This window comes from Pinus tabuliformis, chromosome 5_2 (genome assembly GCF_031772625.1).
Source record: "Pinus tabuliformis cultivar Carrire ecotype Pingquan chromosome 5_2, CPIR1, whole genome shotgun sequence".
NCBI classification, from domain to species: Eukaryota; Viridiplantae; Streptophyta; class Pinopsida; order Pinales; family Pinaceae; genus Pinus; species Pinus tabuliformis.
Window position 1 is genome coordinate 703,565,094 of NC_142306.1, and position 72,089 is coordinate 703,637,182.

A 72,089-nucleotide genomic window follows, 5' to 3' on the forward strand; every position below is an offset into this window, starting at 1 on the left:
AAATCCCAAAAAAATTTAATATCCCGCCCTTGGTTAATCTATAACCATAAACACTATATCAAAGGGGATTAAAGGTTTACCTGAAACCTTATAATAACCCTATCAACGACTTCGGGATTGATTAACCATCCGGGTTAATCAATAACTTTATACAACCCTCCCCGCGCGCAAACATTCCAAGTTTAATTAATATCTAGTTAATTAACACTTTAAGTACCCCGATAGCCAATCAAAGTGTCCCCGATATGTTAAAATCATTGTTTATTACGTTGGCCCCCGCGCCATAATCATAAGCCACCTCAGACCCACGCTTGCCGTTGGATCTGGGCCCTCGTATCCGACAGCCCACATTGATATCGCAAGGCCCTCCGCTGATGTACTTTAAGTCCCGAGGGATGGGTGGTATTGCGCCCGTACCAGGGATGCGTGGCGCCCTCCCGCAGTGCTCGCTGCCCTCCCCATCAAAACCACCTCAACCCAAAAGCGGTGTGGGCCAATACCGCTTACCACCCTCCGCTGACCCTGATGACATCATCACCGCATCACCCCGCTACACAACAAAATATTTCGTCATGCTGACGTTACCCAAATAAAAAGCGCCAAAAGCCCGCCAAAGTCAATTTTTGTTAAAAAACCCCTGAAAAACGTCGTTTTCATTCATTTTTATTTGTTTGTTTCCCAAGACTGGTGCATGCAAAATTACGTTCAGTAGCTACTGAAGCTCCAATCCGCCACCCCGACCAGCAAAGTCTAGCATCCCGCTACTCAACTCATTGGTCGTCCTGCAAATTACTCGCGTGCGCTTCCAAAACACAGGTATTTACCCCGTTCCACCTCCTGAACCTGTGTTTTTGGTTTTCCTCTGCAAAATTGTACCTATAAGAGCCAAATTCAAGCCAAAACAGTCCAAAATTGCCATACCAAGACTGCCAAAACTGCTCTTTTACCCATTCTTACCAAAGACCCTACAGATTTCCTTTTGTTTCACCTGATGAGCTAAATTCAAGTCCAACTTGGTCTGTAATTCTCAGAGAAAAGCCTCAGAACTATTGGTTTGCCTACTTTTGCTACAAAACCCAAATTCCAATTTGAAAACCACAAAAACCAAGATGGAGGCTCCCGTAGCCCTGAACATTGCTCCCCTCAATGCACCGCATAAAGAGCTGGAGTGGTTGCCCTTAGCTGACAGAGACTTTCAAATTAAAGACTTAACAGGTGACAAAAACCACCTCCAAGCATTTTGTGAAATTAGGAATAGTCACAGAAGTAACTCTGATTTATATGGAATATGGGAATCCAACCTGCCCATATACTACCTCCCCTCAGTCAATATCTTTCCAGATGTGATTCACCTATGATGTGCCAATTATGAACCAACCAAAAGGGCAGTTATGACTCCAACTGGGACTGTCCTCTTTTACATTACTCCTGAGTCCATAAATGAGATGTTACGCTTCAAACCTACTCAGCCTCTGGCTCCTCTTTCTATGGGATTCCTGCTTGAGCAAGGCTCTAAACTGCCCAATTCTGAGATAGCCCGCATTACTCAAACATTTATGAGACCAGATTGCCAACACAGAGGCCCACCTCCCTATATGCATGTTTGGTTCAATGAAGCTGGACAATTTATTATTGATATGATATCCTACATCTTGGGATTTAAGACAAGTGAATATGTTGATGAGACCACCTTAGTTTTGTTGTCCATGTTTACTCTAGGACAGCCCCCTACTGTCCAATATGATTATGCTGCCTTCATTGCCAACAAGATCCATGACCAGTTCATGAGTTTAGACAGAGAAGGAGTCTTCAAGTACTCATCCTATATATATCATCTGTTTCTATATTATCAGCCAGACACTTTTCAATTTCCTATCAAAAAATTGGATTCCAAAGGAGAGAGAAGGTCTGTGATATTTTGGACCTCAGTCTTCCACCATGTTTCTGACTCTCCTTACACCTACTGTGAATTCATTGACTTGTTTATACATCTGGTCTCCTCTCTACTGATGAGAACTCCTCCTAGACTCTCTGGTGATATGCAGAAGATTTTACAGCAGTCCAAACAGTACCGGATAGGTGACTGGTACTTCTACCAGAATCACACTGAAATTAGAATATATGGTTGTGAGTTGTGCCCTTATAAGCTGCCCAGATATGTACCTATGAGACTGTTTGCATTGGAGTATTTCAGGCAATTTATCAATGCAGATTTGACTCACTTTCATAGTGCAAAGAAAAAGGCCCTGCTGAAAATAAAAAATCAGTTAGGCCCTTTTATCATAACAAGAAAGAAGCATGGGAAGATGCTGATAAAATATTGGGGGAAGAACTAAAATTGAAGAAAAGTTTCTGGTGGGTACCATATGACCCAAACGGCTTCATAAGTAACATAAAAGTAAAATATAAGCTATCAGCCTATAAACATTCTAGGATCCTTGAAATAGAGCAATTTGCTAATCAAGATGACTGGGTAGAGGGTACACTAGTAGAACAATTGAGTGAGCAAGAAAAGATGGAGAGGACTATGAAGGATCTTGAGAAAACCCTTGACTTGGACTCTTTTGGACAGGTATCCTTCGAGCTACGCACAGGAGTTGGTACATCATCTGCTGGAACTTCACAGCGACCTGTACAGGTAACCAGTGCACCAGGTACAAGGTCTTCAAAGGGCAAGGAGGTAGCAGGCACAGAACAACAAACAATGAATGATCAGTAAGGGCAAATTCCTCCAGTATAGACCAAAGCACCAGAGATACCAACATTACAGACTCCTCTAAACGAGGAAAAAGGCAAGAAAAGAGATAGGGAAGAAGCTACACCTGTGAGTGGGCCTGCAGAGCAATCGGATGCAAAAAGGCAGAGATTAATTCCTTAATCTGAAGAGGAAATCATTGAAGAAACAATAGAAAGTCTAAGAGGTGGGAGGGCAACCGAACAGCAGACTTCTCCAGTAGTGGGCACATCAACTAGCTCATACCAGCAAGAGCTAGAAATGCAGCATAGTGTGGAAGTTTCATCCACTGGGCTGCAAAGTAAGCAAGGTTCTGATATCAAAAGAACCTTCATGGAGATAAAGGCCCAAAATGAGCCCTTGAGACTGCAACTTTATGATCAGTTTCTCAAGATGACCCCCACCAAACAGCAAAGGTTAATGTTTACATATGACATTAAAGAGGGAAAGATGATTTTGAGTCACTTTAAACCCAAAGTGACACAACCACAATCGGCAGCTGACTATATTAGGACCAATTTGGAGGTCTTGGCCAAGGATATTCATCCTATGGACCAAATTGAGCTGCACAAACAGACTGGAGAGATGGTGTATTCCACACTAGCTGATAAAGCTATGTTGGCTCACGAATTGCAGAACTCATTGTACAACACCTCTATTCAGCTGGATCTAGAGAAGGCTTCCTCTCTAGCCAAGGACAACAAGATCAAATCCTTGGAAGAAATTTTTATTGAACTGGGACATGATCCCAAGGATGCCAAAGGAATAAAAGCATTGATTAAGAAGAAGGAAGAGGACATTGCTGCCCTCAGGAAACAATTAAAACTGCCCACTACTATGCATCCACAAACCACAGAAATTGTACAGCAGAAGTCAGAGGAGGACATGATGGAGCTGCTCATGCGAATGAATGAGAGATTGACTGAGACAGAGCAGGCATTGGAGAAAGCAATAAAAGAGAAGCAGAGAGATTCGACCTCCCAGCCACCTGAAGTAGCTCCAGTAGTCACAATTGCCCCTCCTACAATTACAACAGCAGTGCCTCCCACCGTCCTGGCATCAACAGTAGAAATCACCACAGGTACAGCAGCTACAACAGCACCAGGCAGCAGCACCAGCATGAACATAGAAGAGCTAATGAAAGCAAGGGAAGAATTGAAGCTACAGGTATCAAAATTGAAAGAAACCAAAGAGAAATTGGCAAAATTAGAAGTGAGTTATGACAAATCCAAGATGACTATAGCAGAAAAGACAAGAGAGGTGAAAGCATTAGAAAATAAGGTGAAGGCATTGGAAAAGGACCTCTTGTTAGATAAGCCTCTGGGAGAAATCAAAGGCATTTTGTGGAACAACATCATTCAATCCCTTACTGATGTATGGAGGTCTATTCAAACTATTTATGAACAGATCGACTTGATAGCTGTAGCCCAAGTGGAGATTCAGAAAACAAGAGCCTTACTGGGACATATGCCCGAACAGGCCAACAGGCTAATACATTTCTTGAACACCAAGACCAGTGAAGAGCTAGCAGCACTGGACATCAAAGACAAGACAGGCACCATTCTAACAATCACGAGAGTTCTAACCATGAGAACTCTAATGCAAAACTTGGACAGAAAATGCCAGGACATGCAAGTGGAGGTTAATTCTTTTACAGAAAAATTTACAGTCCTACATCAAAATGGTTTCCCAAGTCCTCTGGGAAGTAATGACTGTCTGATGAGGCTCAAGGACTATGTACACAAATTAAATACATATGTTGTTGATCAAATTAATGCATCATCAAGTACGACAGGAGAGAAGGCACTTCCATCTGGCCAGTCCCTTTATGACCGCTTGGGAAATCTATTTTTTTATTGAGCATGAAGTGAAACACCTTTTTACAGTCCAGCCTAATTTCTTCAGGTACACAGACGCTAATGAGACTTTGAGAAAGCTGCAAAAACATCAATTACCAGGACCAAAATGGTGGCAAAGCATGTTGGAAATTCTATAGACATATTTCTGGAATCTTTTATATCCTTGGTAAATCAAAAGTTTTGATACCATGTGCCATAAAGCGGAGAGCAGGGATGGTGAGAGTCTTGCGGGCAACAAATGCATCAAACAGAATTAAATACGCCCAAGAAAGCCGGGGCAGCAGTGCAAAATTTTCAGTGGAAAACATCTACCAGCCGACTCACCGAGCCTACAGTCAGCATATCTCACCAATTGAGCGACTAGCACAATAGCATTTACTTCTTCATTTATTTCTCCCTGTTTTCAAGATCATTTACTTCTCCTTTTGAGTAGGTAGAATGGGTTATTGCTAGATATTATCTCATTGAGATATTTTGTAATATTTTTGTATAAATACCTCCCCAAGAAAACTATTCGGGGTTGGTTGGATGATGCACTTCTTAGACTGCACTGTAGCTCTGAAAATTTTCTGAATACAAAAGTTGTTGGAATCCATTGTTGCTGGACTCTCTAGATGTGGAATTGATAGTTGAGGACTATGTTACAGAATTCCTGAATCATCTTGTGGATCAATAAGTCCCTTCTTACTAGTGTTTTATAATTTCTGTGTTTGCTATATCATCTATGTTTCATGATCTGAATAACAGAGAAAAGGAATAACTCAGAATTTGTTTGTTTGCACTCTGTGTTCAATCTTTGTTATTATTAATGTTTTCTTCAGAATTAGCATAAACAGGAATTCTTAATTGCTCCTGTTTCCCCTGGTTCTTTCACATTGATTAAATGCTAAGAAATTCTTAATTTCTTCTTGGTCATAATCATTCACTTTCCCTCTGTCAACATGATGAAGGATTCTTAACTGCCCTTCACCCATTGAATCCGTTCCACCCTATTCCAGCCTATGAATTCTTCCATACTTGATTACCCTGCTCTGTGATACCTCCTCTGTTAAGAAACCTCATCCAGAAAACTGTATCCTTGACTCCATCATGCCCAATGGACTGAAATCCTTCAGTTTTACCTCACTGTGCTATTGAAGCCCCATCCTTCCAACCAAACTCAAAACAAAACCCTTGTACTTCATAACTAGCCTAATATACCTCAAAACAAAGCTAAATTATAAAGAGAGAGCCCTCTCTAGATGCAAGTCGGCTAGAACCTACATGTAAAAGATTGATCTGTGATTACCTCGGCCGTATTCCATTTTTTACAACTTTTGGGAACAACCTGAGTGATAACATCATTGGCGACTCCGTTGGGGACTTGAATAATTGTTTGTTACTGTTGTTTATTGTTGAAGCTACGGGTGGAGCCTAAAAGTAACTAGGTAGCCTTTGCAACTACTTTTTCTATGCAATTGTAGGACTAAATAAAAGCTACTTCAGTCTATCTCCAGTTCATTTTTAGGATTTAAACAGTTGTCTCAAATACGTGATCAGTTCCTTGCTTCAAAAGATCTTTAGGAAAATTCAAAACTCCCATATCTAAAACTTCCTACAAGGTGTTGTTGAAATTGTATTGTTAAAAATATTTCAAGAAAAACCAAAAACATACTTAGAAGCTGGCTCTAAAGAAGAAGATCCGCTACACTAGATCAAATCCAGATCCAAATCCCCCACCTGTGTTTCAAAATCTTAATTTGATTCCAAAGAGCCTTAGAAGCTAGCAGAACCCTATTCAATCTGAGCTTACTCCTGGTAAAGTACCAGTCCTTTCTGCCATTACTGTTTCTTCTCCTAGTTCACCATTAGGACTTCAAACCATCTTTCCCACTCCCCCATCCACAGCACACATTTCCACTGTTATCCCTGCTTTTCCAGCTGTCACACTTATCTCTGCAAATATGGAAAACTGATATGCTCCCCTGCAATTACCTGCAAACCCAGGGGCCATGCCTCAAGATTATCAAAGCAAGATCACTTATTTTGATGGTACTGGCACCTACACAGCTCAACAATACACTAAGAAAATGATGGATTATTTTGAAAACTATGAGATTGATGATGATGATGTAAGAATGAAAGTCTTTGTCCAAAGCTTAACTGGAGATGTTAGGACCTGGTTTAGAGCACTCCCTGCAAACACTATTGCTGATCTAGAAGCCCTTTACCAGACCTTCTTGAACAGATGGGAAAAGAAAAAGGATCCTCTACACATTTTATCAGAATATGAAAATTTAAAGAGAGGTCCACAAGAGACTGTTCAAGATTACTGCACCAGATTTAACAATGTATACAATGCTATTCCTTAGAATCTCAGACCTCTGCCAGACTTGGCCTTGATCAAATTCCCTGATGCATTTGACTCTGACATGGCATACCAGCTTAGGGAAAGAGCTCCTCGAAGCCTAGAAGACATGCAGAGTATAGCTGTTAGTGTTGAGGCCAACCTTATTTCTACGCGAAATCGGGCCAAAACTGAACGGAGAACAACCTTCAAAGAAGAACCATCTGCCTTTGAACAAAAATTAGATGCCATCATTAAAGGAATGGATAGACTTGGTGATAGGGTAGAAACCATTGAAATAAAATCATCTTGGGATGGTCAACCTAGCAATACTGGAAGAAATCCAATCTTTAGGAAAAACCAGAATCCCAACATGGGAAAGGCTGGTCCTGACCAGAGCATTAGACCTCCATTCTAAGAAAACTATGCAGAAGTTTCAACTTCTAGTGAGCCCATAGAGGATACTCAAATTAACTTAATGGGTCTCAATACTAAACAACAAATTTTCTTAACCCAAGAAGACCAAGAGGCTCACACTCTTGGTGAGTTTCAAATTCAATCTGGGGAATCATTTGATTTTAAGGAAGGATATGACACAACCGTCTATGAAGGCCACAAATAGTACAATCTAAGAAGTAGGAGAATAGATGTCCCTGATGACAATAAATAGAAAGAAACAAAGCAACCTACCAAAGCTAGAATAAAAAACCCTCCTCTACAAACTCCTCCTAAAGCAGTTCCTAACCCAAACAATCCAATAGTCAAAGATGTTTCAGATAATCAACAACCAAATAAACAACCTTCAACTTCCATTTCTTCCGAAGAAATTGTGGAGGAACCTCCAAAAATTGACATAGAAATAACTTCAGCTCATGACAGCATTCCTATGAGAAAGATAAATACAAAAAATACAGCAGCAAAGGAAAACTTGCTGCCCGAAATGCAAAAACCCAAACTGAAAAACATTTCAACCTAGAGACTGAGATAGGTAAGTTAAAGATAGCCATTCCACTGTCAGAATTGGCTAAGCATCATGTCTATAGAGAACAAATCAGCAAATCACTTCAAATTTCAGAAAACAGAGATGCAATAAATGTCCTTGATGACCAACCTGAATTAATTTTTGGCCTTGAGGTAAACGGTAAATCAGTAGATGAAGGTGTTCCTCCTTTCTATGTAAGTCTAAACATTCATGATAAGATACTCCATAATGCAATGTTTGATTCTGGTGCTTCTCATAATTTAATGCCCAATTATGTGATGGAGAAGTTGAACCTAGATATTACTAGGCCATACAAAGACTTGTTCTCTTTTGATTCAAGCCAGGTCAAATGCCTAGAACTAATCAAAGACTTATGTGTATCATTGGTCTAATACCCTGCCAAAACAATTCTAATGGATGTGGTAGTAGCTGATATTCCACCCAAATATGGAATGGTATTGTCGAGGTCTAGGGGAGCAAAGCTGCAAGGATCATTACAGTTGGACATGTCTTATGCAACTATTTCAGTATTCAGGCAACCAAAGAAGTTATATAGAGAGACTTTAATGAAGTATGTGGTGAGTAGTCAAGAGAAACCCCAGAATTTTCCCATCTATTCCATGCATTCTGATATGGACTCCTTCATTCTATACAATGCTGAAATTTAACCCCCAACTGATGTCAAGGCTTTGGCTTTAGAACAGAAAAAAGCTATTAAATGAAATATCTAATGTTAAAATTCAAGAAATTTCTGTGAACAATGATATATCAGACATACCAGGGAAACCACATGAAGCTGAAAATCCAAATCTCCCTAGTAAGCAAATTTCAAACACTATTGTTTCTGGATATAATCAAGAAACCCTGTGGTATTTGGAATTTGATGGATCAATCAACAAACTAGGAGTAGAAGCAGGGATTTGGATACATAACATGGAAAATGATCATGCTGAAGGACATGCATATAGGTTGAATTTTAGATGCACTAATAACATGGTTGAATATGAAGCCCTTTTACTAGGACTCAAATTGATCAAAAGCTTAGGGGCAGTTAGGGTATCAATTTTGGGAGACTCTGATTTAGTTGTTCAACAAATGAAAGAAAACTTCCTTACAAATGATCTCAGATTGAGATTTTACAGAGGAGCAACAATTGAAATACTCAATACCTTTCTAGAAACACAGCTTGCCAAAATTCCAAGGAAACACAATTTGCATGCTCACAGTTTGGCAACATTTGCCAGCACTTGTAAACTCCCATTTGAGCATAATCATCATTTTACAGCTGAGATTAAACACAGGCCAACTGTACCTGAAAATGTAAAAAACTAGCAAGTGTTCGAAAATGACATTCAGATTAACAATTTCTTGACCCTAAAAGAAGAATTTTCCAACACTAATATAGACACAGGCACTATTGGAGAAATTGATCAAATAGACAGAATTGAAATGCACATTTCAGCTGAAACAACAACTCAAATACTACATCCAACAAAATTTACCAGCAAAAAATTGCAAGAGCTGAAAGAAATGGACTTTGATGAAGCTGTTGGAGAAGAATTTGAAGTTATTGATTTAAAGGACAATCGGTTATCCACAGGCTTGACTCCTCTGGAAGACATTTTTTATTCTAATGATATCCCAAGAAAACCCAAAATGTAGCCATTAAACGCAGAAATCGAAGACTGTAACATAGAAACTGAACAGAATCCTAAAATGATAAAATTGTCCAAAACTTTGCCTCCTGACCAAAAGATTAAATATGTTGAACTCTTCAAAGAATTTCAGGACGTTTTTGCATGGAGCTATGAAGATCTCAAGTCCTATGATACGTCTGTGATTCAACATACCATACCCCTCAAAGAAAATCAAAAACCTTTCAAGCAAAAACTCAGAAGGGTCAACCTGGTACTCCTCCCTCTAATTGAAAAAGAAGTCAAAAGAATGTATGAAGCTGGAATAATTGCACCCATTAGATTTTCAGAATGGGTCTCCAATTTAGTGCCCACTAGGAAGAAAACAAGAGAGATTAGACTGTGTGTAGATTTAAGGAACCTTAATAAAGTTTCTTTGAAGGACAATTACCCCTTGCCCAAAATGGATCACATTCTACAAAAGGTAGTGGGTGCCTCTAGAATTTCACTTTTGGATGGGTTTTCAGGTTTCAACCAGATTCTAGTTCACCATGATGATCAGGAAAAAACTGCTTTTACAACTCCATGGGGAACTTTCAAATATGTGAAAATGCCATTTGGACTCAAGAATGCAGGGGCAACCTTCCAACATGCAATAGACATAGCTTTTGCTAAAGAAATTCATGATTTCCTAGTTATATATTTAGATGACCTTACTGCATTTTCCAAAAGAGATCAGCAACACCTAGATCATCTGAGATAAGTGTTCTTAATCTGCAGAAAGTATGGCATTTCTTTAAACCCCAAGAAGTCATTGTTTGGCCTAAAAGAAGGCAAATTGTTAGGCCACATCATCTCCAAAGAAGGCATTAGAATTGATCCAGATAGAATACAAGCTATCCTACAAGTTCCTCATCCCAGAAACATCAAAGAACTCCAAGCTTTCCTAGGGAAAATCAACTTTTTAAGGAGATTCATACCCAATCTGGCCGAATTAATTAGACTGCTGAATAACATGTTAAAAAAGGACTCCAAAATCAAATGGACAGTAGAAGCTAAGCAAGCATTTGAAGAAATCAAGATAGCTTTGACTAGAACACCAATCCTTACCAGCCCAAAGTTTGATAGAGACTTCATAATCTTTTCATTTGCATCTGAACATACTATTGTTGTTGTTTTGCTACAGAAAGATGATCAAGGATGTGAAAAACCCATAGCCTTCTTTAGCAAAGCACTGAGGGATGCACCTCTAAAATACCCAATCATGGAAAAACAAGCTTATGCACTTGTGAAAGCCATCAAAGATTTCAGAGTTTACATATTATACTCTCACATAATAGCTTATGTCCCAAGCAATGTTGTCAAAGATATCTTAACCCAAGAGGGGATTGAAGGCAAAAGAGCTAAATGGATTGCTACTATATTAGAGTATGATATTGAAATAAAACCTACAAAGCTTATAAAAGGACAGGGATTGGCTAAACTCATGACTCAAACCAATTTCCAAGCCCTAGATATCAATGAACTAGATAATGAACAAGAGATGGCGACTCCACAAATCAGTCAGGCCTTCCTAGAATCATCTTGGTATGCTGATATATGTTATATATTATTAAATCTGCAGGTTCCTCTAGGGATATCCAGAACAAAGAAAAGGTTTATCAAAATGAAAGCTTCAAAGTTTTTTATTTTAGATGGTGCTTGTTTTTCGAAAAATCATGAGGATGTTTTATTAAATTGTCTAATAAAAGATGAAATTGACAAGATACTCAAAGAATTTCATGCAGGGGACTGTGGTGGACATTTTTACTGGAAATCAACAGCTAATAAAATCCTAAGGGCTGGATTTTACTGGCCCACCTTGTTTGCTGATGTCAAAAAGTTTGTCACCACTTGCCATAAATGTCAAATCTTTGAAGGCAAAAGGAAACTTTTTCCTCTACCGCTTAAACCAATTTCCATTGAAAGACCATTTCAACAATGGGGTTTAGACTTCATTGGGGAAATTCATCCTCCCTCATCTGGCCAACATAAATGGATCCTCACTGCCACAGACAATTTCACCAAGTGGATAGAGGCCACCCCTTGTAGACAAGCCAATGATTCAGTGATCATGCAATTCTTAGAAACCAACATCCTGTCTAGATTTGGTTGTCCTGAAAGAATAATAACAGACAATGTTGCTGCTTTCAAGTCCAAGAGAATGATCAATTTCTGTCACAAGTACCACATTACCTTAGGCCACTCCACAGCCTACTACCCTCAAGGTAATGGTCTGGCTTAATCATCCAATAAAACCCTTATCAATATCATTAAGAAAGTATTGGAAGAAAACAAGAAAAATTGGCATAAGAAGCTTATCAATGCACTATGGGCAGACAGAATGACCACAAAGAGATCCATTGGAACAAGCCCCTATGAATTGGTTTATGGCATGGAGGCTATATTCCCTTCTTATTTGGGAGTCCCTGTGATGAAATTGCTACAAGAAGTGCAAGCAGAACCCAATGACATACAAAGAAGAATAAATCAGACTATTCATTTACAATAGACCAGAAAAGAAGTATATCAGAGATCTCAGGTGTTACAAGAAAATCTCAAGAAGATATTTGATAAGAGGACTAAGGCAAAGGATTTCTATATTGGAGACAAGGTTTTGAAATGAGACTCCAGGAGAGAAGATAAAGGAAAACATGGGAAGTTTGACTTCCTATGGAGGGGACCTTTTATCGTCCATGTTGTACAAGGAAACAATACCTACTTTTTAAAGAGCCTGGATGGTACAGAAGCAGAGGATGGACCAATTAATGGTCGCATGCTGAAACATTATTTTGATCCAGTTTGTTGATACATCAGGACTCTAGCTTGTACATAAGCATGTTTAGTTTCGGCAGTTCATTACAGCAATAACAATGGGAAGAAATGTGTAGAAAGTTTGAGGAGCAGTCAAGTAGCTTTATTACCTTTTTGTGTTACCTTTATACCAAAAATTGTAGAAGACTTGGGAGCTAAAAATATGAGAAAAAACATTCAGATAATCTGTCCAAAACAGAGATCCAAAACAGAGAGGTAATTGTCTGAGTCAACTCATGAGAGATGTATATCTCATATGGTCCTCTGTGCAGTTTGTTCACTTACAGCGAAGCAAAATTTCAGAATGCAGCAAGAATTGTACATAAGGCAATCTGACCTGCTGTTCTTGACTTTTCACCTGGAAAAGCCATCCCCAAGTGGAGCCAGTGTTATGCTCCTATACCAAGAGGTGTCATATTTCATGATTGACTGGTAAAATCCAAAATATGTTCATCCTTTCCATGCTACAAAGGTTCCATATTTTGAAAAGATCAAAAAATTAAAAAATGAAAAGAGGGTATGCCCTAAAAGAAAGATCAAAGGGAAAAAAGAATGAAATGGTCAAAAAAGAAAAGAAATGAACCCCAAAGAAAAGACCAGGAAAGTGTGCTAGTCCAAAATGCCACTACTATTCTATTTTTTGCAAAAGAATCTCATTGTGTGCAGTTAGTTTCACTCATGTCACAGTTGATGGATGGCCAAACAGCTTAATCTTGGCCAATTCATGTTTAAATTTCTTGTTTTATAGATAGAGAATAAAATCTGCCCAAACAGTTCAATCTTGGCAGATGAATAGATAGGTAGAGAAGCAAAGGAGCTCAACTGTTAAATCTGAGCCCTTGGAAGGAATAAGGTTAGACTTAGATAGGTTTCTCATGTAAAGAAAAGAAAAGTTGGAAAAGGGTTTGCTAGTTCAAGTGCACCCAAAGAAAGGAAGAGAAAATGTTAGGCACAGTAGGCTGGGTAGGCAGTTTTGGTGTTGCAGAAGCATGCTTATGGTTAATTTTGTTTCTAAAAGATGTTCTCTTTATGATCATAAATACCATGGCAGCTGGTGAGTTACAAATTAGGTGAGGCATGACTAACTTCCCTTCACTCTTCTCCCAAAAATCACTTACTAACCTTCCCCCCAAGGATATTGAGATCTGCTCAATACTCCTAGATCACTCTATTTCATGAGAAAGGTTTAAGTAAAGCCACAACTTTGTTTAGGAAAAGAAGCCACATTTCTTGTGTAAAACCTTTGTTCTTTCCCCTTTGCCTAAGTTATCAAACTTTATAGCTTGGTGCTCCTTCACAAGCCAATGTTAATTACTAACAGTGTTATATAAATCCCTATATTCTTCCCCCTACCCGTATTATGTAAATGTACAAAAAATCCCAAAAAAATTTAATATCCTGCCCTTGGTTAATCTATAACCATAAACACTATATCAAAGGGGATTAAAGGTTTAATTGAAACCTTATAATAACCCTATTAACGACTTCGGGATTGATTAACCACCCGGGTTAATTAATAACTTTATAAAACCCTCCCCGTGCACAAACATTCTAAGTTTAATTAATATCTGGTTAATTAGCACTTTAAGTGCCCCGATAGCCAATCAAAGTGTCCCCGATATGTTAAAATCATTGTTTATTACGTTGGCCCTCGCACCATATTCATAAACCACCTCAGACCCACGCTTGCCGTTGGATCTGGGCCCTCGTATCCGACGGCCCACATTGATATCGTAAGGCCCTCCGCTGTTGTACTTTAAGTCCCCGGGGATGGGTGGTACCGCGCCCGTAACAGGGACACGTGGCACCCTCCCGCAGTGCTCGCTGCCCTCCCCATCAAAACCACCTCAGCCCAAAAGCGGTGCGGGCCAATACCGCTTACTGCCCTCCGCTGACCCTTCTTGATGACATCATCACCACGTCATCGCCACATCACCCCGCTACGTGACAAAATATTTTGTCATGCTGACGTTACCCAAATAAAAAGCACCAAAAGCCCGCCAAAGTCAATTTTTGTTAAAAAACCCATGAAAAATGTCGTTTTCGTTCATTTTTATTTGTTTGTTTCCCAAGACTGGTGCATGCAAAATTATGTTCAATAGCTGCTGAAGCTCCAATCCGCCACCCCGACCAGCAAAGTCCAGCATCCCGCTGCTCGACTCGTCAATCATCCTGCAAATTACTCGCGTGCGCTTCCAAAACACAGGTATTTACCCCGTTCCACCTCCCGAACCTGTGTTTTTGGTTTTCCTCTTCAAAATTGTACCTGTAAGAGCCAAATTCAAGCTAAAACAATCCAAAATTGCCATACCAAGACCGCCAGAACTGCTCTTTTACCCATTCTTACCAAAGACCCTACAGATTTCCTTTTGTTTCACTCGGTGAGCTAAATTCAAATCGAGCTTGGTCTGTAACTCTCGGAGAAAAGCCTCAGAACTATTGGTTTGCCTAATTTTGCTACAAAACCAAATTCCAATTTGAAAACCACAAAAACCAAAATGGAGGCTCCCGTAGCCCTGAACATTGCTCCCCTCAATGCACCGCATAAAGAGTTGGAGTGGTTTCCCTTAACTGACAGAGACTTTCAAATTAAAGACTTAACGGGTGACAAAAACCACCTCCAAGCATTTTGTGAAATTAGGAACAGTCACAAAAGCAACTCTGATTTATATGGAATATGGGAATCCAACCTGCCCATATACTACCTCCCCTCAGTCAATATCTTTCCAGATGTGATTCACCTATGCTGTGCCAATTATGAACCAACCAAAAGGGCAGTTATGACTCCAACTGGGACTGTCCTCTTTTACATTACTCCTAAGTCCATAAATGAGATGTTACGCTTCAAACCTACTCAGCCTCTGGCTCCTCTTTCTATGGGATTCCTGCTTGAGCAAGGCTCTAAACTGCCCAATTCTGAGATAGCCCGCATTACTCAAACATTTATGAGACCAGATTTCTAGCACAGAGGCCCACCTCCCTATATGCATGTCTGGTTCAATGAAGCTGGACAATTCATTATTGATATGATATCCTACATCCTGGGATTTAAGACAAGTGAATATGTTGATGAGACCACCTTAGTTTTGTTGTCCATGTTTACTCCAGGACAGCCCCCTGCTGTCCAATATGATTATGCTGTCTTCATTGCCAACAAGATCCATGACCAGTTCATGAGTTTAAACAGAGAAGGGGTCTTCAAGTACTCATCCTATATATATCATCTGTTTCTATATTATCAGCCAGACAGTTTTCAATTTCCTATCAGAAAATTGGATTCCAAAGGAGAGAGAAGGTCTGTGATATTTTGGACCTCAGTCTTCCACCATGTTTCTGACTCTCCTTACACCTACTGTGAATTCATTGATTTGTTTATACATCCGGTCTCCTCTCTACTGATGAGAACTCCTCCTCCTAGACTCTCTGGTGATATGCAGAAGATTTTACAGTTGTCCAAACAGTACCAGATAGGTGACTGGTACTTCTACCAGAATCACACTGAAATTAAAATATATGGTTGTGAGTTGTGCCCTTATAAGCTGCCCAGATATGTACCTATGAGACTGTTTGCATTGGAGTATTTCAGGAAACTTATCAATGCAGATTTGACTCACTTTCATAGTGCAAAGGAAAAGGCCCAGCTGAAAATAAAAAATCAGTTAGGCCCTTTTATCATTAACAAGAAAGAAGCATGGGAAGATGCTGATAAAATATTGGGGGAAGAACTAAAATTGAAGAAAAGTTTCTGGTGTGTACCATATGACCCAAACAGCTTCATAAGTAACAGAAAAGTAAAATATAGGCTATCAGCCTATAAACATTCTAGGATCCCTGAAATAGAGCAATTTGCTAATCAAGATGACTGGGTAGAGGGTACACTAGTAGAACAATTGAGTGAGCAAGAAAAGATGGAGAGGACTATGAAGGTGTTAGCCTCCAATTGCAATAGGTGTTCATATTTCATGATTGACAGTGGAAGTGCCAAAAATGTTCATCTTTTCCATGCTGCAAAAGTTCCATTTTTGAAGGATTTCATAGTTAAGGATTGTGATCAGTTTTATGTTTTCAAGTGTTATATCTATTCAGATCACAAGTACAAGGAAAAGTCCATTTGGAGGAGCTCAAGCGAGGCATGTCTAACTTCCCCTTCTCCCTTTTCCCCAAATTACTGACTAACTTCCCCTAAAGAGGTCAAGATCTGCTTGATATCTCTTAGTCTCATCATATTTCACATCATTTACCTTAGTAAAGGTCTGCTTTACTTAAGGAGTGCTCATATCTCTTCTACAGGTCATTTTCCCCTTTATAGCCTAAGATCTCCATACTTAGCGCTTTTCTCATCACAATTCATATTAACTACTAACTCTATTATGTAAATCCCTATCTATTTCCCCTCCCCCTGGTTGAAAAATAACCATAAGTATGCTTGGGAATTGTTAAGTTTGCCTGAAACTTAGCAAGAACCCTCATTTCCCCCCTCAAACCATCTTCTAATGCATTAGGACTCATTCCTATGCATAAAAACCCTTCTCAAGCACATAAATCCCCTTCCAAATGCTTTTGGGCTCCTTCCAAGCATTAAAATCCCTTTGTTAAGGCTATCGGACTCCTTCCGATGCCTTACAATCCCTTCAAAACATTAAAAAGGCCCCTCTGATTTCACAAAGCTTCCCTTTAATGAAAAAACCTTGCTTCGAATACAAAAGGTCCCTTTTGGACCCCCTCCGATGCGATATCGCAGTCGGGAGGGGGCAGTTATGTGTTAAATGCCATATATATGCCTCCGATTGTTTGCCGCTGATTGTGACTGCGGCGATCAGCGTATCGCAGTGTTTTGTATTGCATATATATATTGCCCCTGATTACAATGTTGCCGACGCGATATCGGCGATCGCAATAATTCTAAGCGCCCGCACTCCTGTCTCCCTCGATCGCCGATGTGCCGACTTATCGAGAGCCGTCGAATCGGGCCCTCGCATCAATGGCCCAGATTATGTCGCAGCGCTCCCCATTTTGCAGCACCCTGTCCTTGCCGATCGCCGATGCACCGACTTAATTGCAGACGTCCATTGCCCCCGCCCAGATCAACGGTCCAGAATTCATCGCTCCATCCATTTCGCTATTGGCACTTCGCATGTGTATAAAGCCCCGCCCCATGGTCCCCCGCCGACGCGATATTTCGATCGCGCGGCAGCCATCTGATCTGCCCTCAGATCGATGGCCCATATTAAATCGACGCCCCCCATTTCGCTCGCCCATCGCTATGTTTAAAAGCCCTTCCTCTCTCGATCGCCGATAGCGATATCGGCGATCGGCCCATCGCTGTTTCAACACATGTATGCACCCTCCGCCCCGCCGATATGCGATATTGCGATTTAATCACAATCGTTGGATCTGCCATCGCGCGATCCAACGGCCACGATTTAATCTCTGCTACAGTACCACTCCCACCTGTGTTTTTCACGAATTTTACATAGAAATTGTTCTTTTTTTGTGTAAAGGAAAAAAGGCCCATTTCTTCATGTTTTTCAATCTGCGCCCACGCGCGCTCTAGTTCAAAGGAAGCTTAGCATTTCTCGGCCATTTTTGATCGCTCCAAGCCCAGATTTGCTCCAGACAACAAGCATGGCCTCCGTACAGTCATGGTTTCACAAATCCTCCGCCATTTGTACAACATTTCTTCATTTTTGATAGTGTTTTGATCGGCCAGCGCCGAAACTCCTTCAAAGCCCGCAGAAGGCCACAAAAAGCGCAGCAGCAGTCAAATCTCGCCATAAAGTGGTAGGCAAGGGTGATTTTGCAGCATTAAAGTGTATCAGTGGAAGGAAAGAGCCCGATTCAGGTCAAAGAGTATCAGAGTAGCGGCAAAGAGTATCAGTTTAAGATTTGTAGTAGGAGGACTTAATTTCAAAGCAGATGAGCAATAAAGGCCCTCCATCCAAGTCAAAGAGTATCAGTAAGAAGCTTAAAGCCATTAAGGCTCACCAAATCAGAATTTATGAGCAGTAAAGACACATGAGAGCAACGCTGCAGAAACCAAGAAGCAGTTATGGCCAAATGGCTAGCGCAGAGCTCCAAGGATGCCATATTAACTCATTTTTGAGGCAGCTGCCTCCCGCGCAGCTCATATAGATATCTTGTGCATTTATTTTCAGGACAGATTAGGTTAGAAGTAGTTATTTCATCAGATCTATCTCAGATCTGTTTCTTGTAGATATTTTCTCTATATATACCGCCCTTAGTGATGTTAAAAGGGCTGGTTGGTTGATATGCTTCATGAGAGACTCGCACTGTATTTTTGATAACTTCTATAATCAAAGACTGCTGAAAATCTTGGATGATGGACTATCTGTTGTGTTCTTAATGGCTGAAGAGTGAACTATAGAATTCTTGTGCTGCTACATGGCCCAATAAGTGTTTCTTACCTCTGTTTACACTTCATATATGCTTATATCATACATATATTACCATCTAAGTTGCAGAAAGAAAGATTAGCTTAGAATTTGCTTGGCAGCACTCTATGCTCAGTTTCTATGACTTCTATATGTTTTCCTTTGATTTAGGCATAAATATGAATTCTCATGGCTCATATTTGCTCTATTTCATTCATGAGTAACTGTTATTTAGGAATTCTTGACTGCTCCTAGATATAGCTTACTCACCTTCCCTCTGTCAAATAGGTGAAAGATTCTTCGCTGCCTTTCATCTCGGACCTCTATTTCATCCTTTTTCAGCTTCAATGTTGTTTCATGTGTAGCTATCCTGCTTTATATTCCTCTTGTGACCAAGAAATCACACCAGCAGCCCTACTCCATGACTCCATGCCCAATGGTTTGAACCTCTCACACTATGCATGCCTCCCTACTTGAAAACATCAATCATCCCACCAAAACTTAAACAAAACCCAAAGAACTCCATAACTAGCCTAAAATCATCCTCAACAAAGCTAAATCATAAAGAGAGAGCCCTCTCTGACTACAGGTAGGCTAGGACCTGCAGTCCAAAGATTGGTTTGTGGTTACCTCGGCCGTATCCCTTAAGGAGCCAAGGGACAACCTGAGTGTTAACAGAAGGATCTTGAGAAAACCCTTGACTTGGACTCTTTTGGATAGGTATCCTTCGAGCTACCCACAAGAGTTGGTACATCATCTGCTAGAACTTCACAGCGACATGTACAGGTAACCAGTGCACCAGGTACAAGGTCTTCAAAGGGCAAGGAGGTAGCAGGCACAGAACAACAAACAATGACTGGTCAGCAGGGGCAAATTCCTCCAGTACAGACCAAAGCACCAAAGATACTAGCATTACAGACTCCTCTAAATGAGGAAAAAGGCAAGAAAAGAGATAGGGAAGAAGCCACACCTGTGAGTGGGCTTGCAGAGCAATTGGGTGCAAAAAGGCAGAGATTAATTCCTCAATCTGAAGAGGAAATCATTGAAGAAACAATAGAAAGTCTAAGAGGTGAGAAGGCAACCGAACATCAGACTTCTCTAGTAGTGGGCACATCAACTAGCTCATACTAGCAAGAGCTAGAAAGGCAGTGTAGTGTGGAAGTTTCGTCCACTAGGCCGCAAAGTAAGCAAGGTTCTGATATCAAAAGAACCTTCATGGAGATAAAGGCCCAGAATGAGCCCTTGAGACTGCAAGTTTATGATCAGTTTCTCAAGATGACCCCCACCAAACAGTAAAGGTTAATGTCTGCATATGACATTAAAGAGGGAAAGATGATTTTGAGTCACTTTAAACCCAAAGTGACACAACCACAATTGGCAGCTGACTATATCAGGACCAATTTGGAGGTCTTGGCCAAGGATATTCATCCTATGGACCAAATTGAGCTGCACAAACAGACTGGAGAGATGATGTATTCCACACTAGCTGATAAAGCTATGTTGGCTCACAAATTGCAGAACTCATTGTACAACACCTCTGCTCAACTGAATCTAGAGTAGGCTTCCTCTCTAGCCAAGGACAACAGGATCAAATCCCTGGAAGAAATTATTATTGAACTGGGACATGATCCTAAGGATGCTAAAGGAATAAAAGCATTGATTAAGAAGAAGGAAGAGGACATTTCTACCCTTAGGAAACAATTAAAACTGCCCACTACTATGCATCCACAAACCACAGAAATTGTATAGCAGAATTCAGAGGAGGACATGATGGAGCTGCTCATGCAAATGAATGAGAGATTGACTGACACAGAGCAGGCATTGGAGAAAGCAATAAAAGAGAAGCAGGGAGAGTTGACCTCCCAGCCACCTGAAGTAGCTCCAACAGTCACAATTGCCCCTCCTACAGTTACAACAGCAGTGCCTCCCACCGTCTCGGTATCAACAGCAGAAATCACCACAGGTACAGCAGCTACAATAGCACCAGGCAGCAGCACCAACATGAATATAGAAGAGCTAATGAAAGCCATGGAAGAATTGAAGCTATAGGTATCAGAATTGAAAGAAACCAAAGAGAAATTGGAAAAATTAGAAGTGACTTATGACAAATCCAAGATGACTGTAGCAGAAAAGACAAGAGAGGTGAAAGCATTAGAAAATAAGGTGAAGGCATTGGAAAAGGACCTCTTGTTAGATAAGCCTCTGGGAGAAATCAAAGGCATTTTGTGGAACAACATCATTCAATCCCTTACTGATGTATGGAGGTCTATTCAAACTATTTATGAACAGATCGACTTGATAGCTGTAGCCCAAGTGGAGATTCAGAAAACAAGAGCCTTACTGGGACATATGCCCAAACATGCCAACATGCTAATACATTTCTTGAACACCAAGACCAGTGAAGAGCTAGCGGCACTGGACATCAGAGACAAGATAGGCACCATTCTAACAATCAAGAGAGTTCTAACCATGAGAACTCTAATGCAAAACTTGGACAGAAAATGCCAGGACATGCAAGTGGAGGTTAATTCTTTCACAGAAAAATTTACAGTCCTACATCAAAAAGGTTTGCCAAGTCCTCTGGGAAGTAATGACCGTCTGATGAGGCTCAAGGACTATGTACACAAATTAAATACATATGATGTTGATCAAATTAATGCATCATCAAGTACTATAGGAGAGAAGGCACTTCCATCTGGCCAGTCCCTTTATGACCGCTTGGAAAATCTATTTTTTATTGAGCATGAAGTGAAACACCTTTTTACAGTCCAGCCTAATTTCTTCAGGTACACAGACACTGATGAGACTTTGAGAAAGCTGCAAAAACATCAATTACCAGGACCAGAATGGTGGCAAAGCATGTTGGAAATTCTATAGACATATTTCTAGAATCTTTTATATCCTTGGTAAATCAAAAGTTTTGATACCATGTGCCATAAAGCGGAGAGCAGGGATGGTGAGAGTCATGTGGGCAACAATGCATCAAATCAAAATTAAATACGCCCAAGAAAGCTGGGGCAGCAGCACGAAATTTTCAGTGGAAAACAGCTACCAGTCGACTCACCGAGCCTACAGTCAGCGTATCTCACCAACTGAGCGGCCAGCACAATAGCATTTACTTCTTCACTTATTTCTCCCTGTTTTCAAGATCATTTACTTCTCCTTTTGAGTAGGTAGAATGAGTTATTGCTAGATATTATCTCATTGAGATATTTTGTAATATTTTTGTATAAATACCTCCCCAAGAAAACTATTCGGGGTTGGTTGGATGATGCACTTCTTAGACTGCGCTGTAGCTCTGAAAATTTTCTGAATACAAAAGCTGTTGGAATCCATTGTTGCTGGACTCTCTGGATGTGGAATTGATAGCTAAGGACTATGTTACAGAATTCCTGAATCATCTTGTGGATCAATAAGTCCCTTCTTACTAGTGTTTTATAATTTTTGTGTTTGCTATGTCATCTATGTTTCATGATCTGAATAATAGAGAAAAACAATAACTCAGAATTTGTTTGTTTGCACTCTGTGTTCAATCTTTGTTATTATTAATGTTTTCTTCAGAATTAGCATAAACAGGAATTCTTAATTGCTCCTATTTCCCCTGGTTCTTTCACATTGATTAAATGCTAAGAAATTCTTAATTGCCCTTCACCCATTAAATCCATTCCACCCTATTCTAGCCTATGAATTCTTCCATACTTGATTACCCTGCTCTGTGATACCTCCTCTGTTAAGAAACCTCATCCAGAAAATTGTATCCTTGATTCCATCATGCCCAATGGATTGAAATCCTTCAGTTTTACCTCGCTGTGCTATTGAAGCCCCATCCTTCCAACCAAACTCAAAACAAAACCCTTGTACTTCATAACTAGCCTAATATACCTCAAAACAAAGCTAAATTATAAAGAGAGAGCCCTCTCTGGATGCAAGTGGGATAGAACCTGAATCTAAAAGATTGGTGTATGGTTACCTCGACCGTATTCCCTTTTTTACAACTTTTGGGTACAACCTGAGTGATAACACAACCCATCGCAACCTTTCTACTGTGTGAAGGGGGAAGGTTTCCCATACAAACTTTCCTACATTCAAGCTTGTATCGAGACTATAAGTTGTCGCCGCGAATAGGTAAGGTTCAGTCGACAGATTTATGATCTGAGTTGGAATTTGGTTCTCGGTTTTTCTTACATTCAGATTGATTTACACTTGATAGTGGTAATCTACTAATGATGTCTCTCTTCTTGCAGGTTCCGCCTCTACCCCATGCTTGGAGGCTCTATTGCTGACCTGTTCTTGCTTCACTCTCGTGGTCCTAGGTAAGCATTGAGGGTATGTGGTTAAGGTTGCGGATTTAATTTGCGCATTCATTTTTTTATAGTTAGATAACATGAAAGAGCATTAACCCCGAGTCTCTAGTTTAGATCTTCCCCAAATGGATAGTGGGTGCGGCATGAAGACCTATCCTCAGCCATGCGCCAGCTAGCACAAGGCCTCCAGGTATGCGGGTTTGTTTTTCATTGATAACTATTGGCCCTATCATCTCGCATGATGGTTTGTTATAAACAGTTTTCTTTTTGTTGTTTGGGTTTCTGGTTAGAATGAGGATGGTGCTATGTGCGGTCTTTGTAGTCGAATGGTGACATAGCAGATGAATGTAATTTGATTTTTAGGTTTTGGTTGTAAATATTAATTTGAGACTTGTCGCTAACAATTTCTTTATGAAGATTGATTCTTATTAATGCATTGGAGAATCTTGTTATGTTCTTTATTAAAGTTCCTTGTTATCACTGAATTGCTTTCTAAAATTGGGTATGGGTTGACGATTTCTTCATTTTAAATGATCCTCAGAACGTCGGCGTGGAATCTAAGATAAATGGCATGGAATCTAAGATAAAGGGCATGGAAGCTAAGATGGATGATTCGAAGACAGATTTGAAGAGAGACATGGCAGATTTGAAGATAGATATGAAGACAGACATGGAAGAATTGAAGAAGTTGCTACAAGAAAGGGTCACTAATGGTGAAAAGGTAGTAAAGGAAACTCATGATGAGAACAAAAGAAATGTTAATCATGATTCCATAGACGCTAATGTTGGATCGAAGAATCACCATATTCCAAAAATCGATATGAGGAAGTTTGATGGCAAGGATCCCGCCACATGGATATTACAGATGGAGCAATTCTTCGATCTCAATAATGTGCAAAACACACAAAAGGTACGTATGGCAACTATATATTTGGAACCAAATCAGTTTGTATGGTATCAATGGCTTTGCTCTCGTAAACAATTTATCACTTGGGCAATTTTTACGGAAGAATTGATAGCACATTATGAAGATACAAAAAGCAACACTTTTTTTAGCCAATTGATAAGTCTCAAACAAAAGGGTTCAATAATGGAGCACATTGAGGAGTTCCAAAAATTGAACATAAGGGTAAAAGATATTCCAGAGGAGCATAGGATTGATGTGTTCATAGGGTCTTTAAAGGATAATATCCAACATGATGTTCGCCTTTGGGAACCTGATTCATTAGAGAAGGCATTCAGGTTAGCAAGAAAAATGGAAAGCAAAATTATGGCAACCAGGAAGCATACCACTCACAACTATAAAGACGGAAGTGTTGTTGCCCCTAGTCTTCCACAACCTATAAGGTTGACACCACAACAATTGGAAGAAAAAAGAGCAAAAGGGCTTTGTTACAGTTGTGATAGCAAATACACTAAAGGTCATAAGTGTGCTGAGAAGAAATTATTCTACATAGATTGTGAAGAGGAAGAAGAAAAGGAGCAAGAAAGGTCAAAAGAAGAAGATATACTTCAGGAACAAAGCCTAGATGAAGAACAAATAAATCCGACCATATCTTGTAATGCATTGGCGGGAATTACCACTCCTCAAACCATCAAGATAGAAGGACAAATCAAGAAGAAAAAGGTAATAGTGTTGATTGATTCAGGAAGCACCCACAATTTTATTCATTGTAGGGTAGCAAAAGAATTGAATTGCTTCCTATATCCAGCACCAGAGTGTCAAGTGATGATTGCAAATGGAGGAACAATAAATTGCTCTGGAAAGTGCCATAATATCAAGCTATCCATGGGAGAATATGTATTGACTAGCCCAATGCTTTCCATTCCAATGGGAGGTGCTGATGTTGTACTAGGAGTCCAATGGCTACAATCCTTGGGTACAATAGCTTTTAATTTTCAAGAACTTTTCATCAAATTTTCTACGGAAGGAAAGGAAGTTGAATTAAGGGGTATTGCAGGGAAACCAGGAAAGATAATCAGCTCTAATGGTATGACAAAGCTTCTAAAAAAGGAGCAAAGAGGTGTAATTGCACAATTATGTTCGCTAGATGTTTCCACATTGGAATCATCTATTTCTCCAGATCTCCAAAAAGTCTTGGACAATCATTCCAAGGTATTTGAGACTCCCAAAGGTCTCCCACCTATGCGTGATCATGATCATGCTATTCATCTGATTCCAGGAAGTGTTCCTCCAAACATCAGGCCGTACAGATATCCCTATGTCCAAAAAAGTGAAATTGAACGTATGGTTGCAGAAATGCTAGAGGCTGGTATAATTCAACCGAGTCAAAGTTCTTTCTCAGCTCCAGTAGTATTGGTGCACAAGAAGGATGGATCATGGCGCATGTGTCCAGATTATAGGGAGCTCAACAAGCTCACTATTAAAGATAAGTTCCCCATTCCTGTCATTGATGAATTACTGGATGAATTGCATGGATCAATTTACTTCACCAAGTTGGATCTTCGTTCGGGATATCATCAAATCAGAATGAAGATTGAAGACATTCCGAAAACGGCATTTAGAACTCATGAGGGTCATTATGAATTTTTGGTCATGCCTTTTGGCCTTACCAATGCACCTTCAACATTTCAAGGTTTGATGAATTCAATTTTCAAACCATTCCTTAGAAAATTTGTGTTAGTATTTTTTGATGATATACTAATCTACAGCAAGTCTTGGAAGGATCATGTTGAACATGTTGACAGGGTGCTACAACTATTGGAGGAGAAACAATTATATGCAAAAAGATCCAAATGTTTCTTTGGAGTCCAGGAGGTGGAATATTTGGGTCATATTGTATCTCATGAAGGAGTTAAGGTAGACCCTAGCAAAATTAAAGCCATTAAGGAATGGAAAATCCCCACATCCATAAAGCATCTGCGAGGATTTCTTGGGTTGACAGGGTATTATCGCAAGTTTGTTAAGAATTATGGGAGAATAGCAGCACCTCTAACAACATTATTGAAGAAAGATTCATTTTCATGGACTCCGGAAGCAACAAAGGCCTTTGAACATCTTAAAGAGGCAATGTGCCAAGCACCGGTCTTAGCTACACCGGACTTCACAAAAACCTTTATTGTGGAATGTGATGCTTCAGGAAATGGAATTGGTGCTGTTCTAATGCAAGATGAAAGACCCATTGCTTTTGAAAGTCGTCCAATCAAGGGAAAGTTTTTAAGCAAAGCTATTTATGAGAAGGAAATGTTGGCAATACTCCATGCACTTAAGAAATGGCGACCCTACCTAATGGGAAGACACTTCAAGGTAAAAACGGATCATGATAGCCTTAAATACTTTTTAGAACAAAGATTATCCTCTGAAGAGCAACAAAAGTGGGTCACAAAGATGTTGGGTTATGACTTTGAAATCATCTACAAAAAAGGGAAGCAAAATGTGGTGGCAGATGCACTCTCAAGAAAGGATGAGGATGTGGAAGCATTGTTGTGTGCCATTTCTATTATCCAACCAGATTGGATAAACGAAGCAAGGGAGGAATGGAAGAATGACGAAGAAGTGTGGGCACTTATTCGAAAGCTACAACAAGATTCCAGTACTTCTGATACATTTAGCTGGAAAAATGATTCGTTATGGTACAAAGATCGCTTATACCTCTGTAAGAATTCCCAGCTAAAACAAAAGATTCTTATGGAATTGCACACTTCTCCCTTAGGAGGGCACTCAGGATTTTTAAAAACTTACCACAGGGTTAAGAAGGAATTTTTTTGGGATGGCCTTAAATCAGATATTCAAAAGTTTGTGGCGGAATGTTTGGTTTGCCAACAAAATAAAGTTGAAACAATTAAGACACCGGGTCTATTACAACCTTTATCCATTCCAAGCCAACGTTGGGAGGAGGTTTCAATGGATTTTATCACAGGTTTACCCAAGTCTGAGGGAAAGAGTGTCATCATGGTGGTAGTTGACAGACTTACCAAGTATGCACACTTTTGTGCATTATCACATCCATTTAAAGCCAGTACAGTTTCTACTGCATTTATGGAAACAGTTCAAAAGCTACATGGAAACCCAAAGATTATTGTAAGTGACAGAGATCCCATTTTCACTGGAAATTTTTGGACAGAATTATTTTCTTGTCTTGGTACTCAGTTAGCTCATAGCTCATCTTATCATCCTCAATCTGATGGGCAAACTGAGATAGTAAACAAATGTTTGGAAGGATATCTTCGTTGCTTTGTATCTGATAAACAGACACAATGGGTCAAATGGTTGCCTCTGGCTGAATGGTGGTATAACACTTCCTTCCATACAGCAACAAAAATGACCCCATTTATGGCACTTTATGGGTATCAACCACCATCCATCACATCATATTTAAGAGAAAATTCTAAGGTTCAGGCAGTGGAACATCACATCGAACATCAACAACAAGTCCTCCAACTCTTAAAGGATAACCTCGTGTTGGCACAAAATAGAATGAAACAACAGGCAGATCAACATCGCAGTGAAAGAAGTTTTGATGTAGGTGATTGGGTATTCCTACGGCTACAACCATATAAGCAAATGTCCCTAAAGCAAGCTAAGAAGGATAATAAATTATCACCAAAGTATTATGGTCCGTACAAGGTGTTGCAAAAGATTGGTACTATGGCATACAAATTGGAGCTTCCTGCAGCTTCTCGATTGCACCCAGTTTTCCATGTTTCATGTTTAAAGAAGGTTATAGGTGACAAGCTCCCAATTCAAACAATATTGCCAGAACTTGACGAGGAAGGAAAAATTATATTGGAACCGGAAGCAGTCACAGAAACAAGAACTCGACAGCTACGAAATCGATCAATTTCAGAGTATCTTATCAAGTGGAAGAACTTATCCGCTGAAGATTCCACATGGGAGGATGAGAATTTTATGCAGAAGTATCCAGAACTACTCAAGCGTTGAGGACAACACTTTTTTGAAGGAGAGGGGCATGTTGGGTCCCTATAATACTAGTGATTACCCCATTACTATTGTAGTTATACCCCTTATTTATATTGTTGTGCCCCTATTACCCCCATATTGTTATTTCTGTGCCCCATAGAATCCCTCTATTGTTATTTTTGTGGCTTTATATTATTATTGTTAGGTCGGCTGGATTATATTGTGACTCCTTAGACTCCTATATATAGAAAGGAGGTTTTGTCATTTGAATCATCCAAGAATTGTTCATTTATGTAATGTAAAGGAGGTTGCCCCCTCGAAGAGGCTGAATTCTAAGGCGTGGATCTCTCTTTTCTATCTTTTTGTGAGCTGGTTTCATAACAGGCGTCCACTCAGGTTGCCCTCGAAAAAATCTGAGGACCGAATCTACTTGGATAATGTTTATATGTAGGTTTACATGGGAATCCTTTTTTTTTTTCCCGAGTCCCCATTTCTATTATAAGCACTGTGTTTTTTTTAAAAGAAAATATTAGTCGTGCTGGAACAATTTATTGAAATGAGTTTCTATCATAGATTCACTTTTTTCACTGATTCATACTACACTCAGGTTGGGGCTTAGTTTATCCAGTTTGCTAGATTCATCACACATACTTAACGCATTCAGATTTATAGCATTGTGGCATTATAACAAACATATTTACAACAATTTGTTCTCTGTACATATTCTACAATATCTTGTGTCTAATTCATCATTCAATTAAAACACATTTACTCCTAGTCTTAACACTGCTTTGTCAACCTATAAACAGTAAATAATAGTATAAAACCAATTTCAAATTACCTTATCCTAATCTTACACACTATTTAAGCACATTTCACTTTCCAGAGTGTACTTATCTGCCATGCTGAAACCAATCTACATCCGATGAACCTCTTTCCACCCTTCTTATGAGAACCTGGCAATTACGTCCAGAGTTCTCCCCCCAAGCTCCTCTTTCACCCAGCGAATCAGTTATTACACATAGCAATTTCTGCTACTTGGCCTCAAGACTCTAAGTCCAACCAACAATCACTCCTACTTCCTCCAGGGAAGTCTTGTTAGAGTTCAAACTTATTCCCACTGAATCCACCTTTAGCTCAAGGAAATTTTCTTCTTCTTTTTCCCCAAAGGAAAAGGAAAAAACCAACCAACCCTTTCCTTCCTCTTCTCTCCTACTTTGTAAAGGAAGAGTAGAGGGAAAAAGGGTAACTGTTTCTTTAACTGATATGGATTACCATGTCTGTCATAATTATTCATTTATTTAATAAATTACTACTGAATTTAGTTACTGTCCACTTCCACAAGTAAAAACTAGAGTTCACTTTCTTACTGTAAAGTAAAAATATTCAAGTAAAAGTAACCTGAAGTGTTGAGATGTCTCATATATATATATATATATATATATATATATATATATATAATACTCAATATGCATATTGAAATCTTTGTATTTTTGTTTTAGATATTACATTTTAACTTAACATAGAATGAATAGCAAGTCAAATCTCTCAACCCCATATTAAGTAGTGCGGGAATTTTGTAGATCCCACATATTAAAAGGTAAATTATTTTTTTTTACTTTAAATATATTATCTTATATAAAGTTAATGTAAAACTAAGGGACTTTCAATTATTTTATCTTAGTTGATGTAAAACTAAGGCTGAATTGAATATTTTATCTAGGAGTTGTCTACGGAGGTGGAAGAATTGCCCATAGCCAAAAGTGGCGAGAAAAGAAAAGTTCAAAAAATCTTGTAGAGGCAGTGTTTAAATCATATTTTTTATGATGGAAATGGATTCAGCACCATCAAAAATTTCTAGAGAACCTAAAATTATGAAGTTTGACAACTTTTACTTGGATTAACAAAAATCGCTGCGGAATTTTTTCAAAATATAGCCAAAATTTCCATAACTTTCAAGGCAAAAAAGCATAGTTGTTAGACTAAGGCTTTTATTTATGGTTAATATAGATTTTATGGTTATTATTAAGATTCTTTAATGTATTAATATGAATATTATTTTATTATTCTAAAATGTAACTTTTCCTAAAAACTTCCTCTCAATATAGAGCCTATACAACAATAAGGTTTTGTTGAATTGAGGCTTCTGTGATCCATATTAAGTTTAAGAGAAATTCTTCGGCGTAAATCACAAGATAAATCATTTGTCGACGCGTTTCGAACCAACTAGTGTGGTTCATTTGTCGTGACAATGAACCACACTAGTTGGTTCGAAATGCGTCGACAAATGATTTATCTTGTGATTTACGCCTAAAAATTTCTCTTAAACAATAAAGTTTGTTTAAAAATATTGGTATAAAATTAATGATCATCTTTGAATATATTACCTTTATTGGAAATAAAATTATAAAAATACAAATAAATTAATTATAAAAATTTTAGATTAACCTTTCTAATAATTTTATGTAATTAAAAAATGAAATGAAGTATAATGTTTAAAAAATTAGAAAATAACTCATATTCTTTCCTATCCCCTTACCTACCGTCCTCATCTAAGTAGAAATTTTTGTCAGAAAACACACATTATATTTTCGCAGTACAGGGAAATAGTCTTGGTAGACCAGGCCATTCCAATAGATTATGCGAATAACAAATATACTTGGTAGACTCGGTCATTACGTGAGGTCAAATTGTACCGTGTACGTAAATAAGGAGCAGTAGCAAAGAATAGAAACCTGCACAGAGCTTCTGCAAATCCTCGGCGCAGAGTTATCTATCCTTCTAAGATTGCCACGTCATCCAAATCTTGTGAACCTAATCGGAATATGCTCAAACCCAGGTATGTTAAATATCCCTCCCTTCTAAATATTTGAGAGACGTGTGCTATTGCTTCAAGATTGAAAGGGAATCGTCCACCGAGGGAGGCAGAGTTGTCCGATAAAAAAAAATTAAATTTTTTTTATAGATGTAGTGTTTTAATTATATTTTTGATAATGGAAATGGATTCAGCACTATCAAAAATATTTAAAGTACTTAAAATTATAGATTTTGATGAAACTAAACCAAAAAACATAATTTTTAAGAGATTAAAAATAATATTTTTCAAAATTGAGAATCAAACTAAAAACTTATAAATACCTGGAAAAAAATAAATAAATAAATAAATTTTTTTCAGACTCTTCAACGAAACCTCGTTTAAAGATATTTCCTTTGGAGGAATCAAATTTACGTATTGATTGTTAGTTGAAAGATATTTCTTTTGGAGAAATCAAATTTACATATTGATTGCAAATAACAGAAAAGATACGAGAGAGTTCTCATTTTCTTATTATTATTTAAATCAAAAAGTTCATTTGTCTATTTTTTATTTTTTTCAAAAGGTGGAAAAACCTATCAAACTCAGTTTGTCAAACCAACAGTGAGGACAACCATCTCTGGCTGCTATCCGCGAATGTCAGTTGACACATCACTGTTATCAAGGAAAACCACGCCACCTGAAATAACCCGCTGGTGGTCCGTAAGGGAGCAGGCTTTCACTCCTGCCAGATGCCTCTGGGTCTTGGGCCGTTAACCTGTTTCCTTACGTCCGAGGAAGACGAGCTCTTAGCCAAGCAGAAGCAGTTTTAGGGCATACTCCAGGCCCATTGTCTATTTTTTTTTACTTTACCTTTTCAATTAATTTGTTATTTTTAATATTAATTTTTTATTTGTTATTTTTAATATTAATTTTTTATTAATATATTTTATTATTTAATTAGAATATTATCATTAAATCAAAATTTAATCTAACTCGTTTGACTTGATTTCTAAATAAAATTTCCATTTTTATTATTTTTTAATTATTTAATATAATTTTTTTTTTTATTATTATTATTATTATTATTTAAATTAAAAATTTTTTTATCTATTTTTTTTATTTAATTTTTTCTTCTTTGTTAATTATTTATTTTTATTATTCATTTCTAAATTCTTAACCTTTTAATTTGACTTTTTTTTTTTTAAATTAATTTTTCTTTCGGATGCTAATTATTCTCTTATTTTTAAACCTATATTTGTTTCCAGAGGGTTTTAGCTTTAAAGGGATGTTTTTGTGGTTACTAGGTTTTGTTCGACCTTATGCTAAACCCTTTCACACTGGAAGATCTGCAGAATCAATTCTTGTGGTGAAAGAAAATGGTTAGTTATAAGTCAACTATTATATGTTGATATTCAAATTTCATATGAAGATAAGTATATACATTTCTTGTGTTCTTTACTAGACTCATGGAATAGTTTGGTAGGTAGTAATGCAACTACTTTAAGTTTTGATGACATTGTCTTGTCCCTGTTATTATAGGATATGAGATGGAAAAATATGGAAGGTTAGAACACAGATGTCTTGTCTATAAGAAGACGATTCCACAATAGAAATAAATATCGGTATGAATTCATATCGGAAAATAAGTCAAACGGATGACCATAACCTGTTGGTCCACATCCCAAAATCTAATAAAAAAGCACAGGAACTTGTCCTGCGATCTCAACAGGTGGTTCTGAAGAAACTTCTGAAGCCCCCACTGCACCAACAATTGGCTATCCACTAGATCCCATGCCACGTCCGCATGTATCCGCGCCCAATTTATCTCCCTCCAAATCATCCTACCAACCAGGATACCATGTGTCTATTATACAACCCCCTAAGCTATCAAAAAGAAATCCAAGGGAGAACCTCTTTTTTCTCTTAGTTGCACGGCTATGAGCCTGACAGACGTGATATCATGCGCCTATTTTCCCAACAGATACATGACGCACGTTTGTCAGGCCCCTAAGCCACGACGTCCAAAGCGCCGAAGATCGTGCACATGTTTCTCAAACAGGTGCACGGTTCACGTGTTTGCATCTCACACAGATGCGCAACTATCGCCCATTACACTAGCCAAGCTGCGGTGACCCCTGCAAGGTTTCACCATGGCATTTCTCCCCTCAGACACATGGAATGTGCATCTAAGTAAGATTTTTGTGTGGAGTCACCGCGTAAAACCCTTAATTTTGCACAATGTCCGTGCGACTCCAAAAGAGTCACCCGTGCAGCCAAGAAAAGTCAACTTTAAAAGGTTGTACAGGTGACCCTTGTACAACATGTCTAACCTAAAACTATCAAATTGATGAAGAGCAAGGTAAAATCTCTTACATGGTTGTCCCCATGTGCATCCCTAGTGCTCTGGCTAATAGCAACGGCAAGAAAAGCTCCAAGAACTCACTCTGACCTCTACAACTCAGCAGTGCAAATGAGTGATATTTGCCCCCCTTAGCCCTATCTATCACCCTTTTCACCATCTTTTGGGGTCCATTATAGAAGCCTGGGATATGCATTGACAAAACCGGAAGAGACGAAAGGATCAATATCACATCATCTTCATCATGGAACTGTCTATTCTGGTAAATGCCAAAACTCATTTTTGGGCCTGTCGCACACTTAAAAATTCATGTTAGGTACTCCTCTAGTTCTTTAATTCATAGCATTAAATCCTTCATAGATTATGTGTATGTTTTAAACAAATTATTTCACTTGGGGTATTGGTTGTGTCCATTTCAAGAACATCACACTCTGCTTCGACCAACACCCGGATAAGAAAAAGTTAGAGAAGGTATCATTCTCCACTTAGCATGATAGGCTTCCTCCTAAGCTTTGCATATCTTGACATCATTTCACCAAAATGCACCATAGAGTCCCTCATCTCGACCATGTTTATCACCATATTTCCTTCGTATATGATAAACATCTGTGTCAGTCGATAGAACCCCCTCCCTGCCACTCATGGCTCACTTCATCTTTGTAGACCCCTCTTCACTAATGGGAGCCATGACCACTTACTCTGGCCCAGGAACCATCCCACTTACATGCCTTGAATTTCAGACTCATTCTGCTACACTCATCACACATGCACACCATTTCTCGAGCCATCTCTGGTACTTTACGATGAATTAAGAAGGATGCAGCGTTGTGTTCTACATTTGGCCTATCATTAACCCATATAGAATAACCCCTCTGTGTTGCTTCATCTGCCTCACCAACCCAACACGGAGGCCAACCAATGGGGCCCCCACCCTCAACAAAAAGCACCACACCTCCATACAAGTCACCATCATTATGGGGCACCTGTCTCTATGGTTGTACATCCAAACCACCCTCATATTATTTTGGCAAGTGTACACAGATTTTTTTAGGAAAAAGACTCCCACCCACATTTTTTTCTATTCATGTCTTTTACCTAGTGACAGTTTCTAATCACCCTTGGTCAGATCTTGTACCTCACTAGCAATCAATTTCCATTTTCATGCCCATCAGAACATACTTACACCCACCCTAGAAATCCTACCAACTCTAGTGCCATAAACATCAGTAAACATGTTTTTTATGACACCATTTGCACAAAAAGCTCTGACCTAGGGCCAATATTCCATATCCTCTTATATCTTCAGCTCTAACTATCATGCCTTATCTGACCCACATTATTACAGTCTATTTACATCTCATATCGATTCTCTGACCCAACATGTCAGGTGGTCAATGCTCCTTTCCTGTCGAATTCAACATGTTTATTCTAGGATAGGGGTAGTACATTCGATACTCCCCCCTTGTAGGGATATCCTCGGGTGGCATAATGGGAATCACTATTTCCACTGATGTCATCGGTCCCATTGGCATTCGACACCAACACAAGCTTTCATGTCAAGGTGGTGCCATACTTAGTTATCGTCGCAGTTCTTTCATTTAGTCGAAGACCCCCGCATCACTAAGCACCTCATCCAATAATTCTTACACCATGATACGAGGAAGGTACCCAAAGTTGAAGATTTATGCATACCATAACACCTCAGTCAGCAATGCTTCACCTCTATTATGCATAAGGGAACCATATTCAATATATTTTACCAAGAAGCACCCTTGAGGGCATCAAGAGTTATCATCATCAGTTTGAGCATGTCAACCACCATAACATTGACTGTACAATACCATTCTTTGTCCAATTGTAATAATTTAGGATTAAGTCATCATAATAAGCATGGGACATGCCCGCCTCATATAGACACATCTTTTCACTTTGTATATTTTCACTAGAGCATGGTTACCATTTATATTGAGTCAAGGGGTTTTTCTCTACTCATCTCCACAACAACTTATCCTCTCTCTCGAAAAGTTGATCATGCTCTCCATAAGAAAATAAAACGTGATGTATTTTAGCTATATGTTTGCTACTAACCTCATACATTAGGGGGAAACTGTTAACACCAGAAAATCATACAAATCTTGGCACAATCCAGAAGACATTAAAAGGTGTCCATCAAAATGCACAAGTGAACATTTTCTAGCTAAATGCATCATGAAGTTTAAAGAATAAAATTTATCCTAAGGTCCAAAGTTTATAAAGTAAAAACAATTGATGTCACACAACTATTTCTTCGATAAAAGCGTGCGTGCGAAACATCCTTCAAAATTCGTGCAGTTACAGAAAAGGACCACTCCACACACTTGGGATCGATTCTCTGACATGAGCTCAATCCAGTACATCCAAATTCAATTCGCCTTGAAGATATTCATCCCTCAATGGAATCATCTTGTCCTACACATGGGCCGTTATCTTGCATGAACCAAGAGGTGGAAGATGGATTCAAAAATTCTATATAAACAGGCCATAGGAGAGCCAAAATATGAGACATTGTTATGTTGAGCAGACCACCATCACATTGTTGAATCCAAAGAAGGGAAGAGCACTAGTATGGTTGCCATATTGCTTCTAAGAAATCCATCATCCTAGTGAGAAAAGAGGAATCCACCATTAGAGAGTCTTCATACTTCTTTGAGAGAGAGGAGAAACTTGCAAAGAGATTGAGGAAAATAAAATGCAGAGTATTTTTTAGCACCATAGCTCAAATAATTCTATTCAAGTGTCTAAGATTCATTTATTGCATTCAACCTCTACTACCAGTAGTCAATAAAGGGAGATTTTTCCATTATATTATTGATTTGTTTGCTCCATTTGAGCATTTTTTGTGTATTTACCTCTTTGTTTAGTTTATGTTTATGTATGCATTGTTTCCACTATTTACAATGCCGTGTTTATCTAAGTTTGTCCACTAACAACACCATTTATGCTTGTTATTCTTTGCATGGAACAATCAACTTCTAAGGAGGTGTCTTTTGTTACACCATTGCCACAAAAACACTACCACAATGATGACAATCAAAAAGATCCTCTTGAATTTCCTATTCAAGATACTCATATCAATGTTCATATGAAGAACATCCCTCAATCTTTCCTTCCCAACTTCCATGGTGTGAGGTCAGAGGATCCGAAAACCTTTCTCTTTGAATTTGAAATCCTTTGTGGATTTTATGGTTACTTACTAAAAAATCAAAAGTTGAGATTGTTTCTGGAAATATTGAAGGATATATCTCTTAAATGGTTCGTGAGTTTAGGGACTAATTCAATAAGATCATGGAATGATATTCAAAATATATTTCTAGAAAAGTACAAAGATCATCATATTAAAGAAGAAATATTTAGAGTGAATAAAAAAGATGATGAGAGCCTTGAGGATCTAATAGATAGGTTCATGTATAATGCAAAGAGGGGAAAATTACATCATTTAGGATCTGACACACTAAAAACCCTCATACTTAGAAAAATTAGAGATGAGTGGATTGATATCCTTGACCTCATGAGTAGAGGTGATGTATACCAATTATCATTTGAATAAATTTGTGAAACATGCAAACGCATATCAAGAGGAAGGGAAAGAGTAAGTAAATCAACATCAAAATTGGTGAGTCAAGTTGAACTTGGAAATTTGCTTGATAACTTTAAAATAGAAATTCTTAGCAATCTATGTGAACATGTAGAAATGTTAAGAATGCAAGATGAGAAAAAAGAAGATGTTGATATTTGTGTTGTCCATGCAGAATCACATGCTATTAAATATTTCCCATCATTATCAAGGTTGAAGGAAGTTTACCAAGATGACAATGGAGCAAGTCAATCACCAAAGAAGCTATGTTATGTAGCTCCAAGAATACCATGATAGCCTAGTTAACCTGATATGATGCAAAAACCTAATTCAAAGTTTCAAGATTATGCTAATCCATCTCAAAGTAATTAGAACACACTCTTTCCTTGGCAACCTTGGCCATCTCAACCCCAAAACCAATCTTGGCAACAAGGTTGACAAGGAACTTATGGGAGAAATCCACAATATCCTCAATATTTTCCTCAATATCATCCATACCCAACTCCATGTTATCCCTACCATCCACCTCCACCACAACCACAACCTCAACCACATCCATCTCAAAGATCCACTCCCACTCAACTACTTGTACTGCCATTTCCAAACCCACACAAGGAAGTAGCTCATCCCACTTACAATGCTGAGGTACAACACTTCCAAATATCTCCTCTTTACCTAAATGGTATTCATCTTAGCTCAAGAAGAGTATTGCAAAAAAGAGATTCTCTTGACTTCATTGAAGGACAATGATTCAGTAAAACAAGATTCAAATGAGAAGACCAAAGAATCATGGGTTGCACTTGATGAAGATCAGACATTAGAATTAGAGATTGAGAAAGTTCTCTCATGTTTACCATTAGATCCTCCATATGTTCAATAAAATAACAAAAAAAAGAGGAATATTTGAATGTCATGGTAGAAGAAGACATGAAGAATGATCTAGATGAGCAAGAAAACCAAGGGAATGAAAACTATATTGAGATTTGGATCCAGAAAATCAACAAGATGGAGCATCACTCTCTTCTTCAACAATGTTTGATATCATCAAAGTCAAAGCATTTGGTCTCTAATATTCAGATACATGTCAAAGCATATGTTTCGAGCCTACACATGAGTTTATCTGTCATCTTTTTATGCACATGGCTCCATTAGAAGTATTCCTACACTTGAAAGAGATTTTGTTTTTTCAAGTAGAGTAGGATAGAAAAAAGAAATAAAAAAAAGGAAAAGAATAAAATCTCAGGTGAAAACCTCTTTTGAGGTGCCTGATATTGGCTCATTGATTGAAAACCTCCGTGAGGCAGTTAATGTGTTGGAAAAAACTAAAAAATAATAAGAAAATATCCTAGATGAAAACCTCCTTGGAGGCGCCTAGGCAGACATACTAGTTGAAACCTCATTGAGGAAGCTAGTAGACCTAAGAAGAAAGAGAAAAAAATTGAGAAAATGAAAAGAAAAAGATATTTTCTCCATGTACCTCTCTCTAATGAATGCATGTGCTCTCCAACCTTTGCAAGTAACAAAAACAAGTTAGTTGCCAAAAGAAAAGTAGATTAAAAACTTAGTCAAAGAAAGTCAAACTTGGGCATTGTCCTCCTTTGCTCAAATTCTCCAACATGAACAAGGCCATGTCAATCCATCACCCTCATCTATTTCCAATATACACCCATCATTTCCAATCCTTTCTCATTCATTTTCCTCGTTGTCCTAAAATGTTATAGGAGGGTTATGTTTTGCTACAGGAGGCCAAAATACATAGAGAAGAAAATTGTTTTCACCTTATCTTGAAAACCGTGCATCCATTGGTTGATTTGTTTCATTGGGAGATGCATATGGATGATGGTAACATGCTCAAGAAATTTCAGAAAATTCCAATGCACATTTTTCGAGAAATTAGCCTCCATCACCTACAACCATTTTTAAGTTGTCTCGATATTTGTGCATCCATTGGCCAATTTTTTTATGAGGATGTGCATAAGGATGATAGAAGCATGCTAAAAAAAAATCAGGTCAATCCAATATGCCGTGTGATAGATATGGATAAAACAATTCTGCTTTAGGAGACTATTGTGAAATGCTACAAGAGCAAGAAAAATTGCTATAGGAGGGACCATAATTGCTACAAGAGTGTGATCGACATAGAGAGAGGGGCCAAATATTATGTTTTCCTTAGGGGAATGAAGAAAAAATTCTACCACACCTCCATTATCCATCCTCCACACCATTTAGTTGCTTCTCCATCCAAAATTTCATCTTTTTCCATGAAAAATCCTTATTTTCACCCATTATTTTATTACTTTCACCAAAACCAAGGTTTTTGATCCTTGTCTAGATTGATCATGAATTATCAGTGTTTCTGGAAGCATTATCTGAAGGATATTTTTGTTATAAAAGGGTTTTTGTGGCTACTACATGAATAAATACATTCTTGTAGCAAGCTATAATTACCTTACAAGGCCACAATTGAGAGCACTAGAATGAAGAACCAATCATCATGAAGACATTGGAGAGTCATTTCCTCAAATTTTGGGTAGCTATAGGACCTATGTTGATTACTACAAGATCATTGTTCATCTCCAACAACAACACTTGATCCACCATAAAAAATAAAAAAAAATGTGTTGACAAGCATCAAAACTTGTGTTGACAAGCATCTATTAGTCCATTACATGTAAAAAAATATTTCCATAACAAAGCCAATTCACAGGGTAGCAAGCATGGGAAGATAACACCTCAAGGAGGCAGCAAATCAACCATTATTCCTGAAGAAGGATACAAAGGCAACGATCTCTTAGAAGATGCTCACGAACAACCTCACTCGTGTACAAATCTACCATGCAACCATCAAAGGATCAACACATAAACAAGAAACCTTTGACAATAGGCATCAATGATGAATTAGCTCACCATGCAACACCTAGAACATAGTATTTGGCTCTAACATCACCTGCAAAAACACACTCAGGGTAAGGCTCAGGTATGCAATTGTCTAAAACTTTCCTATGAACTTATTTTAGCTTGAAAAACATTGCAAGTGTACGAAAGAAAATGTTTTTTTTATAGTCAAAATGAGTAGCAGAGAAACCTCAACATTATCTAGCAGATAACTCCACCTTTCCACCAAGACACCCACATGTGTGGGAGAGGAACAAGACAAAAGTGAAAAGGAAATGAGAAAGTGGGTTGTAATCATTTAGTAGTGATGGAGGACAAGGAGTGTGAAGGGGTAAGTGAGGGCCAACTCAGTTAACTCAAATCATTTTGAGTTTATTTTTCATGCATTGAAAAAAAAGAGAAAAATAGATTGAAAAAATAAAAAATAATGAAAAAGATCAATAGAAAAATAAATATAAAAGAATAAAAAGGTGGACCCACCACCTCTTGGAATGCAAGGAATAATTGCTATAGGATTTGGGTTGGTTGCTACAGGAGAAAAAAAAGCTACTATAGGAGGAACATGACTGCTATAGGACAAAAATATTTTCTATAGGAAGGACAAATTTGCTATAGGAAGGAACAAAGCTGCTACAAGAGATAGACAGATTCTACAAGAAGTAAAGAAATGGCTACAAGAGAAATTTTTTGCTACTAGGGTGTTGGATAATGATTAATTAATTGCTACAAGGTACAAAGAAACACAACAAAGTTGCAAAGGATTTGCTACAAACATGGTAAATTCTCCAAGGGTAAAAGGTATCCAAGTCACCAGTTTGGTCATCACATCATTTATTTCTTTTGCTTCAGTTTATTGACCATCGTCCCTCCCTATGTAAGAAGAAAGGGTTCTGTGTTAAGTGTTTTCAATTCCAGAATTTAACGAGCAAAGAGAATTTAGATTTCTAGTTAAGCGTGTTCATAAGAATTTGATGGATAGTATGATGTGTCATGGACAAGAATTTGTATTAGCAGTAAGAGGCTCGGACTTCAATGATAATGAAATTAGTAGTGAGGTAATGGATGCCAACAAATCCTTCTTTTCACAAGGAGAAGTGTCAGAGGAATACCAAGAAGACAAACCAAAAGCAAGGTATTTCCGTCACAAATGTAAACCATTACAATTGAAGAATCACCTAAGAGAAAGAAGTATCCTAAAACTACATTACGAGTTCTGTGGGAAATTGAAATAGCGAAAGAAATGAAAATAGAAGAGTAGCAAGAAGAGCAACAGGAGGAGCAACACATGGACCAACAAATAGAGAATGAAATAGGTCAACATACATGAAGAACCATAGGGCAAGTAGGATGGATAGGTTGCTCAGAGGATGAGAAATAGTTTCAGTAGGGGGGTATGATGGGCCTCCAAATTAGACACAAATTAAGGCCCATCTATCCTTTCTTAGGCACATGAAGGCTATCCTAACCTCTCCTTCTACACTTAATAATGTTTTTTAGCTTTAATACGTTCTTAGGAAGGTTTAGAGATAATTGCATATTATGTGTCTAATATTATTTATTTTTGTAGAATATTCTGAGAATATTGGGCAAAATATGAAGATTTCAAGGAGGAGATAATTTAGGGACTTTCTCCTTACTACAGGAGGATCAATATTGGATAATAAATGAGCAAAATATCATGCAATTATTGACAAATTCTTGAGCTCTAGTGATTGAGAAAATCTACGAATGTGTTCCTTGTCATTTAATGCAAAGTCCTAGTGTTGGGAATTAGATCCACTATTTGAGGGATTTTGGATGGGAAAGGTTACTCTGTTGGCTTAGGTTGGGCTGACCCAGGTTCAAAGTTTACTATGCACCAACAAAACCCTCAACCGATGGCCCTCTTGTAAACTACCTGCAAGCATATCGCAGTCTCACTCAAAGTGATTATGGGAGGTTGCAAAACCAGGTTTCTATAACTTGAGGGATGATGTGATGTGGCACTTTTTATTTTCTTGTGATTTAACACTTACTTATTACTTCACATTCAAAAAATACATCACGCTTATATTTTACTTCACATAATTAAATTTATCACTGAAACATATCATAAACATTCATGAACTTCACAGTACTAAAATAAAGTGCAGATATTAAGAAAATAAACACATGTAGACACAGATTTTACCGTGGTTCATCACAATGTGGGACTACGTCCACAAGAATTGTTGCTTATAATATGGAATTTTGTACAACAAACAGTTCTTCCTTGTGCACACAACTACAAGGTGTCGATGCACTAAGTTGTAGATGGTTTGTGCACTAAGCTACAGACCTAGGCCTCCACGCACACAGTTGCGGAGCCTGGCCCCTTCTTCGAAGCATAGATCAACATAATACAACCATTAACACATATTTTTGATCGAATTCATTCCATCCTTATTTATTATTCATCCCTATATATACTATTACATGAGGGATTACATCTCTATATTACCATGGACCCAATACCATGGTTTCCAAAATACAAGGGACTCTGGTCCAAAACCATTAACTTTTACAATATTTTATGCTTTTACAAAAGGGAAGGGGCTTCACCCGAAAGCCCCCATATTGCACGGGACTTTGCTATGTGGTATTTGTTTCTCTCTGCTTCTTTGTTGTGTGATCCACTTTGTACTCTGCGACATCTTTTCTACTGCGTGCTCCACAAAACTTCAAGTTTCTTGCCCAAAATCTGACCAAGTTAGGCTGCGCCCAACAGGCTCGACAATGGAACCATTTGTTGGCTTAGGTTGGGCTAACCAAGGTTCAAAGGTTACTGCGCTTTGATAAAAACCTCAACCACTGCCTCTCTCGAAAATGACCTGCAAGCAGATCACAGTCTCACCCGAAGTGATTATGGGAGGTTACAGAACCAGGTTTCTACAACCTGAGGGATGTTGCGATGTGGCACTTTATATTTTCCTATGCTTTAACACCTATCACTTTGCATTCACAAAATACTTACTTTACTTCACATAATTACATTTATCACTTAAACATATCATAAACATTCATGAACTTCACAATAATGAAATAAAGTATAGATATTAAGAAAATAAATACATGTAGACACAGATTTTATCATGGTTCATCCCAATGTGGGACTACGTCCACAAGAATTGTTACTTACAATATGGAATTTTGTACAACAAATAGTTCTTCCATGCGGACACAGCTACAAAGTGTCTGTGCACTAAGCTGTAGACCTAGGCCTTCGCGCACATAACTGCAGAGCCTCACCTCGCCCCTTCTCTGAAGTATAGATCAACAAATAAAACCATAAACACATATTTCTTATCAATTTCATGCCATCCTTATTTATTATTCATCCCTATATATACTATTACATGAGGGATTACATCACTCTATTACCATGGACCTGATACCATGGTTTCCAAAATACAAGGGACTATGGTCCAAAACCATCAAATTTTACAATATTTTATGCTTTTACAAAAAGGAAGGGGTTTCACTGCGAAGCCCCCATACTGCATGGTGACTTTTTTGCACGATCATTGTTGTGCTCCACTGCTCTGCTACACAGTCCACTTCTTACTTCGTGGCATCTTTGCTACTGCTCGCTCCACAAAACTTCGAAATTCTTGCCCAAGATCTGGCCAAGTTGGGTTGCACCCAACATCCTCCTTTCAAGAATAATGCTTCCCCATCAATTTGTATAAGTACGAATTCGAATTTTCCTGTAGAGGCAGCTATTTCTTAGTCTTCTTGTGGAGAAAACTTGTTCTTTAGTAGCTCCACTTTCATTTCTAGTAGGGATGTACTTGGATTGATTCAAATAATGATGTCACATTGCCATTTTTAGCTTCTAAATCTAGGTTTCCTTCATAGGGATCTGAGTTTCCTTGGGCTTGACCATCCCAAGAGCCTAAAAGCCCTCTTGTATAATTTATTTAGTCCTTTGAATGTCTTTTTCACTTGCATCTCTTATTTATGCATTTACTATTCATGCTTCTTTTGTTGTAGGTTACATTGGTTAAATGATTGAAGTGATTTGTGTTGTAGGTTATTTACAGAGTCACAAGCATAATGCATCCTTAGAACGGATTTGAAAAGTCATCTTCATCATTGAGCTACTTGGATTGGGTTACTAGTTCACGAATCTAGAATTTTTGGAAGTCCCTTGTAGCAAAATAGTAGTAATTTTATGCTATTTTTTAGAATGTGTTTATGGGATTCATTTGAGTTGATTCCACTTGTACTGGGTCATAAAAACATTCAGTTTAATAAAAAATCTACCCCATATCATTTTCACTTGATTAGGTTAGACATTTGGTAGGTTAACTAGCTCACTAGTTCTTGAATTTCTAGTTTTTAGAGTGGTAATTTTGTGCTATTTTTTAGATCATGTTAACAAGGGTATTTTGGAGTGATTCCACTTGGAATGGAGTCCTAAGATATCCTACTAAATAAAAAAATCCCATCCCATTTGAAATTGATTTACTTTGGCATTCGGCAAGTTATCTCCTTCTATAACAAAATAGGGCCTCTTGTAGCACCTCCTATAACCCTCTTGTAGCACGTTTAAACTTTACTAGATTTGATCCAAAATATTGGCTTTTGTCTCTTAGGCTTGACTCATGACCCCCTAGGCTCTGAATCCATGATTGAGTGAGACCAAAAGGCCTCTTAAGCCTTGCCTCTTCTCCATTGCAATTCACCTATTTACTTTTGGGTTAGTGGATGAATTCATGACTTGAAGAGCATAATGATGATTTTCATGAAGCACCTTGTCAACTCTATTGACAAAATATATCTTGAATGAAATGATTGAAGAATGATTTCATACACTAGGATTCCTTTTGATGTACAATTTACACTCAGAAAATAGGTTAATGTTTACATTTATACAAATAGGATTAACATTTACATTCATGCAAAGCAGAATAGCCTTTCCTTTCTGCAAAAGTAACTAGGATTTCCTTTATGCTTATTAGGTTTCCTTTATGAAAATAGAGTAACATTCCAATTTCTACAATTATTTTAGGATTGGATTTCATGGCATTCACTTCATTGCATTAGATCAACAAAAGGACACATTGCATGCTGCACATATAGTGCCAACACCTCTTAAGTTTGTACAAACCCCAAGTTGATAATTTAACTTGGTAGCCTTGGGAGTTGCAACATTATTATTGCAATACTAAGGCTCGTCATAATGTATTATGGAAAGTGATAAGTATGACATAGGGATATATGGAACTGTGTTATCTCAATTAGGGCTTTCCAAATAGTGCCTCTCCTACACCAGTTTGACCATTAGGGAAGATCCCACTAGACTAGGATCGAAGACTAACCCCCCATTTAAAGCGAGAGAAAAAGGTCATGGTCAAATCCAATCCTTCTTCTAGATCACCCCATAATCAATATAAAATTCCAAAAAACAAATAAGCATAAGCACACATTTGCAAAATTGTCAAAGTACCTTTCAAGAGGATGCCCACCTTTGTCCATGTGATCTTGTCGGGTGGGTGAGAAACATAGGGATAATGCAAGTGGCAAATATATAATAGCATGTCATTGGCTAATGGTTGATTTCAGGGGTTGTTGGTTGGTCGAATATCTCTCAGGAATAGAAAAAAGTTTTCTCTCAAGGGTTACCCATTTTGGTGGGTAACAGGGCCATCAACCTTACTTCACAAAGCAATGAAACTAATATGAGAGCCTAAGATCCGAAAACGCAACGTAATTGACGTGGATGCCAAGAAGATGCCACAATGTGTTAGTTTTTTTAGAATTGGATGACGCTCTAGTCTCAAAAAATTGTGGAGAGGCTAAAGCATAAGAGTTTTTTAAAACCCAGAAATCATTTCTAGAAATTCCACCTAAAGATGGCCTAATTAAATTATTTGACCATAATTAAAAATTTCCTAAGTCTAACTTAGGAAAAAGTTTTAATTAATAGAAATTAATTGAGAAAGGTGAAAATTCTCTAGAAACTCACACAGATTGACTTGGAGATGATCTCAACAATCGATTAAGTTTTAATCATGGTCATTGGAGTACCAACTAGAGATTATAAAAAGAGATCGATGGGTAGATGGAGAAACACACTTGGAGAGCGGGTCTCCTTGGGTAGATCGATTTTTCAGAGAGAAACATTTTTCTAGAAGATTTTGAACCAAAGAGGGGATGCAGAGACAAAGAGGGGTAGAGACAGTGAGTCTGGAGGAAGTCTTCCAGTTCTGGAGAGTCAGTTGCAAGAGGGTCGATTTTCCTCAGTTGGTTTGCACAAAAGATTCAGAGGTAGATTTTGATTTAGCTAGTCAGAGGGTCGATTTAGTTGTTGGAGGCCGGGATCATTTATAGAAGGGCCTAGTGAGTCATTCTCATAGGTTGAGTTAGGAGGATGGCTTGATCAGTTGTAGTTCTAGGCATAACATACAAGAGCTTGATTAGGTGTGATGCAGAGGTTGAGGTAGGGGTTTCGTGGAGCCCAATAAGTGGTAGTTTTGGAGTTAGATCAGTGTTGAGTGAGACAAAAATTGTCTCACATTTTTTTGTGGCCATTTTATCCTATAGAGGACTGTGAGTTTCGATCATCCAGTTTTACTCAGAATTTCTCACTGCTGCATAATAATAAAACCCTCAGTTGCTGCACCAGTTTTCCCACATTGGGTTTTTCTGGGGACATTTGTCCAAAAACGATTGTGTTATTTTTATGTGTATGCAAGTATTTTCTCGGTTTCTAGTTTATTTTCCGAAACATTTTATTTGTGAAGAAATAGTAGTGTGATTAATTTAGTATCAAACATATAATAAAATAAATTGTTAATCAATTAGAAGAATTAATTCAGGTTATTTCATTTCGAGGAATTTTCACATGGTACCAGAGCATATTTGATCAGATAGGAAGCTCAAAGGTGGAAGGAAGAAATCATGTAGATTCAGAGGGAGTATGACTATTCGATTTTCATATTTGCAGAGAGTCTGGCCAACCAATTTAAACTGTTGTTAAAATGGTTCAATTTTCACAGTGCAGGTAGCAAGAAAATTCGCAGAGCCTAGTAGAAGTTTCAATGGGTAGTGGTGAAGCTGGAAAGTAATTCTAGTGAAGCAAATTAGTATTTTCACTGAGCAGATTTCTTATTTGGGCAAAAAATGATTTTGCAGTAGTTGCTAGAGTAGAATCAACGTTGGGTGAAAAAGAAAGAGCACACATAGAGGGAATATATCTTAGAGGTTTTCTAGCTTCATAAATTCAAATTTTCAGATGCAATCGATAGTAGCATTAGGAATATTTTTCTTACTCCAGAAGGGAGTGTTAATAGAGCCAACAACCAAGTAAGAGAAAGAGGGAGATTTTAGCTTCAGGTCAATTTTTTGCAGAGATGGCCACAGTGGGGCTCAGAGATAAAGACAGATTGGATGGTGCTTCCAACTATATCATCTGGAAGGCCAGGATGTCCTTTCTCCTAAATGAGCATGGTCTAAAAAATTTGTAGATAACATTGCAGCGAAACCTACTAATTAACAACAGCTAGAGAACTTTAGAAAGGAAATGGTCAAGGCGAAGCAAATGATCCTAGATGGAGTCTGAGACCATATAGTATCACATATATCTTGCATGAACACTTCCAATGAGATGTGAGATGTTGTCACAAGGCTATATCAGAATATTTCTTAGCAACAAAAGATATTTCTAAAGGAGAAGTTGCAAAACATTAAGATCCAGAAGGGTGAAGGCATTAATCCCTTTCTCACTATAGTTCAGGATATCCGAGATCAACTTGTAGTCATACGACAAGTGCCTCAAGGTATAGAGCTTGTGCATTTGGCCCTAAACAATGTCTCAGAGGATTAGGAATTCTTCGTCCAAGGTATTTTGAGACGAGATACATTACCAATGTGGGACAGGATGTGGTCAAACTTGCAACAAGAGGAGATGAGGCGAGCACTAATGAAGACCTCCATCAGTGGTAGTAGTAGTAAGGGTTCTAAAGGTGTGAAGGAGGAAGATAATTTAGCACTTGCATCAAAGGGTCCCAATCATGGACAAGGTTCGCATGAGGAGAAGAAGATAAAAAAGGATCTATCTAAGGTCAAGTGCTTTAGGTGTGGTGAGTTTGGCCACTACATTACTTAGTGTCCTCAAAGGAAGAAGGAAAAGTAGGGGAAGTAGGATAAGGTGGAAACTTCTGTAGAGCTAGACAAGACATCCTCTAGGTTGGAGGAATATTTCATGATGTTTGCAGCTATACCTCCAAGAGTGAGGTGTGGCGATATGGGAGTAGCATAGAGATTTGGGTAGTATTTAGTGAGGAAAGAATCAAATGGTGTTTCCTCATAGATAATTACCTTGCTACAGGGGCCCACAATATTTAGTACCAGGAGCATCAATGTTAGTTGATGCAGTCAATTCCGAAGTGATAGTTGTAGACAATTTGCAGTCACATGCCGAGGAGTGCAAAGCAGTGTTGACAATATGGAAGGAGGCTTAGTTCGAGTCAGCAACAACACAAATTTCTGAGTGGACAGTAAAGAGGCTAGTAGCATTAAAACATCAAGAACATGGTTGGAGGATGTTGTAGAGATAAGGTGTTGTGACAATTGTGCAACACTAGTTGGAGAAAAAAATTTCCTCACTAAGAGGGAGTGTTAATTTTTGTAGCATCAGATGGTGTTCTAGTCTCAAAACTTTATGGAGAGGCTAAAATACAAGATTTATCCAAAACCTCGAAATCATTTCTAGAAATTCCACCTAGAGATATCTCAATTAAATTAATTGACCATAATTAAAAATTTCCTAAGTCTAACTTAGGAAAAATGGTTAAATAATAGGAATTAATTAATAAAGGTGAGAGTTCTATGGAAACTCACATGGATGGACTTGGAGATGATCTCAACCATCGATTATGTTTTAATCATAGTTTTTGGAGTACCAACTAGAGATTATAATAACAGGTCAATGGGTAGATGGAGAAACACATTTGGAGAGCGAGTTTCCATGTGTAGGTCAATTTTCTAGAGAGAAACATTTTTTGGGAAGAGTTCGAGCCAAGGAGGGGATGCAAAGATAGAGATGGGTAGGGATAGTGAGTTCATATGAAGTCTTCCATTTCTAGAGAGTCAGTTACAAGGGGGCTGAGTTTCCTCAGTGGGGCTGATTAGGGCTTGCACAGAAGCTTTAGAGGAAAATTTCAATTTGGCTAGTCAGAGGATTGATTCAGTTGCTGGAGGCCGCGAGAATTTCCAGAAGTGGCCAACAAGTTATTCTCAGAGGCTTAGTTGAGTAGACGACTTGATAAGTTGTAGTTCTAGGCAGACCATACAAGATCCTGCACATGTGTGACGCAGAGACTGACATAGGTGTTTTGTTGAGCCCAATAAGTGCCTATTTTGGAGTTAGATCAGTGTCAGGTGAGACAAAATTTGTCTCACAAATTTTTGTGGCTAATTCCTCCTGTAGAGGATTGCTAGATTTGAGAATCTAATTGTATTCATAATTTCTCAATGCTGCATAATAATAAAACCCTCAATTCTTGTACCGGGTTTCCCACATTGGGTTTTCCTGAGGACATTTGTCCAAAAATAATTGTGTCATGTTTATGTGTGTGTGCTAGTATTTTCTCAGTTTCCAGTTTAGTTTCCACAACATTTTATTTGTGAAGAAATTGCAGTGATTAATTCGGTATTAATTCGGTATTAATTAGAAAATTAATAAATTGTTAATCAATTAGAAAAAATAATTCCAGTTGTTGCATTTCAAGGATTTTTCACACAATGGAGCATATGTGGCAAACAAATGGTGGACACATGGAAAGTTATTATTGGCATTAATAGATGATGTGTCAAACACAAAGCTAGGTGATGTGGTAGTGGACCCCATCTCAGGACTGCAGTCTCAGAGTTTTGTGTTTAAAGTTTGGAAGGTATCTCCAACGTTCGAGATCCAAGACAAGATTAAGCCAATGGCCAAAAACAATTAGTGGTAAGGACATAAGGGTATATTGGTCATCAGGACCTCAATCTTGGACTTAGGCTCATCAGTGTAGACATTCACCCAAACTCTGAACTCTAATATCCACTATGCTTGATGGACGTGGTCACCATTGAGGTCACAGGGTGTTGAGGATTAAGTGTCACAGGGAGTAAGATCATTATCCATTGGCCATCGAGCCATAACAGTTCATAAAGAGAAGTAGCATCTTCAACGCTCGAGATGTGATAGTGGAATTTAAGCTTTTGGTTATAGCACCTAGGTCACATGCAATAAAGAGATACAAAGCCCAAGTGCTAAAGCCAAAAAAATTGAGTTGTTGAATGTGAATATTGAATGAAAAGATGGAATAAAGATAAGTAAGAGGGCTCGATCGATATAAATAAACATCCAAAAACAATGTGAAGTGAAGTAGTGTTCCAGGAAGTGGGTGGTTGCAAACAAGAGAGGGTTAATGGCTGCTATAAGTTGGTACCTATAAAATCTAATTTAAATTGAAGTTGGTGCTTGCATTTACATTATAATTAAAAAAATATTTGTGGTTTTATCTTGTATGGGTTTTCATGTAAATATCATGTGTTCAAGTTTTTTGTGATTGGAGCATTATTATATTTTTGAATGTGTTTAATTAGCTAGATATTTGTTAAAATTTATAAAACATTGATTCAACCCCTCTCTCAATGTTTTCTTGGTTTCCAACAAAATTGTCTCTACATATTTCCTCTTATTTAACCTAAGTTTCCTCTTTTCCTAAACTTTTTTATTTTCCATGCCCAAAATGAAATTTTCAGCATCAAGATCCTTCAAGTCAAATATAGAAGACAACTAAGTTTTCCCTTCCTTCTCTTAGATGATTTCCTTGTCATTTCTAATTAGCAAAATATCATCCACATACAACACCAACTAAGAGGATGATCAACACTAATTTGAACAATGCACAATGATCCAATTTTCTCATTATGAAGCCAGGTCCCATATTAAGTTTCAAATTTTTGATACCACATTCTTGGTGATTTCTTTAACCCATGCAAGGACATTTTCAACTTGCATATTGGCTCCTTCTTTCTGTTAAGGGTAAAAACTTTTGGCACTTCATGTATATTTCTTGTTTCAGATCCCCATATTAATAAAAAAAGGTTAATAGAAGTTAACTTGGAAACATGAGAAAAATATCTCACCAAAGTCTGAATTCCTCCTACCTAGGAATAACCTTTTGTTACAAACTGAGCTTTGAATTTCTCCACTCTACCTTTTGTATTCAACTTCTTCATAAATACCCATTTGTTTCCAATGGGGTTTCTTCCAGCTAACAACTCCACTAGAACTTAAGCCTCATTTTTCCCTAAGGTTTCCATTTCTTCAACCATATCATTTTTCCAAAGTTTTCTATCTTTTCAATCCACTACCTCCTAAGATATTATTAGCAATAAACAAAGAAAAATTTGAATGGAAATTAGGTGGAGCATACCTTTACGGATTCCTTCTTTCCTGAACCAATCTCCTTGATACCGAAGTATTTGATTGTTCTTCTGTAGAATCTGATTCATCATCCTTTAATTCAAATTCTATCTTTTCTGGTTCATGCTCCGTTGGTAGGAATTCATGTTGGACATCATCTTTGACTTTTCTAAATACTACATCTCGACTATACACAACATTTTTAGTTTTTTGGGTTCCAAATCTTATAACCTTTAGACAATCTTTATATCAAATAATGATACAATTTTAAACTTTTTTATCTACCTTACTCTTATTCACCTTTGGAACGTGTACATTGGCATCATAGTCATTGATCCAAGAGGATCCGGGAGGATGGGTCCAGGTGGATCTTTAGAAAAGTACCAGTGGGATGGTAAAAGGATCAAAACTCAAAGTGGCAGAATCTAGGTAGGATTATCATCATATCGAAGTTCGCATTATCTTGATTCCAACGGTGTGAACAACACTCAAATCCGAGTCCAGATGACAAAGTTAGAGAAAGTCAAAGTTTGAGTTTGACTTGTCCAAGTGGCAAGAAGAATATGACATGGAAAAACTTTAGCGAATGAGGGCATGCCACATGGCAGGTCCACTAGGCCCCGCATATCACTTATCAACAAAAAGGAGGAGTGCTTAAGGAAGAATCATCCCCTGGCATTCTCGGCTATGATTGCGATATTGCATATCGCGGGTCAGAGGAAGAACAAAAAGGTAAATCGGCCCCGACAAGACTTTGTTGCGATGTGATATCGCATATCGTGATCACAGATTGGAGGAGGTTTTGAATCAGCCCCAACAAGACTCTGTTGTGATGCAATATCGCATATCGTGATCACAGATTGGGAGAGGTTTTGGATCGGCCCTAGTAGGACTTCTTTGCGATGCAATACATATCACATATCATAATCGCATAAAATGGTTTGTGTTTGCAAAGGGGTCCGGCTATAATCGCCAATTGTGATTTGCGACAAGAATGCCCAAATGCAATATTTATAAGTTGTATTCAATAAACCCGATGGGTCCATGTTATGTAGACTTGGGTTTGTCCACCGATGGAAGCCACCGATTGCGAGTTGTGATGGACTACCAGATGCAATATTTTTATGAACTGCATTTAATAAATCCGTTAGGTCCGTGTATGACCGATTGCACAAATTGTTGTTGTTTAGACTTGGCCTATCTGTCAATTGAACGAACGTCGATTCTTTGTTAGAGCTGTCAGGTTTAGGAGAAGCGTCGATTCCTTGTACAGTTGCCGGTTTGAGGCTTAAAACAGAAACAGGCTGTTGGACTACTCTCCGATGGGTTTTTCTATGTTAAGGATGTAAAACACCGAGAGTTGTCTGCCGATAAGTATTTCCACTGAGATGTACGCACAGTTAAAAGGGGTTTTTACCATTTTTGTGAGTTCTATTGCCTTATATCCTACAGGCCTGAGATCCTTAGTCTCATGACAAACTCACTTGAAAAATTTGTCATTTGTTTGAAAATTGCTCAGTTATAAAGGATTCGGCCACACCAGCATATATAAATGATTATTTGGGTCTGAAGAAGGGGCAGAGCGGAGAGAGCAGTGCAAGTTTGCAGAGCAGAATAGTGGCACTTGCTCTTAGCAGGTGGCTGAGACCTTATCTCAGAGATCATAAGGTTTCGATAAGGTTGCAGAAGGCCTGATTATCCGAATGGCGTATTCAGATAGGCATTTTTGCACTATTTTTCACCAGGAAGTCAGTGGTGTTGTTTGTTTCTAGAGTCAAGCTCTCCATTTGCTAGCTATCTTCCAGATTGGAGGTATAAGGATGTTTATGTAGAAATATTCTTGTACTTCTCTCTTTTCATGCCACTTAATAAAAGAAGGCCTCCCCACTATTGAGCAGGGCCTAGAGATGTAGTCCAAATTGGACGAACTCCATAATCAAATCTCTATGTCTTGATGTTTTGTGATGTTGTCTCTTTGTCTTATTTTTTCATTCTTATGTCTTTATGGCTTTTAAGCACTATAACTCATGTTAATTCCAATGCATCCATAAGCGGAAAAAAATCCTAGATCAAGTGGTATCAAAGCAGGGCTTAAGTGATGTGAATTGCATGAGTGTGCTAACCATAGATAGGCTTAAGAGGATAAGCATATTAAAAAAAGGAGACATGGTGAGTATTGAGGCTCATGGGGGAGATATATGATACAATTTTTGTTAGAATGTGCGTGAATGATAGAGTTGTGTGTGAATGATTAAGTGTGCAACCATGGAGCGCAGCAAGGGAATTTGTGAAACTTTCCTGCGTATGTCCAAGATGGTGGATATTATGTATGTAGCATATGAGAAATGAAAATAGGAGGAGACTCAAGGATCGGAGAATGATATATCATCTACCTCTTCCAGTTATTTTCAATCATTTCCTTCCTCCAATGTAGAGAATAATCGGAGGCTTCAAGAGGAGAATGCAGTATAGAAATTCTCACTGTAGATCAACAGATTATGCAATATACTAAAGCAAAATAAAAGATCTACTTCTACAACAAACTTTGCGGAAGCCTAATCGAATATTAGCAAGATCAATAAGAACACATATAATAGATGAAGAGAAAGCAATCACACATGAACACAGAAGAATAATCCTGGGGAAAGCCTTAGCCTAAAACCCCAATCTTTGCAATATCATACAAGTGGAAATATGTTCAGATTACAAAAAGAATTAGCTCACAAGATATCCTACTCTCTCTGCAATCCTTCTACTACTCATAGACAGTCAAAGGCTTCTCACAAAACTTCTCCTCTGCCCTCCAAGCCTCCTATTTCCTTGCGCAGTTTTTCCTAGGGTCCAGTGCTTCCACTTGTGTGAATTCCCACCTCATACTGCTCACTTGGCTCAGAAATAACTGCACAAACCTGAAGGAGATAATCCTTCTACATGGATGAGTTTCCTATATAGGAAAAATCTTCCAACTGATACTACACTATCCCTTCCTCTGACCTCAACTAGCTCTCTGACTGAACTGACATGCATGAGTTATTTATGAGAGAATATTCAGTTATCTGAAATGCAGTAGTTACATGCATGCAAGCATTAACTAACTGAACTCACAAATAATTCTACAAACTGTTAAAACTAATCTAACTAGACTTGACTCAGTTAACTGAGCCAACTAATTACAACTCAATATTACAACTCATCCTCATCTCTTTAACTGATGGATAAATTCCTCAATTAATGGAGAAACTGTTGCATGTCTTCACATAGACTTCATGTTTGATTTTCCACAACTAATTAAATCAAGATGAATTAATTAATTATTTTACAAATAGCTGCTAAGATCAAATTCAAATTCTACTTCTCAATTTTAATTCAGGGACTAACTAAACTTGTAATCGATCCCGAAATGCTATTTATAGCAATGCTATTTTTAGCATTTCCATTTTTCATTCCTTATTGCTATGTCCAACACTGGTACCTGAAATGGTATTTATGGCATTTCTTGTTGCCATTTTCAACACTCCCTCTCAACAAGAAAGGCATCAAATCGAACCCGATCCTGAACCTATGGAATGTTCTACATGCAACACTTCTCCCAAGTGTTGTTGCTCCAGCAACTCTAGAAACAAAAAATCTCCCAACTGATCTCCCCGTTGGGTTAGAAATACCCTCTGATGCTGAAGCTCCTCTGTCGCTGAAAAGTTCTCCCTCTCTGACCTTTGCGCTACTGCAACACTCCCTGCATCTTGCACTGTTGCACACCTCTCTATGCCATCCTGCACTGGCGCAACACTCCTGTGCCTCTCGCATTGTTGCAACCTGCTAGCTTTGCATTGTCTTGGGATTCCTGCACTGTAGCTCTCTCTGCCGCTCCATCTGCATCTGCCTCTACCCACTCAGCCAGTCCTACTACTCCTCGTCAAGGCTTCCGTAGCATGGTCTAATCAAAGAGGTTGGGTACCTCAATGATCCTGCCCCTATTCCAGCCATCTTGGCACTATCACTCCACATCGCCCCACCTCCTACCTGGAGGTATGGATGCATGTGATCCCTATGCCCACTTGGCTCGAAATTTCCCCCTACTAGAGGTCTCTGAATGAGTGGATGCCTCCACTCGGTATCCTCTCGACCTCTCCAGTTGTGGCTGCTCCACAACCTCCTGAAGCTTCTTCACCAATTGTGGCTCCTCCACAATTGTCTGAAACTTTTTCTGGCGCTGCATGTTGAGAGGTAATTTTCTCTCCCTCTCAACCACCAAGTATCTAAACTTTGCCTTGCTCCTCAAGGCTTTGCATGCATCTTCTACCTCAAGTGCATATAGGTTCTTGGCTAGCACACCAATCTGTTTCATCTTTCCCGCTGTCACGACATTTTCTGGGAAAAGAGCTTATTTTAAATCAGTGTTATCTCCCTCATCCGAACTCTGATTCAGACGATTTTTTTTTTGAATTTGGGTATTTTTCCACAAGGAATCCAGATCTGATATTTGTTTCTGAAAATTTTGCACATAAATTTTCATATTTGCTCTGAAAACTCGCGGCCCAATTTTTTTTTACTTCGAATTCTCTTCTTCGTATATTGTTCTTCACTTTGATCACATTTTCTCCCATACCATGTAGGAATTCTCACTGTAGATCAACAGATTATGAAATATACAAAAGCAAAATACAATATCTACTTCTACAACAAGCTTTGCAGAAGCTTAATTGAATATGAGCAAAATTAATAAGAACACATATAAAAGATGAAGAGAAAGCAATCACACATGAACACATAAGAATAATCCTGGGGAAAGCCTCAGCCTAAAACCCCAATCTCTGTAATATCATACAAGTGGAAATATGTTCAGATTACAAAAAGAATTAGCTCACAAGCTATCCTGCTCTCTATACAATCCTTTTTTTGTTCATAGACAATCAAAGGCTTCTCACAAACCTTCTCCTCTACCCTCCAAGCCTCATATTTCCTTGCGCAGTTTTTCCTGGGGTCCAGTGCTTCCACTTGTGTGAATTCCCACCTCACATTGCTCACTTGGCTCAGAAATAAATGTACAAACCTGCAGGAGATAATTCCTTCTATATGGATGAGTTTCCTATATAGGAAAAATCTTCCAAATGATAGTACACTGTCCCTTCCTCTGATCTCCACTGGGTCTCTGACTGAACTGACATGCATGAGTTATTTATGAGAGAATATTTAGTTATCTGAAGTGCAACAGTTAGAACTAATCTAACTGGACTTGACTCAGTTCACTAAGCCAATTAATTACAACTCAATATTACAACTCATCCTTATCTCTTTAACTGATGGATAAATTCCTCAATCAATGGAGAAATTGTTGCATGTCTTCACATAGACTTCATGTTTTATTTTCCACAACTAATTAACTCAAGATGAATTAATTAATTATTTTACAAACAGCTGCTAAGATCAAATTCGAATTTTACTTCTCAATTTTAGTTTAGGGACTAACTAAAATTGTAATCTATCCAGAAATGCTATTTATAGCAATGTTATTTTTAGCATTTCCATTTTTCATTCCTTGTTGCTATGTCCAACACTGGTACCTGAAATTCTATTTATAGCAATGCTATTTATAGCATTTCTATTTTTAGCATTTCTTGTTGCCATTTTCAACATGTAGAATTAAAAAGGCTCCTACAACAAGAGAAAGAGGAGAAACAGTGGCTACTACAACAGTTCCAAGCAAAGGAGGAAGCCTTGGAAAAGTTGCAGCGTTATCCATGTGAGGTAAATTATCGCAGCCTAAAAATGATTCCTAATGCTGAATTTGCTGCTTTTGAAAATCATACCACAGGAATAGGTTCTAAATTGTTGAAGAGAATGGGGTATGAAGGAAAAGGCTTGGGAATTAATGGCCAAGGCATTGTCAATCCCATCAAAGTAGAAGAATTACCCTATCGAACAGGACTTGGGTATGTCAGGAGGGAAGCTGAGAAATGTGCTATTACAGCCAGTGAACCATCAATGACAGATGATGAGAAGCCCTCATTAGATTTTTCCAAATCGACAGTGGAGGTAAAAGATGTCAAAATCCCTTCAGTTTCATCTTCACATAGTTTAATTTCTGTTGGAAATGTGGAGATACCAATTTCAAGGACAAATATGAGACTCCTTACCAGGATGAGGTATAAGGAAGAATAACTTGGTGTTAAGAGCCAAGGGATAACTCAGCCATTGGAGGTTGAGCAAAGACCTCAATTCATAAGGTTAGGGTGCACTAAAGGATAGTGCTCAAAGATGTTAGAAGCTTCCATGACATTTTTAAGACCGTCGAGGAAAGAGGATGATGGGAACACATCACCATCAACCTATGGCAGTATGCATAACAGAGACAGAGCTGAGGCAAGCTCTTATTCCCATGATCATACCAGAGACCGACAAAAAAGGTATAACCAGTCTCGATATTTTAATGTTCATTTTGATTACAATCGCATTGTTAATAATGGACGTAGATCATGGCATAGAAGGACTTGCAATTTTTGTGGATTGCATAACCATTTGTTTGTTGAGTGTTGGAAGAGAATGACAAAACATAAAAATATGAGGCATAGAACACCCTCTAAACAACAGGAAATGAAGAAGAAGGTCAATCAGATCTGGAAGGTGAAGGCTCATTGTAGTCATTGCAACAGAGGTGGTCATCAGAGAGTCACATGTTGGACGCTCCATCCTGAGCAGCATCGCAAGGACAAGGGAATCTGAGCATGAACCAGGTGAAACAGTTGTTCAACTAGCAAACGAGTCATAGGGAAATGATCCATTCACTTTGATAAGTGAGATATGGTTCTTCTAGGTGTGGTAGAATGTCATGGCCTTATTTTTTCATGTGTTTCATTTTAAATTGTAAAAGTGATGATGTGTTTTCCATCACTTGTTGAAGCAACAATGATACTTGGCCTTATTCTGTGTTGCATTTTAAATTGTGGAAGTGAGGATGTGTTTTCCATCACTTGTTGAAGCAACAATAGTGTTTGGCCTTGTTTGTGTAAATCATGTGTTGCAGTGATGATGTGTTTTCCATCACTTGTTGAAGCAACAATGATGTTTGGCCTTGTCTTAATAGCTGGAGTATTGTTTCCATTTTTATGTAAACTTGACCACAAAGTATGTGTTATAAACTCATGGAAAGTATGGGATGCTTGGCTCATTTTTTTTTCATAGAGCTAAACATGTAGTTTGCTAGATATTGTACTATAGGTTTGTAGGGGATGCAGGTGTTTGCTAATCGCTTATGGCTCTAAAGGAGAAGGAAGGATGACCTATTAGGACACTTGCAGTGCAAACAGAGTACAAAATAGTTGAAGATTAATTAATGTTTTTGGAGGACCAAAATCTTCTCTTAGTGGAGAGGATTGATCTAGGAGGATCTAGGAGGATGGGTCCAGGTGGATCTTCAGAAAAGTACTAGTGGCATGGTAAAAAGCTCAAAACTGAAAGTGGCAGAATCTGGCTGGGCTTAGCATCGGATCGAATTGCTCATCATCCTGATTCCAACAGTGTGAACGACACTCAAATCCGAGTCCAAATGACAAAGTTAGAGCAAGTCAAAGTTTGAGTTTGACTTGTCCAGGTGGCAAGAAGAAGATGACATGGCAAAGCTTTAGTGAATGAGGGTGCACCATGTGGCAGGTCCACTGGGCCTCGCATATCACTTATTGATGAAAAGGAGGAGTTCTTAAGGAAGAATCGGCCCCTGGCGTTCACAGCTTCGACTGGGATATCGCATATCGTAGGCCAGAGGAAGAACAAAAAGGTAAATCGGCCCCGGTAGGACTTTTCTATGACGTGATATCGCATATCGTGATCGCAGATTGGCGGAGGTTTTGAATTGGCCCCAACGGGAGCATAAAAGGGTTTGTGTTTGCGAAGCGGTTCGGCTGTAATCGCCGATTGCGATTTGCGACAGGACTGCCCGGATGCGATATTTATAAATTGTATTCAATAAACTCAGTGGGTCTGTGTTATGCAGACTTGGGTTTGTCCACTGATGGAAGCCACCGATTACGAGTTTTGATGGACTACCAGATGTGGGGTTTTTATGAACCGCATTTGATAAAGTTGTTGGGTTTGTGTATCGCCGATTGCATAGAGTGTTGTTGTTTAGACTTGGCCTGTCCGCCGATTGAACGAACGTCAATTCTTTGATAGAGCCACCAGGTTTAGAAGAAGAGTCGATTCCTTGTACTACCGCCGGTTTGAGGCTTAAAACAGAAATAGGCAGTTGGACTGCTCTTCAATGGGTTTTTCTATGTTGAGGATGTAAACAACGAGAGTTGTCGGCTGATAAGTATTTCTGCCAAGATGTACACACGGTTAAAAGGGGGTTTCGCCATTTCTGTGAGGTCAGTTGCCTTGTATCCTACAAACCCGCTTGGAAAATCTGTCATTTGTTTGAAAACTGCCCGGTTTTGAAGGATTCAGCCACACCAGCATATATATATATGATTATTTGGGTCTGAAGAAGGGGGAGAGCAGAGAGATAAGTGTAGGTTTGCAGAGTAGAACAATGGCACCTACTCTTGGCAGGTGGTTGAACCTTATCTCAGAGATCAGAAGGTTCCCATAACGTTGTAGAAGGCTGAATTATCTGAATGGGGTGTTCGGATAATTGTTTCTACACTATTTTTCGCCAGGAAGTTAGTGGTGTTGTTTGTTTCTAGAGCTGGGCTCTCCATTTTCCAGCTATCTTCCAGATTGGAGGTATAAGGATGTTTATGTAAAAATTTTCTTGTACTTCTCTCTTTTCATGCCACTTAATAAAAGAAGGCCTCCCCACTATTGAGCATGGCCTGGAGATGTAGTCCAAATTGGACGAACTCCGTAATCAAATCTTTGTGTCTTGATCTTTTGTAATTATGTCTCTTTGTCTTCATTTTTCATCTTATGTCTTTATGGTTTTTAAGCATTGTAATGTTAATACCGATGCATCCATAAGAGGAAAAAAATCCTTTATCAATCGTAAACCTTGAGATATTTAAGAGAAGGTTTTTTACCAGTTCATACCTCATGTGGAGCCTTATCATCCAATGCTAGTGAGGGTGATCTATTTACCAAGTAACATGTAGTATCCACTGCCTCTGCCCATAAATCTTGTCTTAAATCAACACCACTGAGAATGGTTTTTTTTCTCCATCAACGTCATGTTCATCCTTTCTACAACATCATTCTGTTAAGGTGTGTATGGAGAAGTCTTTTTCCTTGATATACCACACTTCTTATAGAATTTTGTGAATTTATTCCCACAAAATTCTTCACCATTATTTGTCCTCAACACCTTAATTTTTTTCTCTATCTAATTTTCCACAAGAGCCTTAAACTCTTTGAATTTGTCAAAGACTCTAGATTTGTTCTTAATGAAATAATCTATATATTCCTTGATAAATCATCCATGAATTAGACATAGTACACAAATTTACCCAGTGATGGAACTGACACAGGTTCAAACACTTCATTGTGCACAAATTGTAATATTCCCCCTAATCTTGTAGCATGAGTGGATAATCTTACCCAATTATGCTTCCCATATAAGCAATGTTCAAAGAAATCAAAATTCAGGGAGCAATTAGACATACCTTAGATGGTACCATTACCATGTAGTATTTGAAGGCCCTTCTCTCTAATATATCCATGTCTTTGATGCCACAACATATTTTTTTCTCCAGAGACTATAAGACTTTCTCCTTCTTCTGCTCCACTCTCAGGAAAAATGGAATTGTTGCACCCATCACTATTAGTGTTTATTATCAACTTATATAGAGTCCCAATCTTAACTCCTCTCAGAAATATCATTGCTACATGAAGATTTCCACAATCAGGAAATTGAGGTTGATAAAATCTTTTGGTATGCTGTGTGTTATTCTTACAGGAATGCTCAAAATTTTGGGTGAACGCTTCACCCATTGTTTGGGACATAAAGTTTTATGTCCCTAAATATGGGTGAAGTTTTCACCCAAAATGTTCGGAATTCTAGTAAGAATAATGCATAGTACACCAAAATCTTTTATCATCATCAATATCATTGTTCCTAAAACCATCCTATAGGTATGCATTTCAAACACTCTTTTTGCACTCACATCACTCATCTTCCTTACATAAATCAAGTTTTTAGCTAATCCTGGGATGTGTAGAACACTAGAAAATGTTCTAATCCTTCCACCCATGAGCTTCTGCTTGACCTTTCTTCGTCCTATGATTATGACAGTTGAGTCATCTCCTAGTAAAACATGATCACCATCATATCTTCCACATTCACAAAACCACTCAATATGAGGGGTCCTATGAAAGGATGCCCCCGAGTCGGCAAACCATGCCTCATCATCTACATGTGTATTGAAGAAGCTAAGTACACATTGCCTCCTTCATTTAAGGGGGTTTTTTCTTCCTAGATGAAGCATCATCAAATTCCTTCCCTTTCTCAATAAATTTGGATTAACAATCTTTCTTGTAATGTCCTCCTTTTCCACATCTTCAACATACATTTATGATTTTTCATAGAGATTTAGATCTTCCTCTAGATTTAGAAATCCCACTTGAGGACTTTATTTTATTTTTTTACTGGCATGCTACCTTGTGTGGAGGCCTTTCCTTATCCATTGTCAGTTGGGTATGTGGATATTCGTTAGTGGGCAGAGGTAGAGGGTGCCGCTCATTGTGGGCATGACTCATATGAGGAGGGTTGTATTAAGATTACAATTGTGTTGGATCTTGCTGAGCAAGTGGTGTTGGCTATGATTGTGAGGGTGGTGGGATCAATATCCACCAATAGAGCATCGGCCCCATATAGCGGTTCTTAGCAAACTACACGCAGGGAACTTTTTTATTGGGCTTGATTGCTGCATCGGGGGATGTTGTCTTAGCTTATGCAGGTGTAGCGTGGTGCCCTCGGGACTTTCTAATATGGGAGTGTACTTTGTAACATTATGTATGAGTGGGTAGTTATGCTTCATCCTATCTTAGAAGTGCCAACGGGGCCTTCCAGGGACCCACATATACGCTGCTGGGCAGCAGCGATGCCGAGAGCTAGTGTTATGCTCTTAACCTGCAAAGTAATACCGAATAGAGAATATGCGAAGAAAAGATACCCAGAACACAGAATATGCGAAGAAAATAGACCCAGAACATAGAATAGCAATGATTTTATTACTCAGAGAGAAATGTTCACAGGCCTCTTCGAGGGGGCAACCTCCAATAGAGCAGAGCTCGATTACAAAACAAGACACGATACTCCTTGCAGGGAGTCTCTATCCTTTATATATGACTCATACATGCAATACCACGGGCCAATACCGTGGGTTTTATTAATACCGTCTATGTAATACTACCGCCCATTTACCATCTATCTAATACTACCGCCCATTTGCAACTAACTGTGGTCCCGTCATTAATTGCGGGTTAACCACGTACAAATATTAATATGGGCTTTATTGACTCTTGACTATGACGTGATCCCATGACATAAATAAGGGGGTTAGGGTGGGACCCTAACATGCCCTCCCCCTTAAGACTAGCCTTGTCCTCATGGCTGAAGCTGCAGAAACTGCTGAAGAATAGTGGCTGGTTCCCAAGTTGCATCTTCCGGAGAGGTGTCTTTCCATTTGACGAGGACCGCCTTAATCATGCGGCCGCGCAGGTGCTTGTCTCGTGTGTCTAGAACCTGTTCAGGTTGAAGCCAGATTGACCCTTCTTCGTCCAATTCAGGTAGACTGGTTTGAACTCGACAATTGTTCCCAATCACTTTCTTGAGGCACGATACATGGAAAACTGGGTGGATTTTTGCTGTAGGTGGCAAAGCTAACTTGTAAGCCACTTCTCCAATGCACTGAAGTACTTGGTATGGTTCGTAGAATTTTGGAGAGAGCTTTTGACAACCCTTGTCTTTGAGTGATGTTTGCTTATATGGTTGCAGCCTCAAAAAGACCTGATCCCCTTCTTGAAATTGGCGCTTTGAGCGATGTTGGTCAGCCTATTGCTTCATACGGTTCTGAGATTGATGAAGATTCTCGCGCAGATGGGCGAGCATGGTTGCGCGGTGTTGTAGGAGTTGATCCACGACTTGTACTTTGGAGCACCCCGTGAGATAAGAAGTAGGGGAAGGCGGAAGTTGACCATAGACTGCTTCATAGGGAGTCATTTTGGTGGTGGCATGATAGTTGGTTTTATACCACCATTCTGCCAGAGGTAACCACTGTACCCAAAGGTGTTGCTTTTCTGAAGTGAAACACCTAAGGTAGGTTTCTAGACATTTGTTGACGGCTTCGGTTTGACCAATTGTTTGCAGATGATATGAAGTACTAAGTTTGAGTTGAGTGCCTTGTATTCTGAAGAGCTCCTGCCAAAAATTACTGGTGAAGATTGGGTCGCAGTCGGACACAATAGAAGTGGGCATGCCATGCAATTTGAAGATCTGATCCATGAAAGTTTGAGCAACCAAAGTTGGTGTAAATGGTTGGGGTAGGGCGCAAAAATGAGCATACTTCGACAGTCGGTCCACAACCACCATGATGATTGACTTGTTCCCAGACTTTGGAAGACCTGTAATGAAATCCATGGAGACCTCCGTCCAAATTGACGCCGGAATGGGCAATGGTTGTAATGTGCCTGGTGTGTTGACGGTTTCCCCTTTGTGGTGTTGATAGATGTCACATTCTGCTACGAAAGTAAGGATGTCCTGTTTCATGCCATTCCAAAAAAATGATCTTCTGGTGCGAGCATACGTCTTCTGAAAGCCCGAATGTCCTGCAATGGGAGATGAGTGCAATTCTGCCAAAATGCGACTTTTGAGGGTGGATGTTGGTGATATTATGACTCTGTCCTTGTAGCGAAGAATATCATTCTGCCACGAGTAGCCCTTGCTGGAATTAGGATCTACCTGCAATTGAGAAATGAGTTGGGAGAGCCCGGGATGTGAAAACCATTCCCTGCGAGCCTCTTCAATCCAGTCTAGAATGGGGAGGGAAATTGCGAGGAGAGTACTTTCCTCCTCAAATTGGCGCGATAATGTATCTGCTACCCGGTTGTCTTTCCCTTTCTTGTAAATGATCTCATAATCATATCCCAGCATTTTGGCTAACCATTTGTTTTGTTGTGGGGAAGATAGGCGTTGCTCCAAAAAATATTTAAGACTGTGATGATCTGTGCGGATTTGGAAACGTCACCCCAACAAGTAAGGTCGCCAGGTCTCGACTGCATGTAAGATGGCCATCATTTCCTTCTCGTAGGTAGATTGGCCCAGATTCTTCCCACTTAGTTGTTGGCTGGTGAAGGCCAATGGTCGCCCTTCCTGCATTAAGACCTCTCCAATACCTGTTCTCGAAGCATCACATTCAATGACAAATGATTTGGTGAAGTCCGGTAGTGCTAAGATGGGAGTGGAACACATGGCAGTTTTGAGAGCGGTAAATGCCTGTTGTGCTTCCTCGTTCCAGAAGAAGGAATTTTTCTTTAGGAGTTGCGTTAGGGGCTTCGCTATGCGGCCATAGTTGCGGAAAAATTTACGATAATAGCCTGTGAGACCCAAAAATCCTCTCAAGCTTTTCAAGGTCTTAGGTTGAGGCCATTCTTGCATTGCCTGGATCTTTTTGGGGTCCACCTTGACACCTTCATGCCCCACAATGTGGCCCAAATACTCAACTTCTTCCATGCTAAACGAACACTTAGACATCTTGACAAATAATTTATGTTGGCGGAGCAGTTGCAAGAGTAGATCTACATGCTGAAGATGTGCCGCCCAAGTGCCACTATAGATGAGGATGTCATCGAAGAAGACAAGGACAAATTTTCTGAGATATGGTTTGAGGAGGTGATTCATAAGGCTCTGAAAAGTAGAGGGGGCATTACAGAGACCAAATGGCATGACCAGGAACTCATAATGGCCTTCATGAGTTCTGAAAGCCGTCTTGGGAATGTCGACTTCCTTCATGCGAATTTGGTGGTAGCCTGAGCGAAGATCCAACTTAGTGAAGAATTGAGCCCCATTGAGTTCGTCCAGCAAATCATCAACCACCGGGATGGGAAATTTATCTTTGACTGTCAACTTATTGAGGGCCTTGAAGTCGGGACACATTCGCCACTCCCCATCTTTCTTGAGGACCATGACCACTGGGGATGAATAAGGACTAATGCTGGGACGAATGACACCTGCTTCCAACAATTCCTTGATGATTTTTTCTATTTCATTCTTTTGGGTGAACGGATATCTGTATGGCCGCACATTTGGGGGTTGGGCCCCTGGAACCAATGTGATGCTATGATCATGTTCCCCTCGCGAGGGTGGAAGCTCATGAGGCTTGTCAAAGACCGTCTGATGTTTATTTAAAATCTGTTGCATCTCAGGATGAATTGGTAGAGACATCGTTTCGACTACCTGGATGGCATTAAATTGAGCTACCACTCCATGATGGCCCTTTTTTAACAATTTTTCCATCCTATGCGAGCTGATGATAGAGGGGGCTCCCGCCTATAGTCCACGGAGGGTATGTGTGGAGTTGTTCTGCTTAAAACTCATATATAACTCCTGGAAATCCATTGTGATTGGCCCCAGAGTGCGGAGCCATTCCGCGCCTAGGACAATGTCGCAACCCCCCATGTGTATTGCAAACATGTGGGTTTTCAACTGATAATCCCCCATTTGAATTTTGACATTTTCACAGCGGCCTTCACATTTCATTGTGCCCCCATCTGCAATTTGGACTTGGAAGTTAGAAACTGCCCGGACAAAACAATGCGCTGTTTCAGCGATCTTTTGATGGATGAAATTATGGGTACTTCCACTATCAATCAAGACTACTACTGGGCGATGTTTAAGAAAACCCCTGATTTTGAGAGTTTGAGGGGAAGAAATTCCTGCCAATGCATTTAGCGAAATAATTGGGTCGTCGGATATAATCTCCTTTTGGTTATCTTCTTCGATCGCCTCCGGTTCCTCAAGTGGTGGATCTTCCTTGGTGGAGCTGTAGTCAGTGGCATCTATTTGAAAAAACTTGGGCTCCTTGCATTTATGACCCGGGGAATATTTTTCATCACAGTAGTAGCATAGTCCTTGCTTCCTTCTTTCGGCCATTTCCGCAGGTGACACCTTTTGAATCTTAAGTGTCTGAGTCGTGTTGGGAGCCTGTGGGGGACGACCTTTAGCGGGGAAGTTGAGGCGGTTGGATACGGCTGTTAATGCACGTTCCACCTGATGAGCTACCTGGCAAGCCTCTGTCCACGTGGGAGGGTGGTGGAGTAGAACCTGAGCTTTGATGGCTTCTTTCAGACCGCTGATAAAGCATTCCATGTAGAACTCATCTGTGAGACCCTTAGTGCGGAAGGCTAAGGCTTCAAAAGCGGTAATATATTCATCCACTGTACTCGTCTATCAGAGCTTAGTGAGACACCCCAAAAAAGAGTCTTCCTGTTCAAAGTGATTTCGAAGAGCTTTGGAAAATTGGCCCCAATTCTGAAATTGTCCATTGCAACGCTGATGCCATTCCTTCCATTACCATCGTTCATTGTCCAAGTACATGGTGCCCACCATAAGCTTAGTCCCCTCATCTATGATATGATTCAATTGGAAATACTGCTCCATTTGTGCGAGCCATGCGGACGTGTGAGAACCGTCAAATTTATGCATATCCAACTTGGGAGGTCTCTGACTGGGTGGTGGATGGGTGTGCCATACGTGAGGAGAGTGGCTAGACTCACCCTCATGGTATTCATGGCCCTTATACGCCTCCTCGTGGGCTGGCTCCTTGCCCTTCGAGAGTGCATCATGTATCTGGAGACTTATTCCTTTAAGCTCAAGTTGCATCTTGTCCACCGCAGTGTGGAGGGAGTTCACATGGTCTTCAATTTTGTCTATCCTTTCATTGGCCATCGCTTGAGCGCGAGTTTCTACCATACACCAACCTGATGAAAAATTGGGACCGCCTAAAATTTTTTACTAAGAATTGAATGGTACCACCTTGCTCAGCTCGTCGTCCTGATTCTGATGGGCTAGGTCACCAATAAGCGCCCCGGAAGATCTCAGACTCTTTTTTTTTTTTTGGAAAACTCCTAACAGAGTTTTACTCCTTCCTGATCAATACTGCAGTCGCCAAATCCTCAGAATGTCAATGCCGCCTAAAGTCCTGCAAAAATTATATCCAGGGACAGGAACCCTTCACAACTACTCCGATCTGGTGTATCTGAGAGATCTGAATGGTGGAACAACTGCTGCTGCTGATCTGATGGAGCTGCGGGACTGATGTCGGCTGCTGCTGCACTTGCTGATCTGGAATAGGTGATGTGCGATCCCTCGATAGAAAGGGAAATATGGTCTTGAGGAGTGTCAGGTGCTACAGATCGCAATATACATAAGGGTCTGACAGTAGTACTCGGCCCAATGTTTCAGGGCTCTAACTAAGGAGGATCGACCGTACCCTTAGCCGTACAACTCGACTACCCTATCATACGGGCGAGTAATCTCTCCGAGTGCTGTTCTCGGTGTACTGTAGCCACAAGACGGCCGAAGGTTTATCTATGGCGAGGTTTCAAGGGAGCTAGGGGGCTTCCTATATACCCAGAGGGTACGTGGAAGACAGTCTGTGCGCGGTTCTGTCTAATGCGCTACTACTCGAAGGGGTACCCATAGGGGTTACAAGGGAGTCCAACAGACGTGACCACCTCTTGTATTTCCTGCGTGCATGCCTCCCCAAATCCGCAGGTTTATGCGCTTAACGACAGATCCCGTGGTTTAAAGACGCCGGAACACGTCTCTAGCCAAAAAAAAAATTGCTAAAATTTGGAGATCCCACCGAGCCCTAGAAAGTGCTCTGATACCACTTGTTATGCTCTTAACCTGCAAAGTAATACCGAACAGAGAATATGCGAAGAAAAGATACCCAGAACACAGAATATGCGAAGAAAATAGACCCAGAACACAGAATAGCAATGATTTTATTACTCAGAGAGAAATGTTCACAGGCCTCTTCGAGGGGGCAACCTCCAATAGAGCAGAGCTCGATTACAAAACAAGACACGATACTCCTCGCAGGGAGTCTCTATCCTTTATATATGACTCATACATGCAATACCACGGGCCAATACCGTGGGTTTTATTAATACCGTCTATCTAATACTACCGCCCATTTGCAACTAACTGTGGTCCCGTCATTAATTGCTGGTTAAACACTTACAAATATTATTATGGGCTTTATTGACTCTTGACTATGACGTGATCCCATGACATAAATAAGGGGGTTAGGGTGGGACCCTAACAGCTAGGGGTGGTGAGGTAGGGCATTATTGGAATGACACTATAGAGGATTGGTTTAATTCCAATCCTCAGTTCATTCTAGAGCTTCCCTATCATGATGTGGATTTCTGGGGAGATCCAGATATGGGGTTTCCTCTGGGTGATTCCTGGGGACCAGCAGGTCTATTTTGATTTCTGAATTTGATTCATATACTTAATGCATGTGTCATTATGATATTTTATTTATGATGATGCTGATAACATGTTTGTTTACTTGTAGATGTTGGGTCGTGGGGGCGACCACTAGCTTATTTGGTAGACCATGATCCAAGGCACATGGGTGTCGCAGGGGATGCCCCTATACCATAGAGACCGAGGGTAGTGAGGCCATTGCATGGGCCTTCTGGTGGGCTTGAGGGACCGATGCAATGATGTCGGTTAGATATTAGTGGGCCCTCCAGAGAGGGTAGTAGCACAACGAAAGGTGAGGATGTAAAGCGATGGCGCGAGCATGTTGAGGCCACAGAGGCGCACTTGGAAGCTGCCGACGTAGAGTTATAGAGCTACTGGGATTCCTAGGGAAGGGTGGGGACCCTGACTAGAGGGTTTCCTATCGATGGATGGGCAGGGATGGCGGAGGTCGTTGTTGCCACGACAATGTCACTAGAGTGAGCACACCGACCAATTTTGCATCGTATAGCCATGGTGATGGCTATGGCTGGTTCGATTTTTGCTCCAAATGCAGAGATTGGGCCGCTAGGGCCCTAGATAGACTTGATGGTTTTGATTTTTTTATGAGATTATGTATGTACTAGGGAAAACACCCATTATGAGGATGCTCCCCTATATTTTGTTGACTTATTTTTCCTATTCGTGGGCCAACGGATGATGTAATATTTTTTGTACTCATATATTTTTTGATATATATATGAGATCTTCTCATGATGTTTCATATGCATCTATACCTTTTATGTTTCTACATTTTGTTTGATATGTATCTTGTGTTGATGTTTTATTTATCTTAATGGTTATATATATGTGATGCATGCCAATCTAGGATTTGATTAACAATGCGATCATTTGTATGCTTTTGATCGCTTGGTATATGTGTAAATGTGATATGATCAAAATTTCTAGCTAAACTTTTTGCATGCAGATACTTCCGGAAAAGACATGTATCCCATACTTGAAAGATCCTGTTTAGCTGCAATACAACTAGATGGGAATCAAGGAATACATCCAGGTGATGGATACCTAGGTGGTGGGCATCAACCAAGAGGCCTATGATGGCAACATACTCTACTTGATTGTTGGTGAATGATTTGATACAAAGTCCATTAAAGAGACGAGGTGTCTGGTCAAGGGAGTATATGGCCCAAGTAACAACAACGAGGTTTTGCGACTATTGAGATGCACCGTCAGGAGACCCATGATGACAAGCTGGTAGAGGATCCATTTGTTGACACATGATGAGAGAATGATATTTTAGCGTGAATCCATGATGAGGTGGTCATCATAAAAAATAAGTCATGGTGCATACATGTCTATTCTAGCATTTTATGGGTGGAATTTTTTGAGGTAGAGACCATTGACGAGATTTTTTAGGCAAGTCCCATCAGGCTTTGACAATATGTATGCCCCCTTGAGGAGGCAGTGTTTGATGATGTATGGGCCCTTCCAAAGGGTTTCAAACTTTCTAGGTCCTACCACTTCTTGGGAAACATCGTAGTGGAGGACTAACTCGCCCTTGGTATATGTCTGAGGGGTGATGTTGCAATCGAATGAGGCTTTGAACCTCTTCTTATGTGTTTCATTATTCTGGAGGGATTCTCGTCAATGCTCATCGATGAGCTCCAATTGCACCAACCTTTGCTCCAAGGGTTTTTTGTATGTTAAAAGTTGGATGGCCGAGTGTAAGGTGGGGATCTCACACTTGATGGGAAATACTGCTTCTAGACCATATATGAGTTGGAAGGGTGTAAAACCTCTGGATGCCTTAACTATTGTGAGGTATGCCCATAGGGTGGAGAACACCATATGGCTCCAATTGGTTTTGCGAGTGTTGAGCATTGGAAAAGGTATGTATTTATCATTTATTTCTTTGTCTTTTCCTTTAAATCACAACAATTTTACATTCTAAGATGGTAATATGTTGAAAAATTATGATAGAATTAAGGAGATTTGTGATTGGTGCAAAATGACTAATTATTGTCTTTTTCTATGCAAAAAGTGAAGAAAATGGAAAATCACTATTCAGGAGGAAAAGACAAAGCAGAACCAACTATTGTCCCTTTGACAGGAAGCCGTATCCAGACGAGGAGATCAAGATTGGAGCGCATGATCTAGGAAAAGGAAGAGGAAATGCAGTATCAGCGCAAGAAGACAAAACGATAATTGAAGATCAAAGATGTAGCAAGTCCCTCAAGATCCTTTGATCTTGAGGGATCACCGTTTCAAGGCTTATCAGTACTCTTGATACTTCCACCTGGCCATTATAAAAAGGGACATCGCTGGTAGCCCAAGGGGCAGATATTATGGTCGATTTGCAGAACTTATTATTGTAATCTTAACTTTGATCATCGACTCTCTTTAAAGAGAGATAGCTGTAACTCTACCATTTATGATTAATATATAACTCAGTTGCTGTTCCATTATTTGATCCTAGAGTAACCGCAGCAGTGCTTCCCTAGTGGCTAAGGGCCCGGCCCTAGTGGATCACTTGCTTCTTGTATCATTATTTTACGATTACAGTCATGTGTGGTTTGATTTTCTTTGCATTTCCTTAACTTTCTTTATTCAGTAATCTTTCGTTTCTGAACATTTCATTGAATTTCTCTGTTATATCGAAATCGTAAATGGATAGCAAGATTGTTATTTACAACCAAAAATGTTATGCTATTCCTTCTGAAACAATATTGCATTGTCTAATTCGGATTTTGCTGTTTATTTACAATTTCTATTGCTATTCATTTACAGATTGATATTGGTGTCCATTTACAGATTGATATTGTTGTTCATTTAACTACAGTCCACTTACAATTGTGATTGCTGTTCAGTTAATTTCCATTCCATTATAACTGCAATTGCCGTTCCTTTATAACTGTGGTTAATGTCCATTATACTATAATAATATTATTGATTCTATAGTCATTGTGTGTTTACACTTAATTAAGTTTGTTGTTCAATTTCTGTAGACTTACTTAGGTTTGTTGTTCCTTCCTTAGATTGATGTTCAATTCCTTTCAGTTAAGGTTGCTGCTAAATTCATTTATGTAGATTAAGCTTTGTTGTTCGATCTTTTCAATAGATTAGTTGTTGTTCCTTTTCCGCTAATCGAATTGTTATTTCCAGCATTTGTTTTGGTGTGGATAGAAAGATCTACAACTATAACGAACATTGACTACTGCTGTCTAAGTTCTCAGATTGGAGGTCTTGTCTTTGATTGATTTTCATTTACATCAGTTTATAGGGGAAAGAGTTATCATTACTGCATCCTTGACTGATGATTGTTGTATTTTCTTAAGTGAATTATTTAGTTACAAAGCATTTAAGTTTCTTGCCATTACAATTAGAGTTTGTTTCCAGCGTTTATTTACTTTTGCAAGCATTATACTGTAAGCATTACTCTTGAACAAGTGACCGCCTCAAACTGAGTACACTCTTGAGATAAAAAATCGTACCTGGATTGATAATTAATGTAGGGTAAATAGGAGTTAAAAGACACCTTTTTATCACTCAACATTTTGGTGCCGTTGCTGGGGAGAGTGTAGCCATTTGTTTCTTTTG